General features: G+C 33.4%; 5 protein-coding genes and 1 long non-coding RNA gene across 6 annotated transcripts; 2 read left to right on the top strand and 4 right to left on the bottom strand.

Annotated features, from left to right (window-relative positions):
* Positions 1-3,749: 3,749 nt before the first annotated feature.
* Positions 3,750-4,523, bottom strand: LOC135148423 (uncharacterized protein At2g29880-like). The gene is made up of 2 exons (XM_064083630.1): positions 4,071-4,523; positions 3,750-3,989 (listed from the first exon to the last, which is right to left on the bottom strand). The coding sequence occupies exons 1-2, from the start codon at positions 4,422-4,424 to the stop codon at positions 3,750-3,752; spliced, it is 594 nt and encodes a 197-aa protein (XP_063939700.1). The 5' UTR covers positions 4,425-4,523.
* A 7,315-nt stretch (positions 4,524-11,838) lies between these two features.
* Positions 11,839-15,411, top strand: LOC108197963 (ATP-dependent 6-phosphofructokinase 3). Its single transcript, XM_017365698.2, has 9 exons — positions 11,839-12,735; positions 12,945-13,103; positions 13,203-13,256; positions 13,380-13,448; positions 13,570-13,699; positions 14,067-14,332; positions 14,627-14,690; positions 14,781-14,935; positions 15,043-15,411. The coding sequence occupies exons 1-9, from the start codon at positions 12,478-12,480 to the stop codon at positions 15,160-15,162; spliced, it is 1,275 nt and encodes a 424-aa protein (XP_017221187.1). The 5' UTR covers positions 11,839-12,477; the 3' UTR covers positions 15,163-15,411.
* Positions 15,412-15,909: 498 nt separating this feature from the next.
* On the bottom strand, positions 15,910-19,096 carry LOC108197188 (fluoride export protein 1). Its single transcript, XM_017364729.2, has 6 exons — positions 18,358-19,096; positions 18,066-18,143; positions 17,615-17,713; positions 16,876-17,068; positions 16,345-16,769; positions 15,910-16,179 (listed from the first exon to the last, which is right to left on the bottom strand). Exons 1-6 carry the CDS (start codon positions 18,637-18,639, stop codon positions 15,961-15,963), a joined length of 1,296 nt encoding a protein of 431 aa, XP_017220218.1. The 5' UTR covers positions 18,640-19,096; the 3' UTR covers positions 15,910-15,960.
* Positions 19,097-31,918: 12,822 nt separating this feature from the next.
* LOC108199202 (uncharacterized) lies at positions 31,919-33,087 on the bottom strand. Its single transcript, XR_001802328.2, has 4 exons — positions 32,774-33,087; positions 32,482-32,557; positions 32,281-32,374; positions 31,919-32,180 (listed from the first exon to the last, which is right to left on the bottom strand). It is a non-coding gene; the product is annotated as an uncharacterized LOC108199202 (long non-coding RNA).
* Positions 33,088-50,685: 17,598 nt separating this feature from the next.
* LOC108197607 (AP-4 complex subunit sigma) lies at positions 50,686-54,604 on the top strand. The gene is made up of 4 exons (XM_017365269.2): positions 50,686-50,951; positions 52,988-53,074; positions 54,029-54,097; positions 54,272-54,604. The coding sequence occupies exons 1-4, from the start codon at positions 50,811-50,813 to the stop codon at positions 54,404-54,406; spliced, it is 432 nt and encodes a 143-aa protein (XP_017220758.1). The 5' UTR covers positions 50,686-50,810; the 3' UTR covers positions 54,407-54,604.
* Positions 54,605-54,745: 141 nt separating this feature from the next.
* Positions 54,746-58,017, bottom strand: LOC108200013 (glutathione hydrolase 3). The gene is made up of 7 exons (XM_017368067.2): positions 57,804-58,017; positions 57,093-57,433; positions 56,342-56,860; positions 55,918-56,153; positions 55,565-55,829; positions 55,336-55,473; positions 54,746-55,230 (listed from the first exon to the last, which is right to left on the bottom strand). The coding sequence occupies exons 1-7, from the start codon at positions 57,910-57,912 to the stop codon at positions 54,955-54,957; spliced, it is 1,884 nt and encodes a 627-aa protein (XP_017223556.1). The 5' UTR covers positions 57,913-58,017; the 3' UTR covers positions 54,746-54,954.
* Between the last annotated feature and the right edge of the window lie 11,900 nt (positions 58,018-69,917).

A 69,917-nucleotide genomic window follows, 5' to 3' on the forward strand; every position in this document is an offset into this window, starting at 1 on the left:
AGACCCATGCATCCAAAAATTTAAAAAGTCGAATATCTAAAAACTTCCTTATCAAGAGCTAAAATGATGGAGTGAAAAAATATTCTATTAATTTGAAATTACGACAAAAAGTCTTGATTTGAAAATTGAATACAAAGAACATGGAAACCGGAAAAATAAAATTGAAAAGCATTTTAGTAATTAATGTCAAAATCAGTGGCAATTAAATAAAATTTGACTTCCTTATTTGCATATGATCTATAATAGTCTAGATCCATGTATCCGAATATTTAAAAATATAATATATATAAAAACTTCCTTATTAAGAGCTAAAATTGTGGAGTAAAAAAGACTCCATTAATTTGAAATTATAACAAAAAGTCTAGATTTGAAAATTGACATAGACCAATGCTAAGCGACAATCCCCTATGTGTAGGTCGTATACTTAAATAAAAGCCTCTCCAGCTTTCCAAACTTTCACGAAGTGGCTGCCTTAATCCAATATCAGGTGAATCAAATGAGCGTCCCACATGAGATACCTATTAAATAAAAGACACAAACTTATTACAAATTGTTGTATATCGCACAAATGATTCTTCATGAAGACGTTAACAACAATACAATCACGTCCAAGGCTTTCTAGAAAGCAAGACCAAGAGTGCTGTATCTTGAAAATAAATGTGTATGGAAACTTTACTCTAGTGTGGAAATCAATTATGAAATTATTTTGTGATGCTTGAACCGATTTCACTCTAAGATCTTCATTCATTTCTTTTAACATTAATCTGAAACACAAATAGAGTTTGAAGAGATTAACATGTTAGGAATAAAAAATATATTAAATGAATCAAACAACACAAAGAATTGAAGTTTAGTTTAGGCATTCTAACAAACATTTTATGACCTATGAATTATACTAACCATAAATTATAAATCACACATGACAAACTATAATAAAATCAAAAGAAATTGAATCCAAAAAAATTAAAAGACAATACACTAAGATTATTTTTTGCACGACATAAATCCCAACATGAAGAGTTAAAAATGATGTTAAAAAAATAGTTCCAAGTTCTATATCACAACACAAATCTTTCATTTGCTCGAAAGTGTTCGAACCTTTTCTCAAATTCCTGGAACTTGAAATCAATAGAAATCGTGAGGACAGATATCTCAACTTTTCTTTGTAGCAAATTATCAAGCACGCTAAATATAAAATAATGTACTGATTATGATACCTGCAGCGTTCAAACAACAAACTTCAGACCCGTTTGAGATTGGAACCAGGAAAAGTAACACTGTTTCAGAATCTGTCCGAGATCAGAGACGCGGTTGAAAAGCCATAAGACGCGGTTGGAGCCAGTAGAAACCATAATAGGTGTTAGCGTAGATCTCTACAATATATTATGCGGCAGGCGTCTTAAGCTAGAGTTAACAGATGTAACATTTGGACGATCGCATTCTTTGTGATTATCATATGGAAGATTTGGACATCTGTTATCTCCATTGTTAGAGTCATTAACACGAACACTATCAGGAAGGACTTTTTATCTGCATTCACAATATAACAGCCGGAAAATACAAAGCATATTTATCAACATGTTTTGGCTAAAAGCTTAAAATATACCAAACCGTGGATGTTGTCGAACAAACCATCAAATACCTGGTGCATGTGCTTTTTTTTATTCTTGAAAATTGTCTCAACACTTGGACCACGTCCCTTCCTTTTGGCACCTGTAAAAACAACATTTTACGATTATAATCGAGGATTTCGATGCTGCAACATAACCTACCATTGAAAGGACTGCAAAAGCTGTTGACGACGTTGAATCCGTCTCCATGCTAAAAAAACACGCCCACCGTTATCACTGCAATATAAAACAAATGTTACTACCAAACACTATGAAAATCGAGAGAGAAAAAATGATCAAGGGGGGTGTATTGGATTAGGATTTTAATAGATTTTTTTGGATTCTTGATAGCACATGGATTCTATGGGATTTTTAAAATCCATGGATTCTTTTTCATTTTATATGAATTTCATGTGGATTCTTTTTCATTCTACGTGGATTCTGTTGGATTTTAATATGTGGATTCTATGAGATTCTATGAGATTTTCCGCCTTTTATTGAATTCTTTTTTTTTAAATCCCAATTGAATACTTATTTATTTCAAGAATTCAAAATAATTTAATTGAATACACATGACATTCATATATGTACAGAATAATAATAATATAAAATATAATATTTTATTATAAAAAGACATACTTGTCTTTTAAAAAAAACCATTTATATTAGAAAATGCTATTAAAAATAATATTTAATAAGAGAATAAATATCTAAGTTACTCATAAGTGCATGTGTTCTTCATCATTCTCCTCCTCGTTATCCCCTTCCTCCTTGTTATTCCCTTCCTCCTCGTTTGTAGTGGTGTTTCTTGGTCTATTATTCCACATCGCATTTGCAATGGTAGCTCTCCAGTTATTAGCTTCTTCCCGTTGTTGTTGTTGACTTAAAAGATTTGGTTCATAAACATGATCATCCATGTCCGAAAATTGGTCATCTGTACTTTCAACCGGAAATTCATCAGAGCGGCATTCTTTTCGAAGAAAGTTATGTAATCCGGCACAAGCTAATACCAACTCTGCTTGTGTTTGAAATGAAAATGGAGCTGCAACTTTAAATATCGTGAATCTTGACTTGAATACACCAAAAATTCTCTATCCACATTTCTTAGAGATGAATGACGAAGATTAAAAAGCTCATTTGCATTTCTTGGATGACGGCCTTCACCATCAAAATCTTTTAGATGATATCGGAAACCACGCAGAGGAGCTAAAAACTGACGACGATTAGCAAATCCACAATCCACAAGAAAATATTTTCTTGGAAATAAAGTTTATAATAAATAAGCCTGAGATATATAATAAATTAAACATTATCTATATTAGACCAACGAATAATGATGTATATATATACCTTGGGGAAGTTCAAGCCCATTTCTTCTTGATAATGCATCATTTAACAATTTTGAATCATGTGCGGAACCTTCCCACCCACTAAGAACGTATATAAATTCCTAATCAAATTTGCAAGCAGCTAAAACATTTTGAGAATTAAAACCATGCCGATTACGGTAGCTACTTATTTCCCGACCTCGTACCATAGCTGGGATATGAGTTCCATCAACAGCACCAACACAGTCCTAAAAAAATATTTTTCAAAGAAAAAATTAGAGTTTCGAAATCAAATCAAATCATGGTTAGACTAATAGATTACAATTAAAATAATACCTTAAAATAAGGATAAAATCTTGTACTCTCTGAAATTTTAGGAGAAACACCTCCAGGCTTTACCATCAATTGTGGTGCTATAGTGTTCAAAGCCTTCAGAACTTTATTAAAATTTGTACTGGTTGCAAAGTGTGAGCGATTAAACCTTTGCCTAACATTACAATAGCGATCATTGTGTCCCACAATTAGTAGAAAGGTAGCTACCATTTCTTCAACAGATACAAATCTTGTATCTTCCAAAGAAGCTCCTTCTCTTATGATATTACACAGCTTGAGAAAGACATTAGGATACATTCGATGTAATTCACGAAAATTATGTGGATCTTCCTTCATCAAATTATTTACAAAATGATACCCGAGTCTCGTTACTGGCCGTCGTGTAAGAGAACGGTGGATAGGTTCATGTATCATGCTTAAATAATTTCTCAAGACATTCAAAATTGCATCAATAATCATCAGTAAATACTTAACCATCTCATAAAACTTCAGGAGAACCCGTCAGTGGCGAATTGTTTTGTTCAAACTCCTCAAGATCATAAGTCAAGTCATCAATGCACGTGTCTTGCACTTCACTAGCTTGTAATGTCCTTGCATCCGTAGCATTACCCAATCCGATCGAATTTTTACCAATTGCGACACCGCCTCCAACAGCAATTTGTAAGTCCTCGTAATCATCAGATACCCCATCGCGCAAGCTTTTATCTTTTGGATGAGCCTGTCCAAAATAACAATGTTACTCAAAATTGTTGGCCTACTATCATGCTTATATAAATATAGATATGAGATGTGGATTCACCTTTAGGTAGTCATCCCATACTTCATTGGGAGCGGTAAACTTCTTTGAAATTGAGTCATAACCAAAACCAGAATTAAACTTCAAAAGAGTTGAATAAGCGATCCATCGGCCTTTAAACCATTTTAGTCGACTATAATAATGGTTATAAGTTTTATTACAGCCAAGTTTTGCGTTAAGCGCAGGAAGAATTCTATCTTCCACAATTTGTTTAGTAAAGACACCGCTATTGTCACGCCATCCTCGATTGGCGGCATCAACCATAATTTCTAGTAGCGCTTTGCTCTCTTCCTGAGTCCATTGACCATAACCTTTTCGTTTTTTAACAATTTGTACATCATCTTGTACATCATCCATAACACTAGTGCATTATCAACAATACCAAACAAATAGACAAACATGTATATGAGGGTTATTTATAACAAATATATACGAAAAGCATACAAAAATACACGATCATATGATATGATAGTAGGGTATTTACATGTACCTGTAGAGAAGAAAGCCGGTGAAGAGATAGTGAAAGCCGTTGAAAAGCCCGTAGTGAAAGTGATGAGAAGCATATGATATATATATAGTGATTCTTTACTTTGATTTTATTTTTTCTTTTGATTAGAAATCCTTTTAATTTGTCAATGCAACGAAATCTCACCTCCTGATGCCTGATTTGATGATGCAAATTATACATATAAAATCTTCTCCAAATGCTTCAAAATCAGCAATGCAATAAAATACATGAATATTTGGATACCTCGAGATTTTGATTGATTTTTAAGAATCCCAATCGAATACCTGCAGATTTTAAAGCATTTTTTCAAATCCCAATCGAATACCTGTGGATTTTAAAGCATTTTTTCAAATCCCAATCGAATACCTGTAGATTTTAAAGCATTTTTTCAAATCCCAATCGAATACTCTCAGATTTCAGGAATCCAAAAAAAATCTCATGAAATCCTAATCCAATACACCCCCCAAATGATTACAGATGCAAACGGATTATAAGAATTTTAAATTAAAAAATAGCATAGAGCGTAATGGAAGTGGAAGAGATTGATTGAGATAATTAAGCAAGGATTTGTTATGATTAACTATCATGATTGATTGAGATAATTAAGCGTAATGGAGTGGCATGATTGACGGAAATATATTCAATGTTATTTTCAAATTCGGATATGGTTGGAAGATGCTGTAGCTCCAATCTAATCTGGTTCGGGTCACATGAAGATCCGAAATTTGATATCATAGTGTTAATTTGAATAATGAAGATACTGGGTCGAACCGGAAGCTTAATGGGTTGTTCCAAGAGCATGTGAAATTACCATATCAACCTTAAAAAATACTCATGCTTTAAGAAGTATATAGATTCGGTAATCAATTAAATTTAGTTTTAATAATTGATTTAAGAGATAAGGGGTGTGAATTGAGTTTCTCAAAGTATGGGTACAATATCATTTTTGAACGATAGTTAGGGGGTGCGATATGCAATTACCTCTTGATTTAATCATAACTTTTGAACCGTAAGTCCAAACGAGACGAGACGAGTTGCGTTGGAAACAGAAAAATGAGACGGATCTTTTAAAAATATTTCCGAACTCGAGTTTCTTTTCGAGTCAAGGGATGAATATTCTACAAGCTTGTTCGGTGAGTCACAACTGTACCAGAATTGCGAGTTTGGATCCGATTTCGAAGACGAACATACCAAAACGAATCGTTTAACGAACTGAACAGTCTTAAGTGTGTCTTATATGCTTATATGCTTATGTGCTTATTTGCATTACATGTTTACACACATACATGTAGAATAATAATTGTAAGTAAATCATATCTAATTGCATAAGGGGTTAATGTATGGGTAGATGATCAATGTTTAGACGTGTAACTACGTCAACTGATTTCTAGTTATTTTATTAAATTAGTCTCTCTTATTCTATAGAGTTGAGTAGACTTGGAGATGGTCTGAGCAGATCCTAGTGAATGTCAAGTTCAGAACAGATAGTCTATTGTTAAGATTCAGGTAGACCGCAGTCGATCCAAGAGGGATTATTCAAATAATGATTAAGGATCAGAGAGGCGATCAATTGAGGCAAGTGTTTCTCCCTATTCTATGTTCGGAATAGTTAAATGTCCCTATTCTATGTTCGAAATAGTTAAATGTTCTATATTTCGCTATAATAAACCTTGATTATGCCAGTATTCTTTGCTCATGTTCTCTTTCTTTATTCATGTTCTTTCCTTATAAATTATTGATCTTAAGTAGACACCTATTGTTTCAGGTTGTTTGCGAACCCTGAAATTTAATTTACGAATCAAAATTTTGGTAAGTTTGAATCGAACCGCATCATTACATCATGTTTTACTTAAAACCCTGCTTTCATAGTAGGAGTGGATTATGATATTGGTTCAGTGTTTGAACATACCAATGGTTTTGTAGTCTGTGAACTAGACGATTGGCCAGAGAGGGCTGGTCAAATGTATAAGATGGGTCAGAATAGACTGATCCCGTTTTATGATATTAAGGCCAATGTGTGCCATGGGTATCCCATGTGATGGTGAGTCTATGCAGAGGGGCATAGGTCTGTATTATATCCCGATTGATCAGTGGGTGCAGTTAATTTGATATTTCTAGTGTCCAGTCTAATTTATTGTTGATCGCCATTAACGGCCTTCAATGTTTTGAAACTTCAAAGTACAAGACAAAGCAGGTAATCAATTATGAAATGATTTAGAAAGTTCGGATTAGTCAATGAAGGCTAATGTATTTCCAGTGATTTCTTTTGACATAATTACTTTGATTTTGTTGATTCCTGGAAACTAAAATATAATACTTGCTGAGCATTTTTGGCTCACTCTTACTTTGTCATTTTCTTATCCTTTCAGGGTTACCTGAGGATAGCTATAGATAGAGCTGTAAACGAACCGAGCTGGTCGTTAAGAAACTTGGCTCGACTCGGTAAGAAGCTCGACTCGGTTCGGCTCAGCTCGTTAACGAGCTCGAGTTTGAACAACCAAAGTTGTTCGATAAGCTTAACGAGTCGATCCGAGCTTTTTAGATGTCTGACTCGACTTGACTCGATTTTGACTCGAACTCGAGTTCGACCCGTCACTACGCCATATATGGCCTATAGAAACACCCAAAAAAGCGTTAAAACTGTGTAAAAAAGTAACTATAAGGTTTAAGGCAACATTTTTGTCAAAATAGTGGGTGTTGGATATCGCCTTGTAGCCATAGAGCGTAGCCAACATATTTTAACAAGCTATGGCAACACCCAAAAAATGCGGTGTTAGGTCCCTATGACTACATTTTGTTTCTAATAGCAACACCAAAGAGGGTGTTGCCATAGAATCTATGGCAACACAATTCATTTTTTAGCAACACAAGGTTGTTGTTGCCATTAATCTAATAGCAACATATTACTCACTCTCAGCAACATGATTTGATTTAACAGTAAAATGTCTTTGCCAACACTTATCATGCTATGATAACACTTGTTTGCTAAAACTAATCAGGTTTCAAGAACATTTTCTTATTAAATATGGCAACACCTATATTGATAAAATTTTGACATGTTTATATCTAAAATGTAACATCCCAAAACAAATCAAGCCAACCAATTAGAAATTCTAATTCAACCATAAACCATTCATCCAAGTTTTTCAACAATCATAATTCAACCATCCAACACAAATAGCAGTTCAAATTCATAAAATTCTTACGTCATGATTACATTACAAGTTAAAATTTGCAAAATACGATAAGAGTATCTAAGTACATCACACATCACATCAAGCAGTCTCCGTGTTGGCTGTGTTCGCTGCACTTGCAGAGGCATCATACGTCGGCTCGACACTGAGGTCTTCAATATCAATCTTGAGGTCTGGATTCTTTTCTGCCAACTTGGACACCATCGCCTGACATTCTCCCGAATCTTCTGATCCATTTTTTCTTCCATCTTTTGAGTAAGTTGATCTCGGATCTTTTCAGTCAAACTTGCCAAGTACTGATCCGAGATAGTAGTCTTAGTGTGTGACACGGATTTCTCTTTTGCTTCTCTAATCTGAATAAGTCTACCTACTAGGTACGAGCGGCTGTGTTTCTTGTCACCATATACAAGTTTATTAGCATCGTCAACGGTTCCCTTGTCAAGAAGTTTTTCAACATCTTCCTACAATAAGAGATGTTAAACAATATTACAATCTTACTAAAGAACATCAGTATGGATATAAAAATAGACACTATATAAAAGGAATGGCACATGTTACATTTTACATATATATACTAATACAAAACTCACAATCTTTTTTTCAACCGCAACAGTAGGTAGCTTATACTTTTGTTTAGAGTCTCTTTTTTGTGTTTTCACATAAATCTCAGCATTTGATATTGGTGGTGGTGGTTCATCCAGTTCAGCCGCCTGGTCCCTAGCAATTGCCTTGCATATAAAACAACAATACCACAATCAGTAAAAAAGAAGGCAAAAACATTACAACACCACAATGAGTACTTAAAACTGGCACTTCTCAGTCACCAACAAAACTTAGGCATATTAGCTACCAATAAATTGCCTAAATCTATATCACTATTGATTTTACAAAACAATTAGCCAAATTATACCAAATTTCATTTTTTAGACAGATTAATTTCTAAAACTTTTGGTCAAAACTTCTATGACCAAGAGCGAGGCTAATTGCCGACATGCCAATTTGTGGTAGACTTGGGCAAAACTCCTAGACCCGGCGGTATGTGTTTCACTTACAAAGTTTTGAGCCCTTATATTTTTTATCGCCTTGTCCTACGGAGAGGAAAAAAGAACAAATCAAAACAGATAATTAACATAAGTGATGCATTGGCAAATAATAAGAATTTTTATCTTTACTTTTTCATGAGCCCAATAAATTAAGAGCATTTTAAAATCTTTCAAAGGGACTTCCCTCGGCCTGTTCCTGAGCCTCTCCACATCAGTACCATACTATAATATGCACCCCAATAAGGCAATTAAATAAACATAAATAGAAAGATTTAAAAAGTATAGAAAAAAGCAAGCAGCCAATGCATGAAGCTTGAGGCCACAATCCTCATGGCAACTTTAATTTATTACACCCAGCATATCAGATAACGCACCCGTGAGCTGTGACACAAGCGATCTATCCCAGGCATGGCCCTATCCTTTTCATCGAAAACAATTTATTATTACCATATTTGAAATAATACACTGATGAAAATTGAGATAATTTTTAATGTTTTTGAGAAACTTCTTTATGCAGAAAGCCAGAAATGGATAAGCCTAAAAAATTTAATAAAAAGTAACAATATCATTTTAAAATTAAAAAGAAATTATAATCCGACAATTTTGTTTAGAGGCGAGGTTCAATTTTTGGCACATATATTTTCATGTGTTGACCATATATAGCAAAAGTTTTTGAAAAAAAAAATATTAATCCAATAATGAAAAGTCATATCACATATACAAAAACAATCGAGTCAAACAAACATAAAACATATTATATCACTGATTAATCTAGTCTTTGTAAAGACAAAATCAAGCGATTTGTTGAAATTGATATATGTACATGTATCGCCAAAAATCAGTTTGAACTATCGATCGTAAGTGTAATCCTATATAAACCCTTATCATTGAATCAATCCCTTCAAAATCCGGCAGATATAAGACAGATATAACGTCTTAGATATTGAATCACACCAAAACACATCAAGAAACACACCAAGTTCTCACAAGAAGAGAATAAACAAAATCCAAATAAATTGAGAACAAAACTCACCCAAAAAAATTTTATCAAACAAAAATAAAATCTTGAAAGATAAAAATCTTTACGGGAAAAGTATTATTGAAAAATAAGAACAAAACAAAGAATATAACTGATTTGGACTTTCTACCAATGAAACCGATGGAAGCCCCTCACGATGGTTAGGGAAAAGGAAGAAACTTGTGAGGACTTTTTTAAAAATTTTGAGGTGAGGCTTATCTGCGGATACTATACAGTAAAAGTGATTAATTTTTAAATTTTGTTTTATAAATTGAAATTATAACTATATGTCTTATTCAAAAACGAAAATATATATAACATCCATATTTATTATATGATTCGAAAATGCTGAAAATAAGTGACTTGTAGAACAAATGAAGAGGGTGATAAATTCTTTTGTAGAAGAAATTATAATTTTATATATTTTGATCTGTGTCAAGAATTTGAATTTGATCTCGACTAAAATTTATTAAAATATATGCAGACAGTCTTACTCTCATATAAATCTTTATAAAATACAGACTAAAAATTTAAGAATTTTCTTCTAAATCACATCGAAATGTGGTAATGTACATGAGAAGTGAAGAAAAATGCATTGTAGATTTGTAGTCGCGTCCCAAAAAATTCCGACTGTTTTAACGAGTTAAATTAAAAATGAAAGACATTAGAGCACGGTTGGATAGCTCAGTGGTAAAGAGCTTATCCTCTGTCGTCCCAGGTCATGGGTTCGACCCTGGCTCACCCCGAGAGTTTCATAGAACAGATAGGCTATAAGCCATATTTGTCAAAAAAAAAAAATGAAAGACATTAAGTGAGAACAGGTGTAGGTGAGTATATTTTACTTATACGATGAAATTTAGAATCATTAAATTAAATTCATACAAGTTCCTAGATTAGATTAAATTTGTAATCAGATTTATTTCGTATTTGAGATTGTTTATATATATTTATTTATAAAAGATGTAAATAATTATTAGGGATAAAATGAATGCCATATAGACGCATGCTATATATGGGAACTGTTGTATTGTTGTTGCTATATATAGAAACAGTCGTTGTTTGCTAAAAAATATATAAAAAATTGTTTGATAAATTTAAAAATAATTTTTCAGAATAATTTTTTTTAGCTCAACATCAATTTTTAGGACCCGGCATTCTCATATTTTTGAAAAAGAACTCTTTCCAAAGTTTTACAAAATATCGTCACGAATTTCATTATTAATAGTCATAAAAAATATTATAATTTTATTCTAATTTTAAAATGTATAAAAAAGGAAATATCAAATATTTGATTTTACAACAATACTAACAATTTCTAGGTACACTCGCTGAGACTTTTGGCAGAGTCCAATTTTGGACATTAAATTATTCCTCCCACTCCATTATTCATCCCACCAAAATGTCTGCTGATTCATCCCCTCAAATCATCAATTATAGAAAATTAATTAAATATCCAAAACGAAAAACATCACTTACTATCGCCAAAAAAACATATAAAAAAGTATTCCAGTCCCCATCCATCCCGTCACTCAACAATTTACCCCGTAATATATTAAAATATCAATTAGAAAACACATTAATATTTTTAATATACCGTAAATGTTTGTTGGTGTGATAAGTCAAAAACTAACTCAAATAAGTGGTAAACTAACTTAAAACCGGAGGTAAGTCTTATGTACTTTTTTAGTGAATTAATTTACTTGAATTTTTTTTTATAAAAATTACTCATAAAACATAAATTATTTATACATCATATTTTTTTTTTTATTATTATTATATTTTTTTGAGCTCATAAGTTAGTTACTAATAAGTCAAAATTACTCAAATTAATTTTTTAAACTGTCATAAATCATCATAGTAAATCATAAATTATAAGCTCAATAAATCATGTTAAGTTATAAATCACATTAAACTCATAAATTATAAATTGTGCATACTGAGAATATCCAAAGTATCAGAATACTAATTCTATATCCAAAATCATCATCTTCCATTACCTATTCCCAATTTCTCCTCACATATCCATATCACAGAACATGACTTTGATGGCTCAGATGGCTCCCAATTTCTAGACCCACCATCACAAACTCACAACCATCAACTCCCAAACAAAAAATCAGCACAACATTGTTTTCCCAAACACCCCTTTACTTCATTTTCCACTCTCCTTCCTCTTTCAATCTCTTCCATCACTTTGGTCTCAACACATGTACCACTGTACTTGTATTACCACTTTCGTCAAAAACATGTTAGCTAGGAGAATTCAAACATGATCAACCTAACACGTGCTGATTCCCCACTCCATCAACCTTAACACAACTTTTGCAGTTGTGCCACCCTACAAGTTTTTGATCCATTGGTCAACTTTTATCAGAGTCGTAAACGAACCGAGCTGTTTACGAGAAAAAATATTGTATTCTGAGAAACTGATCAGGGTTTGACTATGTTTTGGTTTTAGTTAATTACGAGGGTTGTAAATGAACAGAGTCGTTTACGAGAAAAAAATAAATTTACTAGAAAATTGATGAGTGTGTGATTATTTTTTGATTTTAGTTTAGTTAGAAGGGTTGTAAACGAACAGAACTGTTTGTGAAATTTACGAGAAATTTATAAGTGTTTTGTTTAGAGCTGGTGTGATCATTTTTACATGGAGTTGTTGAATAGTTGCGAGGTTTCTCGTGGTAGTTCCAACATGAAGGCGTCAACTTCAAATTTGAGCAATGGTTTTTTAAGTCTATGTTCTCCGGCGACGATCGGGGAATCATCGCCGAAGATTGTGGCCGGTGATGATGGCTACGTGTTTGAAGATGTTCCACATTTTTTGGATTACATTCCTAAGGCTACTGTAGAAGTCTGGTGTATTGGCGTGATAAATCTGGGTAAAATGACATATGCTAAACTATTTGTAATCTTTAATAGCACAAAAATTAAGAGTTAATATCACAAGCCACCAGGGTAAGAATCGAAAAGATGGCGCTGATGAAATCATTTTAGTTTTTTCTTATACTCAAATCAGTGCTAACTCTGTTTTGGGTACTGTTTTCTTTACTAGTCATTATAAACAAATAATTGATCTGGTGGCACTATTAACTAACGGATTTGGTGGCTCTGTAGGGAGGATACAGAGGTTTCTACTCCAGAAACACAATTCCTTTAACCCCAAAGGTTGTCAACAACATACATAAACGGGGTGGAACCATAATTGGGACATCCCGTGGTGGCCATGATACCAAAAAAATAGTCGATTGCATTCAGGATCGAAAAATTAATCAGGTTTGCAGAAAATATTACCTGAGTCTGGGTATAGATTTTTTGTAGTTGGTTGTTGACTATTTTATATTATCTCTCATTCAATGAACATATGTGCATCAGGTTTATATTATTGGAGGAGATGGAACACAAAAAGGGGCAGCAGTGATTTTTGAGGTAACTTGATTAAGTGAAATTTCATCTACAAATGAATATTGTTCACTGTTTGAGGTACGCAGAGACTACTGTCCAAAAAAATTATTGAATATTAGCAAAAAATTTGCACCATTTAACTTGCAGGAGATTAGAAGGCGTGGTCTCAAAGTTGCAGTTGCTGGAATTCCAAAAACCATTGATAATGACATTCCAGTATGTACTTGAGACGTGGATCCACATTTTAGCTTGCCATGATTCTAGTAGTTTTCATATAACTGAGTTTTATTGTTCCTGTACAAATTCTAAGTAGGTGATACTAATTTTTTCTTAACAGGTTATTGATAAATCCTTTGGCTTTGATAGTGCTGTTGAGGAAGCTCAACGTGCTATAAATGCAGCACATGTTGAAGCTGAAAGTACTGAGAATGGTATCGGGCTAGTCAAGTTGATGGGTCGCTACAGCGGTATAATTGACTCAACATTTACTCTAGTTTCTTGTTTCTGTTGTTATGTCAGTATTAACAATATTAAGATGCAGCTGCTCTGAATTTATGTTCACTGTCAATAAACAAAGAAAACAACAAATAAAGTCCTTCTGAATAGCATTGGAATCCTGATATGAGATAGCTTTAAAGTGTTTTTCTTCATTGTCCTCGGACCTGAGATCATATGCTCTTATTACAAAAATAGTATTCTATCATTGTTTTACTTTATTATATTTCATAATATGACAGAACATATTATCCTGGTTTATTTATCTCTTGTATTATTTTTGATCAATTGTACCTAACAGGGTAACGTTGACAATAAGATTACTCGAACTGTGTGCAGGGTTTATTGCAATGTATGCTACTCTTGCTAGCCGTGATGTTGACTGTTGTTTGATCCCAGAGTCACCGTTTTATCTTGAAGGAAAGGGTGGGCTCTTTGAATATATAGAAAAACGGCTCAAAGAAAATGGGCATATGGTTATTGTCATAGCTGAAGGTGCAGGACAAGAACTCCTTTCTGGAAGTTTAAAAACGACTGACCAGCGGGATGCTTCTGGAAACAACCTTCTACAAGATGTTGGAATTTGGATATCTCAAAAGATTAAGGTCTGCATTTCAACACCAGCTTGATTTTATACACATTTTATAGTGTTTTTCCTATCAGTGAATTTGTCTGATGAGCACATATGTCATTGGTAATCATAGATTAAGATAAAGCGGATCTAACAAAATATAAGACACTTGACCCTGGCCTGAATCCATATACATTACATCGAGTATTATAAATTTCAGGATCACTTCTCAAAACAAAAGATTAAGATAAAGCGGATCTAACAAAATATAAGACACTTGACCCTGGCCTGAATCCATATACATTACATCGAGTATTATAAATTTCAGGATCACTTCTCCAAACAAAAGAAGATTGGACAGCAAAAGACGACCATCAACCTCAAATACATAGGTCGGTGCTGAAGTCTAAAGTCCTTTCCTAAACATTGCGGTGTACTCTAAATAATCGATCTTCCTCTTGATGAACTTTGTTGTGTGACAGATCCTACTTACATGATCCGGGCTATTCCTAGCAATGCATCCGACAACGTGTATTGCACGCTTCTAGCCCAAAGTGCTGTTCACGGAGCAATGGCTGGTCACACAGGCTTTACAGTTGCATCTGTCAATGGCAGACATGCTTACATACCCTTCCATGTAAGTCGTGGCTTAAATTTCTTGAAATTAATCTGAATAAATTTCTCAGAGGCTTTAGAAATCCAGTAGTTAATAACAAAGGCTAATTGTTGAACTGCATTTTGCAGTGTATTACTGAGAAACAAAACAAGGTTGTGATAACAGATAGGATGTGGGCTAGGCTCCTTTCCTCAACACATCAACCAAGCTTTTTATCACCAAAGATCCTTGCAAAACAGCAAGGGTGAATGATCATTGTTAGGTGAAAGCAATGTAGATAAGCTGGTCAATAAGGATGAATGATCATTATTTGGTTGCTTTGTATGGCTCTCAGCTCTGCAGGCAACTTCATCAATTTCTTCACATTCCTGTAGTTTTCCTTTATTACTTTTATGCTGGAAGGCCGCTTGCATGGCAAATCTTTGTATACCGAGGTGTTGTATATTGTGACGGAATCACTCAAAATTCAATAAGAAAAATGTGAAGTTAAGCAAAAATTGATAATGCAGAAGTTGCTAATGTCTGTCTTTTTCAAATTTACTGTAATTTATATTCTTGTATTTATTTACCCAAGCTCAAGCAAAAAAACGAATAAAAAGATGCAATGAAAGCAGAGTAACAACTTTAGGTGCCGTTTAGTTGGGCTTAAAAGTCCATTTGTGGACTTGCAAGTTAGAAACAGGTTGTGTTTGGTTGGGTTTATAAACTTGTACCTTTTATGTAACAAACTTATAAGTCAATTTCCGATTTATGAATCACAATTTGAAAAGTTGAAAATCCTAACTCGTTTGTGTAAAGAATCTATAAGTCAACTTCTGGCTTGTAAACCCCAGAAAAGTTGAAAAATGCTAACTTTTTTCAGTGACTTATTTTTATTATTGAATTTTATTTTACAAATATGTAAAAGACCGCTTTAAAAGATAATTTATAATATTTTTTTATTATATCAACAATTTTATACCCAATAAGTTATAAATAAAAAAATATCAAATATATAAACTAAAAACTACTTTTCATTTATAAATAACATCTCAATGATAAGCCACTTAGTCATATCCCTTAATCCAAACAGGCACAGAGTATATTAGGGTACCCATGGAGAAGGATATACAAATTGTAGTTACTGCATAAGCATATGCCCTCCAGGGCTGATCGCTCTGTCTCATAGCATGGAGCTCGGCAATAAAAGTTGAAACTGTGCTCAGGCATCCCATCAGTCCAAACTGTAATCCTGATGCTACTGTATCAAAGTTCTGGGTTTTCACCTGTGAGGCAATCAAAAACAATCGACATCAACTATGATACTCCCCTGCATAATATTATCACAAGTCGAAATATAAACAGTAGGAACAGAGAAAAAAGAATTCCACGTCAAAACAATGCAACGAATAGAGTAAACTACATATACAATGCAGCAAATGAAATCTCACCACTTTTTTAAGTACTGCCAGAACTGCCATGATACAAGCTGCAGACACATTTGCAATCAACGTACCAAAAGGAACCCACTTCAAGGAGCCATTTTTCCCTAGACCCCTCCCATTAAGCCTTGCTAAGAACCATCTGATCCACACACCGAAAGGTCCAACCATACAGGCCAACCACAGTTGAGCTGCACTGTTGCCACTACTAAACTCTCTCTTCTCAAAAACCCCACTCAGGCACCATAAGAGGGCCAGTATAAGTATAAGAATTACCAATGCTGCCACATGAATTTTGTAGTTATCCACAATCGAGTTTGATTTAGAACTTAAGTTTCCCCCTTTGGAACGTGAAGCTAATCTTTTGAGCATCCATTTGAATCCTTTAGCAGTCTCTATCCCAAAAATAATTGAGTACGCAACAAGAAACAGTCCTGCCAACTAATACAAGTCAAGAAGTACTTCTTGAAAAATGAATGTTCATAGTAATGCATTATGTTTCCTAGGCCATACTTGCGAAAGAATACTGCAATAATATACCTATAAAATAGCCGAGCACAACAAAAACCCATTGGCCTTCAACACTGAGGTCAAGCATTTTCTGATTCCAACCACTGAATGTTGTCAGGCTTCCCAAGTAACCAGTTGTCAATCCAATAGCTAACTGATCTGAGACTTTGGATATGTTGGCTTTAAAAACAACGCCCAACCAGCCCATCAAGAATGAACCAACCTGCAGTATGCATAGATCAAATCATCTCAAGAAAGTATACATTAATATATAATTAAAGCAAAACTTAACAATCGATAGGCTGGAATTTAACCTGTACCGAGTATCAATTTACACAAAATGGAGACCAAAGACAAGTTGTGAATGCATGTGCGAGGGCTGAATAAACCAACCTCTTCTTTAAATGCAGACTAAATAATTTCCAGAAATTGTATTACCTGATTTTGTGAAACTTACTTATTGATAAAAATTATAGGGCAAACTCGGGCAGTAGATCTAATCTCGCATAGTTACATTCTTAAGTTGTATATTGTTCCTGTGGACTATGTTATGTTACCGAAGTCTAACTTTTGATTAGAAATCAGTCTCTGGATCACTTTCTATAAACTACTTGAGAATTCTTTAGATGCTTGCTGGTTTCAAATTTGGAATACAATTTAATATACAAGCATAGTTCTTATGTGAACCTGTGGGTGTATTTATAATAATTTGTGTGTGTGCACGAGTGGATTTCGGCGTGTGTGGAGAGAGAGGGAGGGAAGGAGAGACCATATTAGATGGAAGGTCAAGGTACATATAGCTCTGGTCACTTGTGGCGCCAACAATACCAGGGCCAAAGAGTTTCTGCAATAGATACCTTGTTAAAACCTACAAATATTACATAAGAAGGTTAGTTTCTCACAAACTGCTTTCAAGATGCCAGAAAAGTAAGAGAATATATATCAGCACACTAAAAAAAACAGTATGCAGCTACTCTTTACAATAATTTGATGTCCACTCTTCATGAAGAAACAAAAATCTTGAATGGATTTATAATCAAGTCAAAGCTAATTATAAAAACATAACACACGGAGCTGTAAATGCCCCAAGAATTAAGTATGGATGACTGCACAGGCACGATCATAGCATTACAATCCAGATGGAAACTAAAGGTACAAAAATAATCATAAGATACACACATCTTGCAACTTTAAAGAGATTTATAGTTTGGTGACATTACCCCAAAGATTCCCCAAACAGCAAGGTGAACAAGGCAAGAAATATACTGCAATAACCATGGCATCTCCGGTTTAGTTTCCTGCAGACAGATACAAGTCAGGACTCGGGTGGATACATTTGATAGGGGTATATATAAATGATTCAATGTTATGATGTAGAACTATGATTGAATAAAGTTCAATCCATCTCCATCACACCAATCTTTGTCGGTGCTAGAGATCTAGCAATCCTAAGATAATCATAGCGGAATACACAGAACAATGAAAAAGACGGAAGTTCAACCGAAAACTCACTTGCTCTTTGCTGCCAAGGTGCACCACCGCCTCCTGTTGGACTGGAAGAACAAAATTATTATTTGAGACATTGTCCTCCAAAAAGTGTATTCTACCACTTCCGCTGTAACGCTTGCTCGAAAGTGCTCGATCTCCTATATCACCTGCCTCTGAAACAGACTCGCTATCTGTATCATCGCCAAGTTGAGGGAGAGAACGTCTCCTCAGCGAAGAATCCACTCTGTTTGATTGACCAAAACACGCACTCTGTGTAAGTTGAGAGTCAATAATCGTACAATCCATAAATTGTTCAGAGGATGGCCAAGGCTATGATTCCAATAAAATAACTACAATGATGTAATTGCTCTGAAGCTGCTCCACTCTAAATAATAAATACACCAAATGAATGCTGCCATCAAATATGCCAGGCAAGAATCAGCAAAATAGTTTCAAAATACTGTAGTATTACTACAATATTATACATCAATCTTACAAAAGATTTGTCATAAAGTTATCAGATAAAAAAAAATAACATTATAATCAAACACAATAACCAAGCTTCCAGCATTAAATAGATTATATGTGCAAGACTATACAATAACAACAACTTCCCTCCCAGGACAAGAGCGGAGGAACAAAGATCTGCGAGGAACAAAGGTCTGCGTACATTTCAGTCTCCTCATACCCTATTTACGATGAGATATAATGGTTCAATTAATTTGGTTCACATGTGCAAGCCTATGTTCATTCACGGATTCACATGATAGAAACATATGAGTCAACACCTAAACATGTAGCACATAGAAACAAAAACTTAATGTTAATTTAAACCACATACAGTACTTAAAAAGTCTTAAACATAGCTTCTCAAGTTCTTTGCACAAGTTAACAAGTCAAAAATGATAAGTAAATCAGACACATGGCCAAATTCAGTGGACCCCAGAAATGTCATCACTAATGACTTTTCTTAAAACAACAGTATTACTCTAATCCTGTTATAATAAAACCAATGAAACAGTTAAAAAGTACATTAGCTTTTTATATTCTAAAACAGAACTCAAACTTCATGCAAATTGAACAACAAAAAACAAGAACAATAAAATTGACATCCACATGCAGTTCCATGGAGGCCCATGTAGCCATAATCATGCAAGATGATCCATAGTTTACATATCAGAACAATCACTTACAAAGAGATACAAGGAATATTGTAAGAAACCCATGATTTCATATTCGAGATGGTTGTAAGAATCAATAAGGGAAGTGATAATAAATATCCTTTAAAATTACCTTGATGGGGATTGGGATGGTATGATTGTGGTTCCATCTAGCTCCATAGCCCAGTAGATTTATTTATGTTCCTGTATCGCCTACTATAGGAGGTTGGAATCTAGTACAGGAGGGGCCTTTTTTGTTTTCTTCAAACTCTTCCTCTCTTGCACGAAAAATTGCGAACTCACGAGCTTTCGCTTTATTTGTCATATATATTACAGTATATTATCATAGATACAATAGTCGAATCAGCGATTTTTTTAGTCCAACAAAATTTATTATCTAACCGAAAGATACACAAATACAATAGTCGCATAAGGGATTCTTTTCATCCAACAAAATTTATCATCTAACCCAAAGATACGCAAAATATCTCTAGACGTTTAGATACTAAGATTTTAAAATCTGAATAAAAAAACCCACAAAGTCTCTATCTATGATCCTGAAAATCAAAGCAAACAAAGACAAACATAAGAATAATAATTTAAGTAGAAAGTATGTATAATATGGGAAAAAATATATCCAATTATAACATATAATTCCAGACAAAAAAAATATAATATCTTATTCAACAATAAGAATAATAGAACTTATAAAATATGAGGCAATTATGAAAAAATATAATGTCTAACCGACACACAAATAATAAAAAAATCATTATTCATACTAATATTTTCTTGTGAAAACAAATAACATTAACAAAAGATTTCATATTTTTGTTAGGAAAATAAACAAAATAATTAATCACACTCTTTAAGAAAATCATATAATAAAAAAATATATTATTAGTATTTAATCTCTAAATTTCAAAATACTGACATTAAAATATAGATATATTAAAATAAATATTCCATAAGAAATAATATAAACTCACTAGAGATATATATATATATATATATATATATGAAAATATTTGATATATATATATATATATATATATATATATAATAAGTTAGAGCCAACAAGCGTTAAATATAATTTAATACAATAAATTATATATACTCTAATAATTTATTTATTTTTTGAGGAAATATACTCTAATAATTATCAATAAAATAATATGCTAATATTTACTAGTCATCAACTACAACATCAAAATACTTCTTAAAGGGACAATTATGCCATCAATTATGGCCTCCCAAAAATGACACTCAAAATATTAAAAGTCATTGAACAAGCCCTAAGACTTGACCCAAGAAATGGTACTCAATTTCTATCAGTCTCCACTAAAACAAAACACTTAAATTCACGAATTATATATATATTAAAAATCATTTATGAACAATAAAAGAAAATTACATGATATTTATAACATATTTGAACAAATAAATCTGTTATAATTAACAACATTCATTTAAAAAATCAAAATTTGAATCTTGGAATGTTAATAAAAGTAATCAATTTTCCAAGTTAAGCAAGTAATTGATTGTAACATATATCACGCAATATTTATTTAAAAAATTCAAAATTTGAATCTTTGAAACTTAATAAAAGTAATCAGTTTTCAAAATTAAGCAAGTAATTGATTGTAACATATATCACACAATATTTATTTAAAAATTCAAAATTTGAATCTTAAAAAACTTAATAGAAGTAACCAGTTTTTAAAATTAAGCAAGTAATTGATTATAACATATAACACACAACATCTATTTAATAAATTCAAAATTTGAATCTCAGAAACTTAATAAAAGAAATCAATTTTTAAAATTAAGCAAGTAATTGATTGTACAATATATCACATCAACCCATGTGATTTCTGTCCTTTTCCTGTCTTGTAGCTTTCAACTGCTAACCATCAATTGCTAAAATAATTAGCAATTGATAGTTCCTCTGAGTTAGCGATTAATAGCCTTCCAGGTTTAGCCATTGATGGAATTGATGTAGCAATTGATAGTATATTTATTTAGCCATTGATGCTTCTTGACTAGCGATCGATCTTCACTTCACTTGGATAGATTACATGACTTCAAATATTTACAATTGTGTCACCCTATCTACTCATCTATTGATAGATCAACTGCTAATCTAAAAGCAAATATTATTAACCTATTAATTTCTAAAGTGCTTCAGTTTTGTTACAGTACCACATCAGTCGTTGATGGGTGAATCTGATCAATTGCTACTATATAAACATGCTAGCCATTAATCAGCAACATTTAATTTTATTCTAAGCAAGAATAAAATAACTTTTCATCAAGCATCTCATATTCCTAACAAAAATATTTGTATGCGGTATAAAGGGTCATTGGTCGCATACTTGTCGTACACCTAAACACTTGGTTAATCTATACAAAAAATCCCAGAGGGAAGTGATCTGTTGAAGCAAATTTAGCTTTTCAAAATGAAAGACTCGTGTATAACCCCTCTGATATGACAAATCTAGAAGTGCCTGATTTTTATGAAATCTATGAAAGAAGCGGCAATATTAATGATATAGACATGATATGATATCTTTGAAGATTAAAAGATTTATTATTATTATTATTATTATTATTATTATTATTATTATTATTATTATTATTATTATTATTATTATTATTATTATTATTATTATTATTATTATTATTAATGTATGTGAGACATTTTTCAATAACTAATTATGTGCACTTTTATTTATTTGAAGCAATATGGATATTTCTCATTCTCGCATTGGTCATATACTAAAGGAAGATATTTGTCTCGTAGATGGCGCTACTACTCATACCATCCTTAAAAATAAAATATACTTCACTTATTTGCAAAAACGTAGTGGTAATGTTAATACGATTTCTGGAAGTACAAATATAATCGAAGGCTCTGGAAGAGCTTATCTTTTGTTACCTAGAGGAACAAAATTTGTTATAGATGATGCATTATTCTCTCCAAATTCACAAAGAAATTTATTAAGCTTTAAAGAAATCCGCAGAAATGGATATCATGTCGAAACAATAAATAGAGAGAATAAGAATTCCTTTATATCATATGCATCATCTCGGGTAAGAAAAGTGTTAAATAACAACTACCCGCCTTTACTTCTGGATTATATTATACAAGTATTCGTACTATTGAAGTGAATGCTATCATAAACTAGAAGTTTATTGATACAAATAATTTTATAATCTGGCATGACCGGTTGGGACATCCGAGATCAATTATGATGCGGAGAATTATTGAAAACTCAAATGGGCATCCATTGAAAAACCAGAAGATTTTTCAAACTAATGAATTCTCATGTGCTGCTTGTTCTCAAGGCAAATTGATTATAAAGCCATCTCTATCTAAAATTGGTTTTGAATCCTCAAAAATTCTGGAACGTATTCAGGGTGATATATGTGGTCCCATTCACCCTTCATGTGGACCATTTAAATATTTTATGGTATTAATTGATGCATCAACTCGATGGTCACATGTGTGCTTATTGTCATCTCGCAACCTGGCGTTTGTGAGATTACTTGCGCAAATAATTTGACTAAGAGCACAATTTACAGATTATAATATCGGTACAATCCATTTAGATAATGTTGGAGAATTTACATCACGGGCTTTCAATGAGTATTGTATGTGTCAGTTGGAATTAATGTTGAACATCTTGTTGCTCATGTTCATACGTAGAATGGTCTCGCAGAATCATTCATTAAATGACTCCAACTGATTGCCAGACCACTGATTATAAGAACGGATCTCCCAACTTCAGTTTGGGGGCATGCTATTTTACATGCAGCAGCACTTGTACGCATCAAACCTACAAGTTATCATAAATTTTCTCCCTTACAATTGGCCTCCGAAAGAGAGTCTAATATTTCCCATCTTAGGACTTTCAGGTGTGCGGTATATGTCCCAATTGCTCCGCCACAACGTACAAAGATGGGTCCTCAGAAAAGATTGGGAATATACATCTGTTATGAATCTCCCACTATAATAAAATATCATGAACCCTTGACGAGCGATATGTTTATAGCAAGATTTGATGACTGTCATTTTGATGAAACGGTTTTCCCTAAGTTATGGGGAGAAAACAAGATTATCCTAAAATCAGAGGGAAAAGCAAACAGCTGGAAAAATAAATTACTTGGAATGCATAAACACTATCTATGATCCTCGTACAAATCAATGTGAACTGGAAGTTCAGAAAATAATTCATCTACAAGGCATTGCAAATCAGCTGCCTGATGCATTCATTGATATAAATAGGGTGACTAAGTCACACATACCAGCTGAAAATGCTCCTTCAAAAATAGAAGTCACGGAAGGACAAATTATTAAAGCAAATGAGTCAGGACCTCGCATGAAGCGAGGGAGACCACTCGGTTCCAAAGATAAAAATTCTCGAAAAAGAAAAGGAGCAAAGGGTGAAGATGCCCAAATAGAGAAATTAAAATCTCTTGAAAAGACTCTTGAAGAGACCTGTGACACAATAGTTGAAACCCCGGAAGTGGAACAGGTACCTGAAAATATTTAAAATGATGAAATCTCAATTAATTATGTTGTCACGGGAAAGAGATGGAATCGAAATGATGCTATTATCGATGAAAATTTTGCATATAACATAGCACTTGATGTGATGATAGAAAACGAGGATCTTGAACCAAAATCCATCGATTAGTGTCGACATAGAGATGATTGGCCAAAATGGAAAGACGCGATTGAAAATGAATTGAGCTCACTTAATAAACATAAAGTTTTTGGATCTGTAGTCTGGACCCCTGAAGGGAAAAAACCTATTTGTTATAAATGGGTATTTGTGCGAAAAAGAAATGATAAATATGAAGTCGTGAGATACAAAGCACACCTAGTTACTCAAGGATTTCCGCAAAAACTAGGCGTTGATTATGAGGAAACATATTCTCCTCTAATGGATGCTACAACTTTTCGTTCTCTTATTAGCTTGACTACAATTGAAAAACTAGAAATGTGTCTCATGGATGTTGTGACGGCATATTTGTATGGTTCGCTTGAGAAAGACATTTATATGAGGATCCCTGAAGGATTCCAAATGCTTGTAGCATCTAGAACTCATTCTCGTGATCTTTATTCAATTAAGTTGCAGAGGTCCATATATGGTTTGAAACAATTGGGCCGAATGTGGTATAAAAGATTAAGTGAGTATTTATTAAAGTAACAATACAAAAATGATCATATTTGTCCATGTGTTTTTATAAAAAAGACTAAATCTTCATTTGTTGTCTATGTTGATGATTTGAATATTATTGGAACTCCCGAAGAGCTCCATAAAATAGTTGATTATCTTAAGACAGAATTTGAAATGAAAGATCTTGGGAAAACAAAACTTTTCCTTGGACTACAAGTTGAGCACTTAAAAATTGGAATTTTTGTGCACCAATTAACATATACCGAGGAGGTACTTAAATGTTTTTACGTGGACAAATCACATCCATTTAGTTCCCCAATGGTTGTTAGGTCACTTAATAAGAAGAAGGATGTGTTCCAACCACGAGAGGAAAATGAAGAAATACTTGGTCCTAAAGTACCATATCTTACTGCTATCGGTGCACTTATGTATCTTACTAATAATACACGACCCAATATAGCATTTTCAGTAAATTTGTTAGCGAGACATAGTTCTACTCCAACACGGAGACATTGGTATGGAGTAAAACATATTCTTCGATATCTTTGAGATGCAGGATGTTTATCTGACCCAGACAAAGCTAGGTCACAAACAGGTTATTTGTTCACTTATGGAGAGACAATCATTTCATGGCACTCAATGAAACAATCATGCGCTGCTACTTCTTCTAATCATGCAGAAATTCTAGCAATTCATGAAGCAAGCCGGGAATGTTTCTGGTTGTGATCAATATGTCAGCATATTCGGGAGTCATGTGGCATGCATCATGAAAGGCCGATCCCGACAACGATGTTTGAAGACAATACCGCATGCATTGAGCAATTAAAGAAGGGGCTATATATATTAAAGGCCACAATACTAAACACCCAAGTTTTTCTTTACACATGATCTTCAAGAAAATGGAGAAATTGAAGTTCAATAAATTCGTTCAAGTGACAACCTTGCAGATCTATTCACGAATCGCTTCCCCTTCAGTTTTTGAGAAGTTGGTTCATAAAATTGGCATGCGCAGACTTAAGAACTTGAAGTAAAATATTTCAAAATTGATGTACTCTTTTTCCTTTACTAGGAATTTTTTCCCAATGGGTTTTTCCTAGAAAGGTTTTAACGAGGCACGACTTTTTTGAAAAATATACATCCAAGGGGGAGTGTTAGAAATATTTGTGGATGTCTCTAGATTTTTCTAGTGCATTTTCTTTGGCTTTTTAAGTCCTTGTAACTTAAAGGACCTTTGGCTTTTTAGATGCTTGTAACCTCTATATTTTGTACCTATAAATAGGCATCAAGTTGGAGTTTGTAGACACAACAAATTATAATACAAATCACTCTTTTCTCTCATCTCTCATCTCTAGTATCTTTCTCCTCTCATCTATAATATTTCTTAGTTATCATATATATGTTATTAACAAACAACACATTTAAAGAGCATTAAAGATACATTTAAAACATATTAATGAAAAACAATTGCGTGCCTAAAATATAATTATTAGCATAACTTAAAAAATGCTAATTTTTAGTTTTTATTTTAAAAAACACAAAAGATGTGAAAGTTGGGAAAAGATTTTCAAGATCCTTAATAACCTATTAGAAAAAGTACGGAGAACAAAATTCGTATAAAGATACAAATCAAGAAATCATGAAAACACATCCAAACTAATACAAATGATGAATATATCTATTGAACTCAAACAATAACAATATTAAGACTAGTCACGAAAGAATAGGAAAATTAATATAAATTTTTCATACAAAGATTATAGAGGCATCACGAGCAAATAGTCCAAAATTTTAATTTCAATAAAATCATAACAATGCACCTCCATGCAAACTAAATCAAGAAGATATACATCCAAAACGGAGAATGATCCAAAACTAATTTAGCAACAACAAAGATTCACAAGAATTTTGAAAAGGCGATTCATAAGAAAAATGATAAATACTAAATTATGAACAAAAATAAGAAAAATATACAAGTTTGACGATAAATCAAGAACAAATTTATGACTAGAAGAGGTTTTAAAATACAAGGATATATTTCACGAAGACTAACCTGACAAAGATCCTTTGATTTTGATGTGATTTTATAACTTTAAAAATGTAAGAATTTACTTGATATATAATTCAACCGAAGACGTCGTCATGATCTCAATTCCGTTGGCTTTTAGATGGTGTTTTTAAAACACTCATAAGCCTGAATCAGAGAACATTCGTGACTTCGAGAACAACACCAGCAAGGTAGGTAATATTATTAATTATTGATTGAGGTTCTTAGATTAATCAAACTACGATAACGACTTTTTGAGTGTCTCGCCGCATAATAGTCGCATACTACATCAATTCGGAAGCCATCACATAAATCATCATGTGTCCCGGTAGAAACTAGGTATACTCTATAGAATATAGGCACAAAATAGACGGAACTCAAAATCAAAATTCATTTTTATATATATTGCAATATTGACTTTTCTTTAAATACGAAATGTCTTTTTTCTTGATTTTGTTTCGATACCAATTCAATCTGCCCAATCCACACCGTTAAAATTGAAATTTGTTGGATTTGGGTTTTATTTTCACTTTCAAAAAATGATCGAAATAATCAAACCGCAGTTAATACAAATAAATTATAAACAAAATTTCATAATTTAATTTAGATATATTGTAGTTGCTCTTTTGTTTGAGAATTGTTCTTCACATTATTTTCATCCTTATTATTCCTTCTGGTTAATAATTAATAACTTTTTCTTTTTAATAAATAATTTTTTTTTAATTAAATGAGTTATCTTTCTTTATAAAAATAAATAAAACAAGAGTAACACATAGAATAATTATATCGGAAAGTTATACCAATATCATCTATATATTTTTTTATGTTGTTTTGTTAAGAAACAAGTAAGGATATCATCTAAAATTATTTATTCTAGAAAAAAAATATAATTTTGAAAACAATTATTTAAACCAAAACCGAACAGAACCAATTGGATCGATTTTATAGCATTTAGTTTGGATTTGATTTCAAGATTTTCAAAATCGAATTTTTTTTAATTTTGACCACACCTCAACAATCGTTCAAATCCAACCATACTCGGCCTAGTTTGAATATACTTTTTCTTCAAATAAGAAATGACTCTTGATACTGGCTGATGGGTGTACAATAAAAATTATTTGTTATTTAACAATTGAAATAATGAGTTTAGATTGTGGAAAGGGTTTGAATACAATCTAATCAGTTTTAACAACTTTTCAAAATTAGACGGTATATAAACATAAAAAAAATCGTTAACTTAAACAGAAATTATGAACAAGAGATTTTTAAAATTTCAGGTGGATTGTTTTTTTCACCTTAGGATTTTTTTATCGGAGAACCTCGTAAGTAAAAATATTGAAGAACAACCTTTACAAATTGTCTTTCTAATCTATTCTCAGTAGCTCTTTAGTTCTTATGTAATTGATACATATAAAAAAAAAATGTGTATATATACTAAGGTAGACTAGCTATTTCTATTCTAGTCTTCAGTAGCATACTCTTACTCAATTCTTTACATCCACAATATGGAAAATACTTAGATCTTTGTGACTGAAAATATGGCAGCTGATTTTCCTATTGTATTCCTTGAAATGGTAGTTTTCAAGGTCTTCAATATTTGACTAAACCATTTTATAGCTTAGCTTCCAAATCTGTTACAGCTTCTTTTAGATCAACCAATGTGACTGTTGTCCTTTTCTTTGACTTGTTGTTGTCAACTGATAACTGTAGAACTAGCAATTGATAAGCTAATTCAGTAGTCGTTGATGGATTCTTGAATTGTCTGTTGATAGTTCATTTAGAACTTATCCGCTGATGAGGTGAATAGCAATTGATAGTGCATTTATTCTTCATCTGTTGATACTTTGATTAGTCGTTGATCTTCACTTCACTTGTGTAGATTTCATGACTTCGAATATTTACAATTAATCATCCTAACTACACATCCATTGATAGGACAACTACATTATTATTGATCAACCATACCTATCAACTATTAAAATTGTGATACTGCATATTTTGTTACAGTGCCACATCATCCGTTGATGGGCTGTCCAACAGACACTAAGTGTATGTCATCCGTTGATCAGCTACACTTGACAATAAAAGTACAACTGTAAAATACACTAAGTGTTGTGACATATCATCAAGCATACATATTCCTAACAGTCTCCCTCTATTCATATCTGATAGAAATTATGATATAAATTTGGGTCCTTAATGATAACAAAACTCACCAAATAAAAAATTACATAAAAAAATAGCATATTTCATTTGTAGTGATCTATGAGCAAGGTACCATGTGGGATAATTGGAAATGTAAGAAAATTACAAGAGTTGAGAAAGATGACTGTAGAAGGACTCCTGTAGACTGAGCAGTTCATTTACTTCTTCTTTTATGTCTGTTTCTTCACTTCTATGGATGATTCTTCTCTTCCCCTGTTTTTCCATCTTGATATTCAGCTCACTCTACAAACCTCTTATAAAGGCATCCTCTTCTACAACTTTTTGATTTAGCAATGTTTGCATATGCCTCAGAGTATCAATATCAGCCTTCTTCCCATGATCTTTCATCCTGAAGAATCTTCTAGTGCCTTGTTCATCATTAAATACCATCAGCCAGAATGGTTGAAGATGCACAACTTCTTCATTATCAGGGAGACTCAACCCAACTAGCAAACCTTTAGGTTGATTCCAGCTTCTTTAGATTTCTACAAAAAAAAAATACAAATTTTAGTTCTTGTCACAGTAGAAAATCCTCCTGTTTTTCCAATTTAGTGTAGACAGCTCTCAGAATACGGTAATCTTGATCAAGGACTCTTTGTAGAGGCCATATTCACTTGTAGCCTCCCCTATAGTTGAATTTCAGCCTTTTTGGCATTCTACCCTTACTTGCCATAGCTCTTAATTTCTCTAGTTCATCAAGATAAATCTCAATGTGAGGTTGATCACTGAGATGAATGGCATAGACATAATTTGATCTTGGTACTCTTGCTATCTCTGACACACCGGGAATTATAACATTCTTTGATGTTGCCTTCACCTGCACAGAACCAACTTCATCAAATCTTCTTAGGTTGCCTTGCTTCTTTCCAACCTGGCTAGGTATTATCTTCCTCACCCTTTTTAAGACGTCTTGGCTGCTCCAAACTCAGCTTCCTTTCTCAGCTTTTCTTTTGTCAAAAAGACCTTTAGAACGTTCATGTTTGAGAAATCAAGCTCTATGGGTTCTTCTTTTAGAACTTCTAGAATTATGTCCCCTAGAGTGATTTTAGGAAGAGTTGAAGGAGATGGTGGATTTTCTTCCCCAATATATGGCCTTTGAGCTGGTACATTTTTCCTTCTTCTTCTTCTAAAGCTTCTTGTTTGCTTTTTATAGAATGTACTGTTGCATAGCTAGATTGGCAATCTCATCTCCAAGTTCTTCCCTCAGTTCTGCATCAATCTCAAAATCTAGCTCAGCAGCCATCCTCAACAGTTTATCTTCATCTGTGTTGGTTCCTTTAACCCTGATTTCTTTTTCTTTGGCCTTTGAGAATAAAGGGTGACCAGGTGGTACACAAATGACTTCTCTATTTATTGAAAGGAAGGCAAACTCTTCTCTTCGCAGTTTGTCATTAGACATCTTCCCCATGACAAGCTTGGGCCTGATTGGCTCTTCTTTTTTAGTTTCCTCAGCCTCTATTTTCTTCCAAAGCTTCCTTCTCTTTCTCAACTTGTGCTTCTTCTTACCTGGACTTTTCGTCTTCTTGCCATTTTTTACCAAACGTTGCCATGTGAATAGCAAGTCCAAGCAATTTGTTCTTTTCAGGCTTTGGCATGGGAAAATCCATTTGCATCCTATTCTTCTCATTTTCTTTCTTGGGGGAGGCCTCTTCAACTTCATAAGGTAGGAATTCATTCACAATTGATGACTCCCCCTTCGATCAGAAGCTGGTTATGAAATTTGACTTTGATTTGGCTGTTTTCTAAGGATCCTTTTGAATTTAAATTACAGCTAGCTCCCCATTACTGGATGCTTCTCCCCGAGAAGAGTGCTCAGCTTCCTTGAGAAGTCATGCAATGTCTTGAAGTACTATTTCTGCATCCCCCTGGCTAAATCCGCCCACATTAGGATTACTCGTCGACCTTCCTTTTTTCTGCTTGCTTTCCAGACTCAGATCCTTCAATGCCAGGAATAAAAACTATAAACATTCATATCAGTACACAATTCATCCTCGTAACCCATCCAAACACAAATAAAAATGTATTACCTCAAGATCCCAAGGTGTTAGGTGAACTAAATTAGTTATGGATAACATTTTCATTAAATTTTTTTTTTAAGAAAAGACTGTTTGTAGCATATTTAACATGAATTGAGCAAAAAATGACAGGAGACCTGCTAGTGCTTGCTGCTTATTTTGCACTCACATAACAAAATTTTAATGTGCTAGTTTTAGATTTTAACACAATACCAATGCTAAAAGCCATTCTTATTTTTGTTGGCAACCAAAAGGAAAGAAAGGAAACACAAATAAGACAGATAATGCATACGTATGCTAAAATTGGCCACCCAAATGTGTCATTCTTCATGGGTAATTAGTTAAGACAAAACACAACATAGTTTCATAGATGTTACACGATCCAAAATACCTTATTAAATTAAAACCCAAATTCTCATTCAGATGGGTTACTTGTGTTCACATCATAATGTTCACATCAAAGTCAAAAAAAATTAAATAAGTGGTTCAAGTATGTGGTTATACAGATTTGGGTGATTAAAGTAATAATTTCTATCATAAAAGGTGAAAACGGTAATGAAAGGAGTCATATTTATCATTTCAACTCCATGGGTATTTTTCATTTGTACAGATAATAGAAACAATTTATCTAATTAAAATAAATGCTAACAAAGATGTTATGTTAATCATAATGAAGGATTGGGGGGATAGCAGGAAAAGGTGGAGAATAAAAATTAAATTTATAGGAATTGAATGGAGGGGTGACAAAAGATTATATTACTCACCCACAATATAGAGCAGTTTTATTTCATTGGCACCAAAGTCCATTCCTTCTGATGAAATAGAGTAATAAATTTCAAAATTATCATTCTAGCAGCTTGCTATTCAAAGAAAATTTCAGGTTTTAGTACACTGATCAAGACACGAGTAATGTAAAAGCATGACTTTATTCAATTATAACAGAATATCCATAACTTGTAATAATATAAATGTCGGGGGTGTTACCATAAACATACATCCTTTAAATTATTTAGTGTGTACTTACAAAAATGAAAGTGATGACCACAATTGCGACCTGTATCTTGGCTAAAACATTATTAAACAGTATGGATGAACAACAAATTAGACACATGGCTAAAGACGATGGTTAGTATTAAAATATTACATCTTTATTTTAATAGCAAACATATTTTCAAGGCAAGCAGTAATTGTTCCATCTTGCACCTTGGTCATTTGAATATATCCAAATGTTTTAAACCTGCAACAAACAAAATTCCAACCATTTAAGCACCATTAATCAACTTCTGACCGATAACTTCTAGCCAAATTCCAACATACAAAATTTAAGACTCATTTACCTTTTTCACTCATAATAGATTCTGATTTATTACTCTTCTCCTCAACCTCTACCAAACTCCTCTCATTAAATTTCTTCCTAATCATCACCACATGCTGTGATTTGAAAATGAGTATAGAAATTCAATGACACATTTCATCAAACACTTCGTGAATATAGAAAAAAAATCACCTATCAAGAATAGATTCCGAACAAACAATACCTTAAGTTCGACACTAACATGAGAGGATGTGAACCGAAAAACAAACCAAGCAAGTACAACATCAAAATTCAAATATCTGTAGTCAAGAAACAAACATGTGCCGGAGTCATTTACTGCCTCAAATAAGGGTCGAGTACATGGATCTTACCATATATACTAAAAAAGAGGGACAGGGAAGGGGGAGAGAGAGTAGGACAGGAACATGAAAAAACAGAAAGAGATAGATGTAGAGACTGCCAGAGAGGGGGCGAGAGAGAGCTTCAGGGAGGAAGGGAGAGTGAAGGGTACTTACACACGGAGCAGATAGCGGTCCAAAGTTAGAGAGCTTTGATATGAACAAAGATGAGATTTGAATTGGTTTGAATCCAAATTCAAATTCAAACATACAACATGATTAGAAATTGGGAGAGAAAGGACGATGAGCTAGTGTAGGGAATGTTTATTCAGTAACCACAGTTTCTAAATTAGTGAAGACATTTGAAAATGGATTGAGACACATGCTTCTGATAACCTCTCTATGGTATTTTACATTTAAGAAAGGAAATTCTGATACATGAAAATCGAGAAAGAGTCAGACATAAAAAGCTCTGTGTGCAGACAAAAGAGTCATTAAATGACTTCTGATACATACATACACAGACTTCAGAATATATATATATACATGAAGTTGTTTTTTACCGATCTTGGTAAATGTGCAAGATATATTATAGTTAGAACTTGCCATTTATATATGTAGAAATGGCAAGTTTTAGTAATTATATATGAACTCTTGGGGTAGTGGGTGTAAAAAGAGCATAAAAAAGGTTTCATGATTTATTATTTATAGGAATAAATTCTATATGAAGTGCCCATACATGAATTAAACAATTGAGGGATATGGATGGAGTATATTATAGCTAGAAGACTAATTATAAATGTCATTAAACTTGCTATAGGTGGCTGTCATCTGACACTAGTCAAAACTGATTACCAGTGAAAAAAAAACACAATTTTCATTTACATGCCACAACCTTTTTTTGTTTTTTAACCAGTGCCACATGTGTACGTTTGTGTATATATTATATAATATACATATACAATAATACTTGGCTCTAAGCTAGCATAATTCCTTCGTATACATATAGCTAGCTTGAATCACGTGTCACCATCTGCGCCCTTCATTTTACTCTTTTATCTCTGTCGTTCCGGATCAATGTTGCTATCACAGTGTTACTCAGAAAAACCCTGACTGGAGCTGCGGCTTGAAAGGTGCCTCTGATATGTCTGGTAACCATAGCTTATTCTTTATTCATTTTTGTTTCCAGCATCATCTATGCATAGTTCACCTTCTATCTGTGTTTTGTTCATGTGATTTTCTTCCTCCAGCTTGATATAAATTTTTAAATGAGTGTTTTAATAATGTTATTCTTCATTGATATGCGGGTGTGAGGAAATGATTTACACATACATATATGTGTGGCTATATGTGTGTGTGTGTTCATCGCTATTCGAAATGGGTCTTCATCGTGAATGTTGGTGTGTACCGTCAGTCAAAGTCCATGTTCAATTCTGTGTATGCTATTCATTCCTAAGTGAAAATGTGATGAGAGCATAATATTAAGAATTCTCTAAATATTTTTATTTTACAGTCTGTCATGAAGAAAAATATTGTAATTAATATAATCTCTTTTTAATAGACACTATGACAAAGATTGATAAAACCACGGTGAGAAACGCAAGTAATTTTGGTTAATTATATTTGTCATTTTCTATAAGTTTTTTTCTCGTTCCGTAACTGAGCCAATCATATTTATTTACCACATTGTTTGATCACAGTCATTGAACATAAATTGGTCAAAGGATCTTGATTATTTTTTGAGGGATCATGTAGTTGATGATCAAATGGAAATTGGATCTCAAATCTTATATTGTGATTTTTGGGATTTTATTAACTTTTTGCTATCAAAGTTATTTTAAAATGTATTGTAATTTTTGGAGACAATCTAACTATTTAATGTATATAGTTATTATCACACTATGTAAAAAGAAATTATGAGAGCTAGATTTTTAAATATTTATATAATGTAATATGACTAATTTATTATATAAAACTTATCGGTCTGTTGTTAAAAACGATGGTACAAGAAATCTGAAAGACACCAAGCGTGTAAATGTATAATCCAGTTGGCGACCTGGAGTGTCACTACATTTGAAAACCCGTCGAGTTTTACATATCTATTTTTGGAAACAAGATACACATATTAAGAAATAATTATTCTTATAAATTTTTTCTTTGAATATTTTTAATTAAAATCTTAAAAATAGTGGAATATTTACAATTAATGCCCTGAAAATAATAAATTCAACTAAGTTTGACATAATTCTAATCTTAAAAATAGAAATTGTATTGATAAATTTGAAAAATTATCAATAAATTTGTTTGAAAATATAAATGAACATGTAAATAGGAATAAAATTTGTTTTGAAGATGGACATGTAAAAGATATAAAAATGTTACTTTTTGATAAAGTGTGATGCATAGTTTAAGTACCCTTGACAGTAATTAACCCAACTCCAAGTTTAATTAGATCATGAATAAGATATAAGCAAGACTAAGCAGAGATGAATAACTCAACTGATTTAGAGTTTATTTATGTCGTCCCATGTTAAACACTTATAAAAATTATAAGCCATTTGTCAAGAAATGATATAAACGAGACCAAGTGAATTAGTGAGGAATATATATATATAGGCAATTGCTCAAATACAAACCACTAAAATAAAAACTAAAATACAAACCAAGAGAAACTATACCTAAATGACATCACCCACGTCTATATGTCATCACCCACCCCCTATGTGTCATCACCCATCTAGGGCCCAACCCGCCCCCACTCAATCCACCCCGGGCCCACTAGGGCCTCGATAAGGCTCCTCACAGACCCTGGACAGGCTCTAGACAACCTTAACAGCCAAAGCTTGACCCCGCCATCGTCCCACTAGGCCCGCCCCGACCCTACTAGGCCTCACTTAGACACCATCTAGGCCCATCTCGGGGTCCATCCCCGGTCCTAAAACCTTTACCACTCTACTTAATCAGATTGGTTTGTATTTAGTTTGTATTAGAGTAAGACCCTAATGGTTCAACGAGGAACTCCCTTCAGCGAGTAACTTGGTAACTTTTGATACGAGCCATACAACACATCTGCATGCGTGTAACAGTAAACCTAACAGCCAGACACCTAAGCACGTGTGTAAACACATATGCACATATACTTTTTTAATTTGATTTTATATTTCGTATTATTAATATATAAATTTCTTAATTATCATATTTTTTATGATTTATCTTTTTAATTTTTTGGGATGCTCGTAAACTATATTACTATACTAAAATACATCAAGACTATAGTATATTCTGAACATATCCTTGTTTATGTATATATTTAATTTTACTTTTTATATTAAGCAACACCTATTTCACATATACTATTATGCATTTTTTTTACAGAACATGTGTTCAGTAATCATGATAATATTAATTTAAATTTATCTATTTTTTATACTATTAATTTATATGTTCTATATTTTATAAGACTATTTAACATTGTATGTTTTATCCACATATATGCATGACATTAAAAAATTAAAAAACATATGAAAATTAAAATGGCAAAGTTTAGATTACCTAACAAAATAAAAACTATAGTAAAGTCAAAAAATAACATTTAAAAAATTATTTAAATCAATTATAGTACACAAAAAATAATACAGAACATAAAATTTGAAATACATAACATATCATAAGTTTCATTTTTTTTACAGTGTGTCATGAATTTTTTAAAATCATCTATTTCTTAATAGTTTTAACTTTTATGAATAAATTACAATACACAAAAAATAATACAGAACATAGGATTTAAGATACACAACATATCATAAGTTTCATTTTTTTACGATGTGTTATGTATTTTTCAAAATCATCTATTTCTTAATAGTTTTAACTTTTATAAAAAACATAATTTTATATTATATTAATAATTGATCCATAGACAGAAACAACTACATAACATAAATACCTACTGCGTAGGGGTTTGGGTGTATGCACGTGTCTCTCCCTATTTTTATTTTTATGCAGTGTCCTGTTTCTGTTTTTAATCTTAACCGCTCCTTTCATATATCATTGGCTCTCCTAAAGAGTTACTAAGTTACTATTTCTAGTAGATCCTCAAGGAGAAGACCCATATATATATATATATATATATATATAGACACACACACACACACTCTCTCAGGATACTGATATGATATTTTCTTTTTATCTGTATGTTGGGCTTTTACAGTAAGCCTGTGTGTCTCCATACCGGCTGTCATAGAGCATGGAATTCCAGATGACGGTATGTGGAAACCATCTGTTCAGGAGGCTTGTCATTATAAACATGAGCTATGTTCCGAAATGTATTAAACGCTCCATTCCACAATTATGCCTGAATGATGGAATAAATTAGGAACAAGTAATTACGACTTTGCCAAATATTTTGTTGAGTTGAAAAATTCTCTTAGTAAGGTTATACGGCCTACAGTGTGTGAAAGAGATCTTAGAGTGGCAGAATTTACTGAAACTGAAAAGGGTGATGTGGCGGATGAAGATTTTCTTAGGTTTGTTCCTATTGTTTACAAATATTTTCAAGTAATAGTGCTTTTTCATGCTGAACACAACTACTTGCTGGGCTTTTAGACAAAAGAAGTAGACTATGAGGATGGAACTTTCCGTAGATGTTGTTATCTCTTGTATGAGGACACACCGAAGAATGAATCAAAAATTACATCAATCAAAATTTGTTTGGATGCACATTATAAAAACTCGGAAAATAAAATTAAAGTTACAGGAATAGGAGTAGGTTACAAACAGTTGGAGGAGCGAGCTAATTGTAAGAGAGCGCAAATTGTGTCAGGAAAAGCTTCACTAATTAGTGCAGTTCAATTTTTATCTACAACAGACGAGGACTTTCTTATGAAAAATTTTGATGTCGTGGCAAAGCATTCTCTCGATTCTACTCAGTTGTTTTCTGAGTCGTTTAGGGAAAGAGATTTGGCCGTATTGTGTCTATCAGAATTTGAAAATTACTTTATTACTTCAAAAGAGCTATTGATTAGAGCACATGGATGGTCTATCGTCTCAAGATGCCAGTAATCAAAAATTGAAAATCATGATCATAGATTATATGTTGCAGATGTTCGTGATGGGCGACTAGGATATGATTATTTGCATCAAACATATGACGTTTTCTTGCTGTGTAAAGATGACGAAAAACCCATCACAGACGAGTTCAACACAGTTATGACAACAAATTACCCTGCATCATGGTTTAGAAAGTTAGTGAAGGTAAAATACCTATCTGTCATTGTATATTTCTTAGACATTATTGATTTTGTGACTTGTGTAATATTTTTATATGGGGATAAATATCAAGTTGGTGACTCGTTTCGTCCAAATATATCAATTGAGTGACTGATTCCTAAATTGACTCAAATGAGTCACTCATTAGAAAAATTTGTATCAAAAATATCACTCTATCGTTAGTCGAAATTTTGAAAGTACTATATATTGAGTTTCGCATATTTTTTATGAATGGTATTACATCTAAATGAAAGATTCTGAGTTCTAGTATTTTAGATAATATTTTTAGATTTTTAAAAATTTATCTCCTATTTATTTTTATTTAAATCAAATAAAACAATCAAAAAATTAAAAATAAATAGTTGATGAAATTTTATAAATCTAAAAATATTAGCAAAAATAGTAGGACTCGGAATCTTTCATTTGGATGTAATACCATTCATAAAAAATGTGTGAAACTCAATATATAATATTTTCAAAATTTCGATCAATGATATAGTAATATTTTTGAAAAAAAATTTTCTAATGAGTGTCTAATTTGAGTCAATTTGGAAATCAGTCACTTAATTGATACATTTGGACGAAACGAGTCACCAACTTGATATTTATCCCTTTTTATATGATACATATTATTAATATTATTAATCTTCCTTCAGTGCAGTGGCGGATCCAGCTCCGAAAGTAAGGGGGTCGTATATATTTCATAACGATGATTAATTAGAATAAACACATGGAAAAAAATAATATTCATATTATATAATTCTTTACCGTTTCATTTTAATTAGAATGGTGGATACCAAAATGATAACATGGAAAACAAAAAATTAATATTCAGATCATGTAATTTTTTACCGTTGCACAATATTATGTAATTATGTTAAATAAATGACAAAAGATTAAGGGGGTCAAATTGACCCGTCTTGCCTCTATCAAGGTCCGCCTCTATCATGAGCTGGTTGATCGAGTATGTCATGTGTATGCAGGGAGTTTAGCCTTTGCTATGATCACAAATATCCCTTTGTGTATATGAGTAATTTGGGCAAGTCAATGCCACACGAAGCTGAGGTGTGTGTGTATATATATGTACGTATATTTAATATTATTTGTTGCTTACTTACTGAATTAAATATATATATTTAATTGATGATGATATATGGACCACGTATTTATATTAAAGATCATGACTTATGGAGTGGTCATGCTTCTGAGAACATAGATGACATTCTGAATGCTTTGGTACAACAACCCATCGTTGGCAAAATATACGTCACACCGGAGTTTACTACATCTAATAGCTGTTACAAGGGACGTAAAGATAGTATAGAGCACATCAGCCAAACCATCCATGGTGAGGTTAAGATTACAGCCCACTAAGTTGTAATCATGGGCTATGACGGACCAACAGATAAATTTTCTAATACTCAACTCCTGGGGTGCCAATTGGGGTTTTTGTTGATATTTGTATCTATCCTCACATTTGTTATTTGAAGTAGCTAGACCAAAAGTTACATCTAACTAACAGAAAGTAGTCATCAGAATCTGGGCTTACCATGCAAAAGACAGATCTATCATTACCATGTAGTTGATGAGCATGTAATTTCAACAACTGAAAGTATTACTTCTGAGAATGCAAACGATATTGTTACAAAAAAGGTGAGGATTCCTACTGACAAGCTCCTGTTGTTTGATAATACTCTTTATTCACTTTGTGAAATTTTGCACTATAGTTTAACACTCTTCTCAATGTCCACAAATTGAGTAATGCAATAAAATTGTCTTTACTTGAAGACATGCTCATTAGTATCTAGTTCATGTATGTTTGTCTAATATAATGTTACTTTGAGTTGATAATATGAATGCATTTATGTGGAGTGTCATTTAGCTATTGAAAATACTATGCATAATTGTCATACTACATCTCTATCAAATATCATATATTGTAGTGTATTATGAGCTACATCTGAATATGTAGGAGAAACATACAAGGGAAACTTTTTTGAAAGCAAATGGACTGAGGATAAGTAAGACAGTTGCTATAGCGGAATTTCCAAAGGTTGGTTTTTGCAGTCATATGACTTTCGTTGGGTTCCAATTAAAGCCATCTTGCTGACCTATATATTTTCAAAAGGTGCAGCAGATATTATATTACGTGAATCATAAATCTAATATTATGTTTTCATAATTTAAGTTTTAGGTATCAATAATGTTGGAAAGTAATATTCAGTTTGAAACTGAAGATTAAGAATAACTAATGAGCTTTATAAAATATTATTTTATAAAAATATAAGATGAAAATTTCAAAAGAAAAATTTTAAATCAATAGTGTGTGTAACACGGGCAATAATGCTTGTATATAAGTCAATACTCGGATCATAAAAATAGACTAATCACCTATAAGAGAAAATGACCTAAATATCACATTTTCTGGGTAGAAGTGTCTAAAATACTGGATTTCATCATGTATGTCCAAAATACCTGAATGGACTCGCATGTTCAACATGCGTATACTAGAAAAGGTTAAATGTTATAGATATTGCAGAAACAGCAAACTGCAAATTTATTAATTTGCCTAGGCATGTGCTGTCATGGAGGCCCTCTCGAGATGGCAGGCGCCAACGAGCTAGGCTTTATCAAATGTCACCTTCTATAGAGGAATAATTTGTATAATGTCTTTATGATTCTTGAAAGTTGAATACATCAAATTAATGCAAAAGTAAAAGAGATTAGTGCATACCTCAAGTTCATTTCATATTAAACTTGAAGGATTAGAAGATGATCACAAATCTCTTAGCTTCCAAGCTTAAATATTGTTTTTTTTATAAGTCACGATTATATTATATATAACAAAGCTTCCCACACTTGAAAATAGGGCATACAGCAGGGACAAACTTACAGAAAGAATACAAACCAGAAGCAAAACAAAAGGAACCAAAGCTTGTCCTAGAAACTGAACACGCAACACCTTGCTAAGTGGACTCTAAACTCAGAAACTAAAGCAAAAGAGGAGAGCTACTAATATTAAACATAGAAATAGATAGATGCAGAAACATGATATGGTTCAAGACCCGGCTACTGACACGATTGTGTCTAGGAGTGCTGCTAAGAATAGCTTCATTGTCTGGGATCCTTACAAGTTCTCTACTTGTCTGCCCTCTAAATGCTTCAAACATAGTAATTTCTCTAGCTTTGTGCGGCAGCTCAATACATATGGTTTCAGGAAACTGGATCCGGACAGTTAGGAGTTTGCGAATGAGGGGTTTCTGGGAGGTCAGAAGCATCTCTTGAAGACTATCAGAAGGAGGAGAAATGCAAAAGCTTCTGGTAACAAGAAATAAATAAAATTAAACAATTATACAGGCTAATGATAATTTAAATTTATGAAGATTTAGTAAAATTAAATACACTTGTGTGCTTACCACTAATTTTGGAGCATTTTCTTCATTATTTAGTAAGTTTTCTTCAATATAATCATAATTACTGCAAAAGATTACCATGACTTCAAATTTGCTGGAAGAAAAAGTGATACATACATACATACATACATACATTTAAATTGAAAACTCAAAACTATATTAATTATACAAACTCAAATTTATCAATATAACCTGTTAATAACAATAAAATTTAAAAGAAACAAATTACAACAAATTTAATCTAAATCAACATCAATACACATGGAAATTATTAAACAAGGACTATCACCAATTTGAAACCATTATTTTAGATTACAACAATATACCCAAATTCTTATCAAGAAGATTATTATAAACAAATGGGTCCTGTGTCAAGAACACGTTATTTAACACACACTTCCAGGGGCGTCGGATCTATATTTCAAGGGTCCAGATTAAAACTTCTCCTATCCGCGGAAAATTATAGGGGATACTTAAATAAACAAATTTCAATCCAGACCCTTGAAATACAGATTTGATGGTAATGAAGTTGTGTGTTAGATAAAGCCTCTCTGACAATCAGTTGTCAGGGACCAAAACCCAAAACAAATATACCATATTTCAAGCCAAGAAATAAGTTATTAATTTTTAGTACCAAAACCCAAAACAAATATACCATATTTCAAGCCAAGAAATAAGTTATTAATTTTTAGTACCTTTACCTGTAAATGGATGTTCTCCTGGCACAATCTTTAACATTCTAAAAAACAATTACTCAAATTAGTTTGGTGTATCGCCCACTCATTTTGATTAGAAAAACTAATGAATTTTTTTATTGGTATGTGATGTACTGAAGTGATTGACATCATATAAATATGTACCTCATGATTCCACACTATTCTGGATACTTCCCTATTAAGAATAACCAAATATCGAGATTAAATCACTTTATAGGGAGAGTGTCCACCACACCCTTTTGGCTTAAAATAAAATCCTTCAATGTATAAAACAAGGGATGACGTTAAATTCTTGGGTTGACAGTACCTAGTGCTAAGACTGTAATGGAAAACTTTGATCTTTATTATGCTTGGCAGTTGACACTGACCTTATCCGTCATTTAAAAAAATTAAGTTACGGAAGAGTAAGATTAATTTAAGATGTGTTTGGGAATATGCACTTCATTTCAAATTTCGGACTTCAAATAATATATACGCAAATCCTATCTTCAGCCCCATGTTGATGATATTGATCTTCTAATTAAATATCCACCTCTAGATGACATAGCTCTAAATTCTCGAGCAAGAGAGATTGATGGCATGCCATTGAAGAAAATGGCAGGTCAGAAATCTTTATTGAGCTGTATCATGTTTTATTACATTCAGAATGTATCTGTTGTCAAAAGGTTCGTAACAAACTTCACCGAGCACATCTTCTAAAAACAATGTATGAGGTTCATATTTTAGATTATTTTTTTTGTACATGATAGATAACAATAATGAAAAAAGGTGAAAACAAATATTGTGTATTAGGTTTTCCCACTAGAACAAAAATTGAATCAGACAATAGTAATTAATACTAATTAGACAAGGTCGCATAGAGAAGTGTTGCCTGAAATCAAGACAACTTATTTTCATCCTCGAAAAATCATTGTTTAACATGGGTATTGGACAACGGTTAAAAACCTATTGTCTAGTAAATTCAATAAGACAAGGGCATTTTTAGAATGGTATCATGTAATAGATCTTTTATCCATTCGATATGTGAGAATCTGTAAACTGAGCGTTATCTCTTTTTTTGGGGTTGGCACTCACAGATAGTGATTTTTGTGTCACGGCCACCTTCAAATGGCATTTACAGTTCAGCCTCCTCCCCGATCGAGTTACCAGGGTATGGTCTTGACATATGAGACATCATTATTGTGAGCATGAATGGAGACTAAGACATTTCCTGCAGGTTCCTCGAAATGATCTGCTTGTAGAAAGGTCTGTGCAGGTGGAGTGTACTAATTATCCTGGAGGATACGTAACTTTCTCTGATCATTCTCTATATTTGATATCTTACAAGTCATGGTATTGATCCTCATCATAATGGAGTCTACAAGTGTTTGTTTTTCCTTCTTTTCCTCTCTTTCGACTCTCAACATTTCAAGCTCTCTTTATTTATAACATATGGTTCTTTCGGTTTTAACTATTCATAATTATTTCTTTGAGCATACATAGTGATGCAAATAATTTTATATATTATAAAGAGATATCTTTATAAGTCATCATGAATGCGCAAATTGGAATATTAGTATTTATAATATTTACAGAAATCGAATTATATAATTTATATTTTCAAATAACTTTTGATTATAAAATATAGATTCCAAAATCGTTTAAAGATAAGGTATATTTGATTCTAATAATTACAATATCTTATAGATGCACACCGGTTATGGGATCAGGTGTGTTATCGTTGGCATTGGCGGTAGCTCAGTTGGGCTGGATTGCTGGAACTGGTTCCCTAATCATCTTCTCACTCATAACTTTGTATACTTCTCATCTTCTTGCCGATTGCTATCGATGTCCTCAAACTGGAAAGAGAAACTACACTTACATGGACGCTGTCAAGTCTACCTTAGGTAATATGCATGTGTATTTTTTTTGTCCAGTTCATTGTTGTTTTGGAGTTTCATTGAGAAAAAAGTGAAATGTAATAGTCGAAAGTTGAAGTACAGAAAAAATAAATACAATGAAATTTAGAAAAAAAGAGTTAGATAATTCATATGAATAGTCACATGCTTACAGTACATATCATTTTGTAACTAAATACACCTAGAGTTCAGAAGCAACTGTTCTTATGCACTTACAACACATTTATATTATATGACTGAAGTGCTTATCTAAACCACATGTTTTGTTCATAAGATGGATGAAACATGCAAATTTGTTAAATTTGTCATTTGGGTAGATGCCCTTATTTAGGTTATTTTTGTCTGTTTCCTTATTACACATAGTAGGTTTGGTTGATAAATTTTTGTCCTTGTTCTTTCTGTAATTCTGAAGTTGGAATGATATGGTACAGTTGGTCGAAAGAATCCAAATGGTTAAATAATCATCTAACGATAGGCTTTGTGAACCTGTATTAATGCAGGAGGACTTCAAGTTTAGCTCTGTGGAATAGCTCAGTATAGCCTTCTTTTTGCAGTAACAATTGGATACACTTTCGTTACATCTACCAGCATTATGTGAGCATTAAATATCAATCTGGCTTGTTGAATTATTTAGAATACATCATAAAAATGCCAGTTTAAGGTGAAAACAATGTACGGCCATCCAAACAGGGGTGACTCTGACTATAGGCAGACAAGTCCTGTGCCAGCCTCCTAAAGAGTCCCAACATTTATAAATCATTAGACACGTATCCTGAGCCGAATATGACTAAGCCTCAAATATCTCAGTGCTGACCTCTCATCTAAAGTGGTTATAACATACATATGAATTTTAAGCCAAATACCAAACTTCCATGAGCTCTCTTTTCTCTCTATAATTTCTGCTGCCATGTCTTTTGCTTGCTCTTTTATCGGGATTGCCCTAAAATAAATCCCGATATTTATTTTCATCTTAGAGTCAAGAATAAGATTATGTGAATTTTATGGAAATATCGGGAGAAACTTTAAACAACTTTATAGACACATTTAATTAATACATCTAATATGGTTCCTTATTCTCCCTATAGATGAAGCTAATATTACGTAATATTAGAATTATTAATATTCATGAACTCTAAGAGATAATTATTTCTTCGTCAAGACACTACCTATCTTATAATATAGGTTTTATACGATCGAAAGTTGAATTACTAAAACGAGTCCCAATAATAATATGAAGATGTACATATTTATATAATTGAGATTCTTGACTCCCAAGACATCAGAAGTTACAGGAATAGGAGTAGGTTACAAACAGTTGGAGGAGCGAGCTAGTTGTAAGAGAGCGCAAATTGTGTCAGGAAAAGTTTCACTAATTAGTGCAGTTCAATTTTTATCCACAACAGACGAGGACTTTCTTATGAAAAATTTTGATGTCGTGGCAAAGCATTCTCTCGTTTCTACTCAGATGTTTTCTGAGTCGTTTAGGGAAAGAGATTTGGCCGTATTGTGTCTATCAGAATTTGAAAATTACTTTATTACTTCAAAAGAGCTATTGATTAGAGCACATGGATAGTCTATCATCTCAAGATGCCTGTAGTCAAAAATTGAAAATCATGATCATAGATTATATGTTGCAGATGTTCGTGATGGGCGACTAGGATATGATTATTAGCATGAAACATATGACGTTTTCTTGCTGTGTAAAGACGACGAAAAACCCATCACAGACGAGTTCAACACAGTTATGACAACAAATTACCGTGGATCATGGTTTAGAAAGTTAGTGAACGTAAAATACCTATCTGTCATTGTATATTTCTTAGACATGATTGATTTTGTGACTTGTGTAATATTTTTATATGATACATATTATTAATATTATTAATCTTCCTTCAGTGCAGTGGCGGATCCAACTCCGAAAGTAAGGGGGTCGTATATATTTTATAACGATGATTAATTAGAATAAACACATGGAAAAAAAATAATATTCATATTATATAATTCTTTACCGTTTCACTTTAATTAGAATGGTGGATACCAAAATGATAACATAGAAACAAAAAATTAATATTCAGATCATGTAATTTTTTACCGTTGCACAATATTATGTAATTATGTTAAATAAATGACAAAAGATTAAGGGGGTCAAATTGACCCGTCTTGCCTCTATCAAGGTCCACCTCTGTCAGGAGCTGGTTGATCGAGTATGTCATGTGCATGCAGGGAGTTTGGCCTTTGCTATGATCACAAATATCCCTTTGTGTATATGAGTAATTTGGGCAAGTCAATGCCACACGAAGCTGAGGGGTGTGTGTGTATATATATGTACGTATATTTAATATTAGTTGTTGCTTACTTACTGAATTAAATATATATATTTAATTGATGATGATATATGGACCACGTATTTATATTAAAGATCATGACTTATGGACTGGTCATGCTTCTGAGAACATAGATGACATTCGGAATGCTTTGGTACAACAACCCATCGTTGGCAAAATATACGCCACACCAGAGTTTACTACATCTAAGAGCTGTTACAAGGGACGTAAAGATAGTATAGAGCACATCATCCAAACCATCCATGGTAAGGTTAAGATTACAGCCCACTAAGTTGTAATCATGTGCTATGACAGACAAACAGATAAATTTTCTAATACTCAACTCCTGGGGTGCCAATTGGGGTTTTTGTGGATATTTGTATCTATCCTCACATTTGTTATTTGAAGTAGCTAGACCAAAAGTTACATCTAACTAACAGAAAGTAGTCATCAGAATCTGGGCTTACCATGCAGAAGACAGATCTATCATGACCATGTAGTTGATGAGCATGTAATTTCAACAACTGAAAGTATTACTTCTGAGAATGCAAACGATATTGTTACAAAAAAGGTGAGGATTCCTACTGACAAGCTCTTGTTGTTTGATAATACTCTTTATTCACTTTGTGAAATTTTGCACTATAGTTTAACACTCTTCTCAATGTCCACAAATTGAGTAATGCAATAAAATTGTCTTTACTTGAAGACATGCTCATTAGTATCTAGTTCATGTATGTTTGTCTAATATAATGTTACTTTGAGTTGATAATATGAATGCATTTATGTGGAGTGTCATTTAGCTATTGAAAATACTATGCATAATTGTCACACTACATCTCTATCAAATATCATATATTGTAGTGTATTATGAGCTACATCTGAATATGTAGGAGAAACATACAAGGGAAACTTTTTTGAAAGCAAATGGACTGAGGATAAGTAAGACAGTTGCTATAGCGGAATTTCCAAAGGTTGGTTTTTGCAGTCATATGACTTTCGTTGGGTTCCAATTAAAGCCATCTTGCTGACCTATATATTTTCAAAAGGTGCAGCATATATTATATTACGTGAATCATAAATCTAATATTATGTTTTCATAATTTAAGTTTTAGGTATCAATAATGTTGGAAAATAATATTCAGTTTGAAACTGAAGATTAAGAATAACTAATGAGCTTTATAAAATATTATTTTATAAAAATATAAGATGAAAATTTCAAAAGAAAACTTTTAAATATTAAACAAGTGTTTTATATTCATTATTTGACAAAAATTAAGGGTCTAATAAAAAGAATAGAATTTTATGCACTTTTCTCCAAAAATAAGTCTTTATTTCTAAAAAATAAGGTTAGATACAAATATAGACTTGAGCCCCAATAAGTCGTGAGTTTTTAATATTTTTTCATTTCATGGTTTTTTTTTTGATAAATGGTGTTTGATATCCGTTCACGTGATTTCGAAGTAATGAAGAAGACTGTTGCTAAATAAGGTTTCAGCTCACCTTTAGATCAGGAACACAATTGTATGTATAACAGTCGTTATTGGTGCACTTATTTAACATAAGAGCTCATTAAGATAACTCTCCCTCTCCTTCTACCTCCGCCTCTGTCTTTTTGTCTTGCTATACTATGTATAATTGTGTTCACATTAAATGTGTGTTTCAATATTTTTTTGTTAGATGATGTATTCTGGAATTTAAGAATGGATTAATAAGGATAAAGAGTAGAATGAATGTTTTTCTAGGAGCTAAATTATGATTATTAGTAGAAAAAAAGTGTAAAGTCTCCTTTGAAAATCCGTGAAAATTTTATTTTACATTGTAACATTTAGTTAAAAATCAAGTTTCTCATCTTGTAAACAAGAGTAAACAGAGACGGATCCTGATAGAGGCTCAATCGACTCTTTTTAATTTTTTGTGCTTAATTTTACATAATTACATAATGGTGTGAAACGGTAAAAAATTACATAATCTAAATATTAAATATTTGTTTTCTATGTTATTATTTTGTTATTCACCATTCTAATCAAGAAGTACATGACTTAACTATGTTATGAACGACAAAAAATTACATAAAGTGCCTAAACGTCAATGACTATCATATTAAAAACTACCACTTCAGTAATTATGCAAAAAAATGCTAAATGTAAAGTGCCTAAACGTCAATGACTATCATATCACTTAATATGATTTGATTTAACAATGCCGTCGAATCTTATTGACCTTTAATGGAAACAAGGCACATAATTTCACGCGTCCTTTAAATATTGTTGATTAGATAAACTAGCAAGACACATATAGTAACTAATGACTTGAACACAAAAGTAAAGCTGTATCATGTATGCATCAAGTTTCACCGGTAAAATCTACACTAGATTGCTATTATAAAAACCTAAAGCTACAAATCAGTGAACGGATGCAGTAAAGAGGATAAAGTTTAACAACTAGGATAAATATAACAAATTTATACTTATATATAATAAGCGTAAGGGAGATAATTTGGTCGTATGGTTGTATGGTCCAAAAGCCTATTATCCGTTGGATCTTATATAAAACAAATAAGCACTGTTAGATTAGAACAAAATTAAGTTATGTTCTATAAGGCAACTGATATACACTTGCATGTTTATAATTCCTTTTCTGAATCCAAAATAAATTCTGTTTTTCACGTGTTTTTGATATTATTTTTAATCCAAAATAAATATTTGCTACCAGTTTTATTTGTAGAGTCATATAAATCGCACTGTCACAAAATTATTTTTATCTTTTAAAATTAATAAGCCGAATTTATGTGAGGAACGAATACAAAATCTTTTTCTTAATCCAAAACAAATTCAATCTTCTTATTGCATGTTTATGATTCCTTTTCTTAATTCAAAACAAATTATTTTTATCAATTTTAATATAGAACCATATAAATTTTTAGAAAAATATTTGAATCACATTATAATAATTCTAATAAAAAAATACATTTATAAATATAATCTAATACTCCCATTGTTTTAAAATATTAGTCGTTTGACTTTTTGGCACATATTTCTAAGTCCTTTGACTATATAGTTATATCATTGTTTTTGAATTTTTCTTTTTTGAATAAAAATATATGATCAATATTATAATTCAGAAAAAGAAAATTTTAAAAATAACAATTTTAACTAAGCTTTTAAACGACTTAGAAGTGTGTGTCAAAAAATCAAGCGACCTATATTTCAAAACGGAGGGAGTAGAAGTTAGCGTCACATATTCTAATCAAAATATATCAAAATTTGATAGAAAGAATTTAGTACTTTGGCATGACACATATGAGAAAAGAAATGGCTTGATTACAATAATTTATTTGAAGTCGTTAATGGCTGTGATGGTGTATTTCATACTGCATTGCCACTATCGGATGATCCAACATGTGTGACAAGTCTTTTTTATTTTTTTTACAGAAAGAAACAAGTGTGAAAAGCAGAATCCATATTTTTAACACATTTTCCTAATCTAAGACAAATTATGCCTATTTATATTCAAATATATATAGGCTTAATGACCTTTTAGCCCTCGAAGTATGGGTGGAAGTTCCGATGCGGCCTCGAAGTTTAAAAACGTACATTTCGACCCTCAAAGTATCTTTGTCGTACCTTTTAGCCCTTTTTAAAAATACTGGTATAAATCAGGGAATAAACTTGACAATTCATATTGGGCGTAAAGTTTGGGCGTTCATTTTAACCCTTAAAGTATACATCTCGTTCGTTTTAACCCCTAAAGAATACATCAAAATACATTAGATGTTTCTTTTAACCCTTAATGTTTAATGGCTCTTTTAACCCTCACGTGTGAAATGTCAACTTTGTCCACCCCGTTATATACCGGTATTATTAAAAATGGCTAAAAGGTACGACAAAGATACTTTGAGGGTCGAAAGGTATGTTTTTAAACTTCGAGGCCGCATCGGAACTTCCACCCAAACTTCAAGGGCTAAAAGGTCATTAACCATATATATATTAAAAAAGAAAGATGAAAAATTATATGCAAATATGCATTACATCATGCTATTAAATATTTTTATTATTAAAGACAAATATGTTAGATTAAATTATTTACAACTGTTAAATCATGAAAAACTAATATTTTGGATTAAATTCAACTAAAACTTAAGATAAATTTTAAACAATGCCAACATTATATAAAAATTATATATATTTACAACAGTTCTGACTTATAAACAAATCATGATTTCAAATTTTATTTAATCAAAAATTTTAATTTATTATTTGTAAAGTAAAATTTTTCACATAATAAATATATTTAAAAAGTTTATAAATAATAAAAAAACTCCCGTGCCTTGCACGGGCTATAAGCTAGTTTCATACAAAAAGCTAAAAAATCATAAACAAAATATTTGTTTTATTAATTTTTAATTCAGAGAGTGTTATTTCATATTATTCTTTCTGTACCTGTGCTTTACATACGAGTACAACTCGCGAGGAGATTTTAGACATTTGACATCATTAATGTTGTAAACTACAGGAAGCCTTCTGGTACTTAAGCTTCTGCTCCATGAAGAACATTGTATGATTTGTAATAAGTAATCAAACGAAGGTAGAGCTTGTAAGATGGGGATCAGATTCATACTAATGGTGAACAAACAAGGCCAAACTAGACTTGCCCAGTACTATGAATACCTCACTATTGAACAACGCCGAGCTCTTGAAGGTGAAATTGTTCGCAAATGTCTTGCCCGTAATGAACAACAGGTCTCTCTCTCTCTCTCTCTCTCTCTCTCTCTATCTCCCTCCCTCTCTCTCTATCTCTCTCCCTCAATCTCTCTCTCCCTCTCCCCCTCCCTCCCTCCCTCCCTCCCTCTCTCTCTCTCTCTCTCTCTCTCCTGTTTGGTTGATCTAATATGTGTATTTGGGGTATTAGTTATGATGGGGTTTGTGATTTAAAGCTCAATTCGTTGTTTGTGTGTTGATTAGTTTGGTTTTATTTATCTTTAGTGTATGTGATCTGTACAAGATTAAGACTTTGATTTGTAAAGGGGAAAAGGGTAGACGATTTGTTGTTTATGGAAATGGATGGCGGTTTAATTGGGTGGAAAATTTGTTCTTGGTAGTTGAATTGAAATAGCAGTGAAGTTAAATTATAGGGATGATCATTCTTGTAAATTGTTTATTCGATTTCAGTAATGTATTGTATTTGTTTGGCGCATGTTTTATTTCTTGTGTTGTGATAATGTGTTGTCATCGAGCAGTGATTAAGATCTATTTACTTGCTTTGTCCAGTATTTAATTTAAAGAGCTAGTCAGTTTATGTTATTAGGGCGTAGTTAACGTAGAGGTCTGAATTTTGAGCCCTGCCTGAGTTATCCCCAATGGTTTCAAGTTTCAACTAATTGAGAATTCGATGCTATAGTTGGATATTACCTCAATCCTAGGCTCATAGGGATCCACTCCTAAAACTCAGAAAACGTGCTTCCGCATGGGAGGTTATTATGCCAAAATCGTGCAACAAAGACCTCAATACCCTTTCATTGTGTTTACCGGTAGGAAGGGGAGTGTCAGAGCTAAAAGATCTATTTGGATTTTTCTATTATAGTGGCTCAAGCGCCTTAATGTTTTAAATTTAAAGAGTTGGTCACCTGACAATTACATTGCTCGCTTGAACATATATTTTATACCTTACAGGCAAATTGTTCATTCGATTTCAATATTGCAATATTATGTAGCTGGGTCATGTGTATTATTTGTGTTGCAATAATGCCTTACCATCATGCAGTTATTCTTAATCTTGGTTAATTTATCCAGTGGTGATACTACGGCAAAAGCTATAAGATTTATATACTAGCTTGTTTAATACTTGAGTGAAGATTTGGTCACCTAATGATTTTAGATTTCTGTAATGCTCAGAATCCTAGAGTTCGGCCTTTACCTAAGCTGCCCCTAATGGTTTCATCAAATTAAAAATTGGAGGTGATAGTTGGATCAAGGATATGACAATCTTAAAACCATCTTTTGGGTGGGAGGAGTGGACACATACCAGGGTACAATTCGGATCCCATAAGGTTTTAGTTGGTCATCGACAAGTGCATTGCCCATTGATCATAATGTTTATAGAATGGATTTTTAGATCCCACTCATCAATGCCTATACCCAAGAACACTTCTTGAATTCCTGATATACGTGTTGTGTATATTTATAACCTTGGAAGTATGTACAGTATCTTCAGTTTTTACTTTTTAAGTTATATTTTTGGGATTTAGGCTATACTGCCTCTACCTGAGATGACAACTAAATCAAAATCAAGGAAGCAGAAAGGAATGAAATTATTCATTTTTTATGTTGGAGGCTTGGAGCGTAATTAGTTTTGCTTACCGAAATCTTAACATTGTACATACTTGAATTTTCCATGTTTTTGTAATTGTTCTACTTTGGCGAGTGATTACGTAGTAGTGCATTTGAGTATCAGTATGGAGGAAACATATATAGTAATTACAATTTACAACTAGGATCTTAACCATACTGAATGATTGGGATCAAGTGCTTCAGACCCTTTTTTTCAACCATGTATCCATATGACCATACCTCACTTCTGACGTAATATAATACTTGTTGGGAGAAACTAGAAAGGAAAGTTCAAATTTGCTCCATCGTGATCCCTTTTACATTTTACCAAAACTTCGAGTAAATATTTTCTTTTAATATGTGAAAAAACCTTTTCCATCAATATTTTTGATGTACTGTTTACTTTGATGTGACCTTCGATGCTGATAACTTTACGTCTTTGATAACAGTGTTCATTTGTCGAGCATAGGAACTACAAGATTGTCTACAGACGATATGCATCTTTGTTTTTCCTGGTTGGGGTTGACAATGAAGAAGTAAGTTTTATATTGTCTTTAAGTAATGAGGTGGTGCTTGTGAAAAGAAATATTCTAAGATGCTCTTACAATGCTCAAAAGAGTGATAATTCGTGCTTGGTCCATGTGCTTTGACATGTCCTTATGTACATTAAAGATATTAAGGAAAGCTTCGTGGAAGCTTTAAATTTCATGTATTGTCATAGTAGGATTCAGACATCATCATCATCATGTTTTCCTTGAATGGGAATATAATGCAATGATACTTTCAGATTTTTTTTTATTATTATGAAATGCATGGGTTTTATATGTGCACCGAGTGACCAAGCCTATTTCCATTAGATAATTCAGTTGCAAGGACAAAAATTACTGAAATGAGGTCCCACTGACCACCGACCTTTAGTGTAAATCTAGAAAGTAGAGATTCTTCACACACCCGCCGCACCATGCACTTGATTCTTGGGGATTCTTGGGTGCGCGGGGATTCTTCAATTCTGTAATTAGTTGATTACTTAGTCACTTAGCTACTATATAATGCAACAACTGTGTTATTAAATAGATATTATGTAAATTGTTAAATATAATGAGCTTTTTTATTTAAAGTTGCCATTTTTATAAATTTTCCATTCCCGTATCCCCCATACCGCGCACTCCCGTATCCGTACCCGCACTCATGTTTCCTAGATGTAAATCAAGATCTTTCCTGAATATAATCATTGATAATGTTCTAGAAGCACTTATAATTCTGTTACGGTTGCTTATATTGACAGTAAACCAACTGAGGAGGTATTTATGAAATGGTTTTTTGCAGCAATATTGTTGTAAATAATAACAGTATATATCTGTACTTGTAGGAAACTCTGCATTATATAGTATGGCCGCAAGTTTTATAGTTACCAAAGGGCAGAGGTGCATTTGTCTGTGTTCTAATCATAAATTTTCTTATTAAGTTTATTGGTTTCTTGTGTATGGCAGAACGAGCTTGCAATTTTGGAATTCATACATCTGCTAGTTGAAACCATGGACCGCCATTTCGGCAATGTGGTGAGTCTTCCACTTCTGAGTTCACTTGAGAATTTCTTTTACCTTTACCAATTCTTTCGAACCCCCTCTTCACCACTGCAAACTGCAAAGTATTTAATTTGTTTCCTCTACATCTTGTATTTTCTTTAATGGGGAAGCTACATCCTTTAATGTGTTCAAAATTTTGTTTTCTAGTGTGAGCTGGATATCATGTTCCATCTAGAGAAAGCTCACTTTATGCTGGAGGAAATGGTGATGAATGGGTGTATTGTGGAGACAAGTAAGTCGAACATTCTGGGACCAATACAACTCATGGACAAGGCATCATAAATTTTAAATCTGGTTGGATAAGTTGGCTTGGAATACTGCTCTTTCTCAAGTCAAAAGATAATACATTGCTACTGTATCTATAAGTTTTTGTTTTGTAAGAACACAAATATATTACCAGCAACGGCTTCAACTAATTGCTGATTAATATAGAGACCTGTACAATATTTCCGACTAAATGATATCTGGTTTCTGGTATTATCTTTTTTGTGTTGCGACAGGTGATGATGTGTTGGGGGCAGAAATTCATAACATGACCCAAAAACAACTTTTTGTGGTAAATTTATTAATTTGTGAGTTCATAGTTGCTTGGTTTGCAGTATGGGTTCTCAAGGCCTTAAGAACACACAATAAGAATTATTATGATATCTGGATTTAGATGTGATTACAACAATACATGTACAGTTTTGTCTTCAGATGAATGCTACCTCAAGGGCATACAGATGTTTCATGTTATAGACTTATAGACTTGCCTCTGTATGTACAAAATAGTTTACACATTTGAACCAAGCTGCTAGAATCATGAAACATTCACTCACTGGTATGTGTGTTTATCGCATAGCTGCAGGCTTCCCATCTTTCCGAGGGTCACTAACACCTGTAAGAATTCCACATAGGACTTGATCGCTTGTACCTTTCCCATTTTCCCGATCCATGGGAATTGCATTACGAAGGTCTTGAACAATAAGCTGGGAAATGGCTCCCCCTGATTTGGCTTCTAGTTCATGACCTCTTTCTTCTAAGAATCTCCTAACTTCAGGCACAACCTCTATATGTTCACCATCAAGACAAGTCCAGTCTTCATATAAGACCACATTTGGAATTAGCTGCAAAAACCCATAGCGTTCAGTCAGTTAATAGTTTTGCCATAAGTCTGAGGGAGCTTTATGTGAGCAAGCGAGCACACATTCATGTAAGTCGAGGAACCGGACCTTATGGTACACTCTTGGACCCTGAACAGCCGATAAAGGTTCCATTCCTAATGCAAAGTGGTTAAGAAAAACTTGTAGAATTGCTGGAATTATGTACAAGCCCCCACTTCCTCCGATAACCCCAACCAATTGATTATCCTGTTTACCAGCACATTGAATTTGAATTTAGAATCTTTTCAAGATAAAAGCAAAAAGATCGTAAACTTATGTCATCCAATGTTTGCCTGACCCTGAGAACGACGACTGGGGTCATGGAAGATAACGGCCTCTTTTTTGGTTCGATAAAATTAGCTGGAGCTGGGGGAAGTTGATCAGGGGATACTTCTGCAGGCGTAGAGAAGTCGTCCATTTCATTGTTCAACACAATGCCAGTGGAGGGAGAGAGCACCTTGGCTCCAAAAGGATAGTTTACTGTAGTTGTCAATGATACAGCATTTCGATCTGCATCAACAATGCAGAAATGACTGGTTCCATGGTCTCTAAGCTGACTCCACCTTGAATTGAGACATATATGTTTCCAGTCAGGAGCACCATCGAGTAAATTTCAGAGCTAGCTGCACAAATTAAGGCCATAAGACGTACCTGTGCAAATAGTACTCGGAGGGGAAAGTGGTGTTGTCAAATATTCTTTGCTGAATTCTCTTGGCAAAAGCCGGAGAAAGCATATCTGCTACTGTTTTTGTGATGTTTACAAAGTTGGGGTCTCCCAAATCCATTCGAACAGCAAACATATGCTTCAGTGCTTCAATCAGCCGATGCAAACCTAAAGAACCCATTGCAGCATATGTACTTCCGTAGCTCTCCAAGATATTTAGGACCTGGTTTTACCAAATAGATGTCACTAAATAAGTTTATGAATGGCATGTCAATACTAGTCTATAATAACTAAGTTAGCAACACAAGCGTAAAGCATCTGATTCTGAAGATTATTAGGGGTGGAAAGGTGCTCAGATTCAATAAATTGTGTTGAACTGAAAGTTTAATCAAGTAGCAGAAGGGTACACACCAGAGAAATACCAAGTGTTCCACTGGAAGGAGATGGCATCCCTAAGATAGTGTAACCCATGGCATTCACGGAAACAGCCTCAGTAACATCCACTCTGTAGCTCCTCAGATCTTCCATCGTTAAAATTCCACCTGCCTTTCTCACATCCTGAACAAACCTTTCGCCAATGCTACCATCATAGAACGCTTTTGGCCCTAGTTCTCCTATTGCTTCTAAGCTGTGACCAAGTTCCACATTGTAGCACTTCTCACCAGCTTTAAGCAGCTTTCCGCCTGGTGCATAAACTTGTCTCAAACCAGGGTCCCTCATGATTGAGTCAGAGTAGTCAGCAATATAGTTGCCTAGATAAGGAGCAATCACAAAACCATCTCTTGCAAGTTTGATGGCTGGCTGGAACAGAGTCTTCCAAGGCAATCGTCCATGTCTTGACCACGCTTCATAAAGCCCAGCTAGCTCTCCAGGTACGCCCATTGACAACGCTCCTTTGTACTTTGTTTCAGGATTATTGTCATACATAGTCTGTTTAATGAAACTTTACAACATCATATTCAAGGAATGGCAGTAGAGACTACAAAGTATAATTAAATAAAAGCCAAATTGGAAGTTCAGTCTGCAATTTTCTTCTTATGTAGATGCTTTAGTAATTCTGTTTTGCCTTTTCTCAAGTCTTATCTACAATGCAAAATTGAGCTACATAGCATGCTAATTTCTCTAGGCATTTCATATATCTGGAAGAGAGAATATATAAAACCTGGGAAGAAGCTAAGGGAGCAGTTTCCCTCATATTAATTGCCTCTGTTCGTGAAGTTGCTGAAGACCGAACAACCATAAAACCTCCACCACCGATCCCACTAGCCATCGCATTAACAACTCCCAGGCACAAAGCAGTTGCCACTGCAGCATCGACAGCATGTCCACCCTGTCCAAGAACCGACACTCCAGTTTCTGAACACCTTGCATCATCAGCAGCAACAACTGCTTTATCTGATTTAACAACTTCCTCATTCCCAAATGACAGACCCTCATTGCCATAGTTTCCGCCTCCTCTAACTATCCCAAATTCTAAGTAGCCACTTAATGTAAGGCCAGCAACTAAAATTTCATAAAACGAATCATTAGTCCTTTAACTAAACCAACATTCGAAAGAATAATCAGTCCTAACTAAATCAAGATTCCATCTTTTCAATTCAAGAAATCATTCTAGTATCATCTTCTTATGTTTTTCTTAGTATGATTCATGATCCACTCCTTAAACATTTGAACAGACCAATGAACTAAACAAGTCCAACCACCACAAAACCATGATCTAACAAAACCCCATGTCAAAAAATCAATAATTTTGATAAATAAACATCTTTCCAGCTAAAGAAATCATAAATACCCCATCATATCATGCAAAATTCAAGAACCAAACATATACCAAACATAGAAAAATGACTAGATTGTGATGAGTTGACTATACATGTGATAGCTGTGAGTGCAAGAAAAAAGCACAGAGCTCTGAGCCATCTTGTAGTACTAGAATTCCCTGAAGTCACCAGAAGTGGATCTTCCAGTCTGAGCTGCTTCATTTCCACCAAACTTGGAGAAGTGAGTTATGAGGACATAAAGAGTAGGGAATGATTTTTGTTTATTAGGTGGCAGAGATCTCACCTGTATATTGCTAAAGGAATCTTTAGGTAGAGTACAGTTAAGTTGTGAACACAATATACCAACCAAATATAATAAAATAATAATAATATCAATGATAATAAGTTTATAACAGTGGACTGTCAGGCTTAAGTTAAAAGATGTGTTTATTACCAGTACTTGATAAGCTATTCCTAGCAGATAAGTAACTTTAATTTGTGTGTGTTGATAATTTTATGGTATCTACAACTTATCGCACATTAAAATTATTAATATAAATAATAAAATATAATAATTTCTTTTAAAGGGGTGGTCCTTTACGTGTTTGTAAAGTCAAAATCTAAATGGTAAAAATAAGTTATTAAAAAGTTAAGATTTTCCGCTTTCTAACTTATAATTCCAAGTTAACTTATAAATTTTTTATACAAATTTTTTACGCATGATGCAAATAAACTTATAATTCCTCAAGCTAAAACACCACCAATAACACAATACCACAAGTGAACTAGAGCGGTATTATTACACTCCCTCTGATTTTTAATAATTGATGCTTTGATTTTGTGCACGTATTTTTAAGTGATTTGATCAAGTAATTAAAATTATTATTTTTAAAATTTTTCTTTTCTAAATAAAAATATATAATCAAAATTTTAATTAATAAAAAATATCGATCAAAAATAATAATTTTTACTGCGTGATCTACCCCCTAGTGATATGTGCCAAATGAAAACGTCAAATATGATGCGCTGACTTTTATCGGAAAAAGTTGTGTTAGAGTGCAAGTTAAAGCTTTGTCATGATTGGTTTGTTTCTCTAAAAGCCTGTGTTCTCCACTTAAATTATGATAAGATAACCCTGCGTAGTGTCTGAAAAGAATTTTTTATTTTTTTAAGAGTATATTACTAGTGTGTAAAAAGTTAATACAAAATTAATATAAAATATGAGTTTCTATATGAATAAACAATTTTATTATATAAAAAAGTTATGGTTCAAATATTGTTACTTTAAACCCTAATGTCATGATAAGGACCATGAGCATCTTTAATTTTATACACAAAAACTATAGAGATTATATAAGAAAAATTCAAACTCAATAATACATTTCTCAGTCAACTTCTTGATTTGATTATATTTGTTGAACCTCCGCATGTTTGAAATGATATATTTTATTTATAACAATCCAAAATATTAATAACATACTAGCTTTAAAATATAATCAGATGATAGAAGCACAATTTCTTATGAGTTCAACAATATATACAATGTTGGAGAGATTTAATTTATCCAATCAATTCTAACGGTCATATATGTTTTGATGATAAAAGTATATTATACTCCTTTCTTCCCACAATACATGTCTCTTTTGGGGAAAAAATTTGTCTCATAATACTCGTCCATTTTTAATTTTCAATGCAAATATATTAACATTATTCCAAATTTACCCTTCCCGAAAGTTGTAGAACAATTAATAAGGGTTGAATAAGATTTTACATTCATGCATTTATTAGGGGTACAAGTGAAAAAATATTATCTAATTAATATTTTCCTAATATGGGTAATTTTCCAAAAGAGACGTGTATTGTGGGACGAAGGGAGTATTCAATTTTGTTCGAGTTGTCTTAAATTTTGTGTCCCGTATTAAAAAAAGTTACTCCCTCCGTCCCCTTTTACTTGTCCCTTTTGAAAAAATAACGCATCTTAAGAAAATGTTAGGTGGATATCTTGTTTTCATACTTATCCTTAATAAATGTAATGAATTAGATAGAGTTGTGTATATATATATATGCTAGTCAAACATTGGAAGTTGTTACATTTTGAAAAAACATACAAAAAATTGCTTTGAAAAGAGAAGTGGACAAGTAATTTGGGACAAATTTTTTTTTCAAAAGGGACATGTAAAAAGGGACGGAGGGAGTATTGTTTTACAATTATATTAGAGTGTAAAAAGTCAATAACAAAATTAATATGAAATATTAGTTTGTTTCTATATCACCCAACAATCTAATTTGTTTTTCTGTCAAAAAAAATCTAATTTGTTTTAGGAAAAATATTGTTACTTTTACACCCAGTGTCATGATAAGGACTAAGGACAAAAGTTTACCGGGTCCTATTTGGTTCGAGTTGTCTGGGATAAATTTTACTCCCTCCGTTCGATTTCATGTGAGCTGGTCTGACTTTAACCACGAATAAAAAAAAGTAATAAATATTGTTAAAAAGTGGGTAAAGTGGTGGGACCTATCAATATTTAATACTCCCTCCGTCCTTTTTTAGTTGTCACATTTCTATTTTATTGGTCAAATTGACTAACTTTTGACCAAAGATTATAAGTCATTTTTTCATCATTTTAAAAAATTGAAAATTACATCTTAAAATAGATTAAAAGTTATTTCCGATGACATATTTTTTTTTATATTTTCGATTGATAAAATATTAATGAATTTCAGTCAAACTTTGGTCAATTTGACCGGCACAAAACCAAATGTGACAACTAAAAAGGGACGAGAGTAATAAATTTGAGATGTGGAGGAAAGGAGTGGGTGTGATAGTGTTTATTTAATAAAAAAAATATAAAATAGAGAGGTAGTGAGTGTAATAGTGAAAAGTAGTGTTCAAAGATAGTAATTATAATAAGTTCATTTTCTTTGGGACGTCCAAAAAAGAATAAAAATCATATAAAATGGGACGGAGGGAGTATGTTTAGCTTGTTTAAGTCAAATATAAACATTATTTTTATTTGATTAAAAGACTTGACCCACTTCAATTTGCTCTTTCCGTTCGGTTTATGTTGCTGCTTGTTTCAATTTCGTTTGTTTTCAAAATAATATTCAAATCTATTAAGGGAAAATATTTTTTTTTTTGTCACCTAACTTATCATATTTTTAGAAACTTACAACTTAACTAATTTTTTTCTTCTTTTATCGACTAATGTTAGGTTTGGATTTGTTATTAGTCACTAACTTAGGTTTGGATATGATTATTAATATTATGATAATTTTTTGTAGCATCATTAGTACATGATGATAATATGTAATATTTTGATAACGTGACGTATATTTATATTTTATATATACCAATAATAACATAAAATGAGCCGATAAAGTATTAAAATCAAGAAAAAAATTGTAATTAGAATTCTAGAAATTCGTTAAATCATCAATATGAAATCAATGATTTCAAGCAATTCATCATCTCTGATAAGATAAAATCTAATTGAGTGATACGATACATCATCTTTCACTATTAAAGTTTCAATCGATCAGTTTAGCCTACAATCTCTCTTAAATTTATCTTCATAAATTTTTATTAATTAACTTTATCATATTACAATTTGTTGGTCCCTGGATGTATTGCAGAAGGGGGTTGTATGCAATACTGATAATTTTAAATCTTTATTCAAACACTAATTCAAGATTTAAGTTTATCAGTAGAAGTTTGATGGAAGCGATAAAATACACAGTAGTTTAACTTCACAAAATAAATGATTTTATTTAATTCGTTGTTATGCTACAACCTCAAGAAAGAGTTTCTCCAGCTTCAGTTTTTCTCAAGAAATACCGATGAGTATCCTTGCGCTTGCTAACTTACTTGCTCTACAGATGGTGATGTTTTCTATATATCTAGCACAGTATTGCACATCACAGCCAACACGGGTTCTGAAAGTCTAAAAGTGGCTTTTACTTTTGCGGCTACTTTGTAGATCGCAGCCCATGCGACTTTCCTAAAATGCTAATCAAACAGATATTACATTGTATGAAAAGTAACTTAGGAACATTCTATTTTGTGCTTTGCAAATCTTTGTGGATACTGACATGACCTCTTGCAGGCGGCTATCCACGACTTTTATGTCTCTTTGAGCTTCAGTTGTAGACTTTACGGGTGTGCTACAAAAACAACTTTCTGCAACATCCCTTATATTTGAACATCTTTATCTGCCACAGGGTTGACTTGATGAAGGATCAAATCTAATCACATATTCTCCGATGACAGTGACAAAGCGACACCAGAACTTGCTGTCAAACAATGATTGAGATGACAGTGGCTTCCTGAGTACGCTTCTGTGTGGAGCGCCAAGTCCTGCTGTCATGCGAGCGGAAACTTGCTGTCTGCGGAGCTTCAGCCAATGTTGCTATCAGATACAGACTTGGTGTCGTGACCTTGCAACTGTTTGTCTTGTGTAGTATTGCTGTCAACCATCTGATAGTATCAGTCCCTCGTTCTTGTTGTCATTCCTTTACGTCTTGGGGCATGAACAATATAATTGAACTTCTTCCAAGCATACTTGTATTACAATTGACAATAATGAAAGAAACACTACAAAGACATACTTTAGCTATGACAGTATGTTCTACTTAGATAAATCTAAGTACATGAAAATGTTAAGTTGACTGCAGTATATCACCCATAAATTCCAACACATATTCAAGATAAAGATAAATAAATAGAGAGGAAAACTTAATATTCGATTATTGACCTCTATAATGCATCATTTCATGTTATTATTAATCCTCATGTCCCTCTCATTTATTTAAATTTTTTCCTATTAAGAGCAAGTCCAACATGCTATCTAAATGAGCTCATAAACTCATATTTAGGTAATGTATCAAAAAAGAGGTACTCCAACACTATCCTCGTGATTACCTAAATCACTAAGACTCACTAGGATTCATTACTTTATATTAGTAATAGGTAATGAGATAGGTAACCTATTGGACTTACTCTTAACATGTACTTTAAGACTCTTATAAAACATAATTTCATACCTTATTTTTCATATTTTTATTTTATGTATAAAAATTCAAACACTAATTTTTTATTCGGAAGAAAAAAATAATATAAATTATGAAACTACATATTTTAGAAGCCGTAAAATGTGTGTCAAACTCTTATCACCCAAGATAAATGATCTTCAATACATAAAAAGTACTATAAATAAAAATATAGACATATATCAAATCATCAAAATATTACAGATTACCACTATATTTTAATAATTCTACATATAATTAATATAATGCTAAAAATCAAAGCCGAACCTGACCTTAGTGGCAAAAAAAATATGGACCTAATACCAGTAAGTAAAATAAATAAATAATATAGTTGGGTGGTAAATTTCTAAATACATAATAAGTTGAGTGACAAAAAAAATCTATTTTTCCATTTATTAATTATGACAATCAGCAACTTACTCTAATAGTTTATAAACATAAAAATGTCTGCGATTAAATAAATAGCTCTACGAACGAATGGATCGGATCGACTTGTATAACTTACTTATTATTTACAATCTAACTTTCTAAAATAACGACTAACTTTTTCTAAAATTTGTTCCGATAATTAGCATTTAAAATTATCTGTTTGAGTTAATAAAATGACTCTGTTAGTTTCAGAAAAAACATTTAAAATTATCAATCAATTTAAATAAATATGATTATAAATTCACAGGAAATTACATGTGTTTCAATATGAATGCATGTTTTTCCTTTTTGGGAGATTGTTGAAATTACATGTCAAGAAAGGCCGACCAAAAAAAATACTAAAATTTTATATTGGGGCCAAGGTCCATACATGATGCATCTAGCCCATCTATACCTGCATAGCAAGAGTCCAACATCACCAAATTTTCTACTTGAATAAAAGCGTGTTGGGCCTTAAAATATATCTAGGCAATTTAAAATTTAATAACTATGGGCTGGTCTACCGTCTAGAAATTGGTTGGATTTATAATGCTTTGAGCAAAACAAGAGCATCTGGGCTCATTTCTCAAAATTAGGAGTCATTCGACAAATGTGAATTATAAATAATTGATTACTTATATTATCTGAATAATTAAAGTTGATAATTTATCTCAATTCAAAATTAATAATATCATGATAAATAATTTTTGAAATATCTGAATGAAATTAATTGAAAATTTTACTCTTTTAAATAAATAAATGTGTCTAACATAAATATTTTTATAATCTAATAATTTTGTATTCAAAGAGAACATTGAATTTAATTAGTTTTAAATCAAAAATATTAACCTAAATTAAAATATATATTTTTATCAGAATTAAAATATTTAACTATATTAACATGTGATATCATAATACTTACTAATAATATGAAACTTTTGAATTTTATACAAAATCTCTATATTTTACAAAAGGATTATGTGCAGTCAGTTAGTTTTAAATATGATAATGTTCTTTCGTAAATATTCATTACTTTTTTTTTTTGAAGAGCATAACGCGAGATATATTAGGATAACGGAGAAATATTACAGTGTCCCGAAGCTGCTTACTAACCACAAAAGAAAACCTACCAGCCCTACCAACTCACAGTACTGGTTATAAGCTAACAGCCAAAAGAGAATAAGAGACCTAGGGACACCTACCTAGAAACCTGACTAAAACATGATAGAAAAACAGACTGCATGCTCTATATATCCCTACTGCATGCAATATAGGGCCATAATTAAACTGGATTCTTGGACGAGGAGGCTTTGTCAGTACTGAAACCCATCAGTTCCAGCACTCGATCAACAGACATCAGATGATCAACATCATCCTGTGGGAAGCCTGGGTTGGAGACATAGAGTTTGGGAATCAAGGCTTTCAGATTACCAAGCAAGGCATGGTGCAGAATGTCCCGAGCGTAAATCTCCTTACCAACAGCGGCATTCAAGTTGACAACTTGGTTGTCAAAAGCAGGAGAATAACGACTGAGCTTCCCATCTTCCATGATACGGATTGCCTTCTTCGCGAACAGACCATTCTCGTAGAAAGAGAAGTGTTCCATGACCTTGGATTTTCCCTTATCCTTGTAGGCTTGCCTTGGTATTTCATCTCTGAAGAACTCATCCAGCTTGCGTTTTTTGGGAGGTGGTGGTCCATCGATTACTTCTCCCTCCCCTAGATTTGTTTGAATCTCAACAGATGGGACTGGTAATGCCATTCCCATGTCTCTTGCAAGAAAGTAATCCATGTCACCCACTGTGCCAGATATTTCCCCAAACGCAACCTTCCTTGTGAGCCCATAGTTTGCCATGTATGCCGCTGTGCTATTTATGCGCGGAGGGACACTAGTGATGACCCTCTTCATCTTGTTACCATTGTAGTGATTAGCATAGACAGTGTTAAAACTGCTATAGATCTCCAGCTGCTCTTCATTGAGGAAAACATGCTCCTGGTGGCGAATCGTGTCATACACTTGCAGGTTTGTGGTTTCGATATAAATCAGCTCCCAACCCTTCTTCTGTGCGTGTATTAACGCCGTTTGAATACCAGACATGATCGCTTGTTCTTCAGTAAGATTTGGAAGTAGCCCAAGCGCACCCCACAGTTGCACCCCTCCCGAGTCTCTTGCTAGCGTCCCAACACTCACATGGGTTTCATTAAGAAGAGGGTCTTGCATGATCTCACAATGGACGTTGATCTTCTTGTAGCCTGGGTCTGGTGTTTCCCAAGTGAAATCCATCAGGAGGGGAGTAAGAGACTGTATAGCCAAGAGAGAGATGGGAGAAGTAAAGATGTATTACAATGATGGGAGGTAGTCTTGATGATCCAGTGTATATATAGACTATATGAAGATGTGGTCTAAAAAATGGCTGAAAATTCAAAATGTACACACAAAACAAGGATCAGAACGGTCTGCATTAGAGAACTGTAGGGTAAAGACCATACATCCGAAGATAAGTCTGAAAAACCGGATTTTAGCCGCCTGACAGCCATCGTGCAGTGCAATGCAGAGATTTGCTACAGCCATATACATCTTGGAAAACTAAATATAGACTCCTACAAGAAAACCCTTGGGAAAGTAAAGACCTCCAGTTTCGCAGACTGTTGTAAAACAGATTTGGGTTTGCCGCCTTTAGCTACTTCAGATACTTAAAGGATTTGAGCCCATATAATCTTCATATCAGGCCTTCTGGCCCCTTTCTTTGCAAGCTCATCAGCATTGACATTTAGCAACCTCGGTACATAGTGTACAAAAACAGTCTCATTTATCTTATGCTGGAACTCGAAATCCAAATGCAAAATTGGATAATCGTATTGCAGCCCCCTGTTGATTGCATTCACTGCCGTAAGCGAGTCAGAGCAAACTACAGCTCTTTTGTGCTTAATATTTCTTGAAAATAAACAATTAATGACATAGAGTATGGCCTGTAGTTCAACCATAACCGCCGATGTTGTGGAGATTGGTCCTGAAAAAGTGAGAATAGTGCTACCACCTTTGCTCTTAATTGTTCCACCAATACCGCCCCCATGTGGATTATCAGTAGAGTTCCCCCAGGACCCATCCACTGCACAGACAATGTCAAAACAATGATGTTTATAGGTCCATAAATAAGAGGTTAGTTTATGCGTGTGTACAGCCACAGCCCCTTGTGGGTTAATTCTCCATATTGGCGTGTCTCCGTAGGCCAGCAGGTTTGCTGCTCGTCCCCATTTAGATACCCTGATGTATATGAGTTCATGAAGAACTTCCCGTTTGATCCTGACTTTGTTGAAAATCAGCTCATTCCTTGCTAACCAAACTGACCACAATGCTGCAGCTATTACCAAGTGCCAAATTTGTCTAGCAGCTGATATCACCCTGGTATTAAGAAGGCCAATCAAAGAAAAGAGCGAGCCATCCGTCCTTAGCCTTCGAATACTCCACCATTTACTGATAAAATCCCACGTCCATCTTGCTAGCTCACATTCCCAGAAAAGGTGCGGAATAGATTCTGTGTATGTGCCACACCAAGCACACTCTTTTGTGATAATTGTTAGACGAGAATTTAGGAATGACTTTGTAGGCAGAATTTCCCATTGCAGCCTCCATAAAAAAGAAAGAATTTTGGTGGTCCTTTAATTGACCAGATGATATTCCATTCCTTGTGCAGGCAGATTGCATGCCCATTCATTTTCTGTATTTCGGCAGAGCAAGCTTTCGAAGTGAAGGTCCCATTGTCAAACATCCATACTAGCTGATCATCCCCATCCACTAAAGAAACTGTTGAGAGCATAGCAACAAAACAATCATAGCTCTCTTGTGTAGAAATAGGAAGTGTTCCTGGCCACGTATGGTTTGGATCATTCGTTCTATGTTCCCATGAGGAGAGGAACTCTCTTACCGTCACATGACAGTTAGAGAAGAGTTCGCATATGCTAGGGAATTTCAGGCACAGTGGCATGTCTTCTATCCACCAATCTTCCCAGAATAGTATCAAGTCTCCCCGTCGCAAAATCCACTTGAAACTCTTTGGCCCTATCAATGGAGTCAGCTGTGTTGATTCATGTGTACGAACTATACTTTTGACTATGGGTGAACATTCTTTTGTGTTAACCAAACTGAGGTTATAATTCCATTGCCGGCCGTACCTTGACACCATTACCTCATTCCAGAAGCTTCCTCTCTCTTTATAAGCCCTCCATGCCCATCTAGCTAATAGAATATTGTTCCTCAACTTTATTGACTTCAATCCCAAACCACCGCATCTCTTTGGAGCACATAGTTTATTCCAGCTAAGAGCGTGCATAGTCCTTTTTGCCCCATTTCCAATCTTTCCTCCCCACAAAAACCGACGACGCATCTTTTCTAGTTTGTTTACAATTGCTGCTGGGATTTGAAACAGGCTAAACCAGTAGGTTGGTATGCTGTCTATCGCGGATTTGAGCAAAACTGTTCTTCCCGCAATCGACAAAGTGGTAGCATCATATCTCTGTATTCTTGTTTGTACTTTACTCAGGAGTGGTTGCCAATACTGTATGCGGGCTGGGGAGGCACCTAAAAGAGCACCTAAATATTTAATGGGACCCTTACCAACTTCGCATCCTAGTAAAGTAGCCCAACTCTCTGCGACCTGTACAGAGTCATTGAAGCCATATAGTGAGCTTTTGGAGAAGTTTATTTTAAGGCCCGATATAATTTGGAAACACTGGAGTACCCTCTTAACTCACATTATTGAGTTTACATCATGACTTAAGAAGAGAACCACATCGTCTGCAAACTGAAGGTGCGTGAGGGGTTTTTCGCAGTTTGGCAGTAAAACTCCGTTTATGATTTGGAGATCGGAGGCCCTGTTTAGGAGCATGGCTAGCACTTCCCCTACAAGATTAAAGAGTAGAGGGGATAGCGGGTCACCTTGTCGCAAACCCCTAGAAGGCGAGAATTCTGCTGTCGGAGATCCATTTACTAGGATCGATATTGTCGAGCTATTAAAAATTGAGCTAATCCAATCTATCCATCTGCTCGCGAAGTTCATTTTCTGCAGGACTTCAAAGACAAAATTCCATCTGATTTTATCGAAAGCTTTTTCAAAATCAATTTTGAACACCAACCCTTTCGCTTTCTTCGACTACAAAGCAGATATTACCTCATTAGCGAGTAGAATGCTGTCTGTGATTTGCCTACCTTGTATGAAGGCAGATTGTGTTGGACTCACCAGTGAATTCATGACTGTTTTTAACCTTCTCGCCAGAACTTTAGATAATAGCTTCATCACTGAGTTCATGAGACTAATAGGTCTGAACTGTGAAGGAGATTTGGGATTTGGCACTTTTGGAATAAGTGCTATAAAAGAAGCATTGTATCCCTTTGGTACACAACCCGATCTGTGGAAGTCTGCAAAGAAATTTAGGATGTCCTCTTTGATTTCCGGCCATATAGATCGAAGTACAGCCGCGTTTATTCCGTCCGGGCCTGGCGCTTTAGTGCCATCTGTATCTTGCAATGCCGCATAAATTTTTTCCAAAGCAAAATCCTTGATCAGGTCCTGACTCTCCATTGGTGCCAACTTTGGGAGCATTTCGTTTTCAATATTGAAAATCTTTACAGAGGAGGTCTCAGATAGAAGCGAATGAAAGTGCTTGTAAAAGATTTGTTTGATTTCTTTTGGATTGTGCACAGCCTTTCCATCCACTTCTAATGAGAAGATTTTGTTTGTATGCTGCTGTTTTGCCAAGGCTCGATGAAAAAATCTCGTATTCCTTTCTCCCTTTAGCTCCCAGTTGAGCCTTGACTTTTGACACAGTGAGCTAACTTTGATGTGCAGTAACTTATCCATAGCTTTCTTGATATCAAGCCCATCTAAATCCTCAGTTTGACCCTCATCCAACCTTTTTTGCTGCTGCACTAAAGCTTTCAGCCTATCGTCAATGTTCCCAAATTGACTTGAGGTCCAAGATTTTGCCACCTTTCGTAGAGTTCTAAATTTGTAGGTGAAGCTACGCGAACTACATTTCTTCCATGTCTGGTTTAGAAGCTTCACAAACCTTGGTTCCTCCAGCAAATAATTAAAGAATTTGTATGGCTTGGGCCCCCAATCATCTGCAGCAATTGAGAGACACAAAGGCCGATGATCAGAAGTGAATCGGTCATGCGCAACGGTTTCCCAATTTCCCAGCGCCAGCCAATCATTAGAGACCAGTATTCTATCCAGTTGGCTACATTTTTGTGAAGGCCCAAACCAAGTGTAAGAGGAGTTCCTTATGTACACCTCTATTAGCCCTACCATGTCGATGAACTGATTAAAGAGGTTGCTGTCATAGGTCTTGAACTGGGAATTCAATCTTTCCCTTGGTCCACGCACCGAGTTGAAATCTCCCAGGACCAAAACATAGTATTCTTTAATTCCTGCTAATTCACTGCCTATATCCCTCCATAATTCTCTTTTTTTTTTGTGAATTCTGCGGTGCGTAGACATTTACAATGGCAATGGCCCTGTTGTCTAATTTACATGTGCCTTTGACTATGATCCAGTTTTCCTCATGCTTCTGTGAAGGGAAAGAAAAGACACTATTATCCCAAATGGTGAGTAGACCCCCCGAAGATCCACTAGATGGGTGTTAGGTCCAAAGTATCGTAGAAGGGGGGGTTGAATACGATACTCACTACAATTTAATATTCTTTCGAATCTTGCGGATAAATAAATTGCAGTCCTGTAATGGGTTTCGTGTTCTGGATATTTATTGGGTTGATT

Source organism: Daucus carota, chromosome 8 (genome assembly GCF_001625215.2).
Source record: "Daucus carota subsp. sativus chromosome 8, DH1 v3.0, whole genome shotgun sequence".
Taxonomy (NCBI): domain Eukaryota; kingdom Viridiplantae; phylum Streptophyta; class Magnoliopsida; order Apiales; family Apiaceae; genus Daucus; species Daucus carota.

Excerpts from the sequence above, each read along its gene's own strand:
- LOC108197963 (XM_017365698.2), top strand. The coding sequence starts at position 12,478 with ATGGAGTTGTTGAATAGTTGCGAGGTTTCTCGTGGTAGTTCCAACATG. Across the intron at positions 13,700-14,066 it reads GTTGATGGGTCGCTACAGCG|GGTTTATTGCAATGTATGCT; the intron begins GTATAATTGACT and ends AACTGTGTGCAG. Across the intron at positions 14,333-14,626 it reads GGATATCTCAAAAGATTAAG|GATCACTTCTCCAAACAAAA; the intron begins GTCTGCATTTCA and ends TATAAATTTCAG.
- LOC108197188 (XM_017364729.2), bottom strand. The coding sequence starts at position 18,639 with ATGGATTGTACGATTATTGACTCTCAACTTACACAGAGTGCGTGTTTT. Across the intron at positions 17,714-18,065 it reads CTGTTTGGGGAATCTTTGGG|GTTTTAACAAGGTATCTATT; the intron begins GTAATGTCACCA and ends TAATATTTGTAG. Across the intron at positions 17,069-17,614 it reads TTGACCTTCCATCTAATATG|GTTGGTTCATTCTTGATGGG; the intron begins GTCTCTCCTTCC and ends TGCATACTGCAG.
- LOC108197607 (XM_017365269.2), top strand. The coding sequence starts at position 50,811 with ATGGGGATCAGATTCATACTAATGGTGAACAAACAAGGCCAAACTAGA. Across the intron at positions 50,952-52,987 it reads TTGCCCGTAATGAACAACAG|TGTTCATTTGTCGAGCATAG; the intron begins GTCTCTCTCTCT and ends CTTTGATAACAG. Across the intron at positions 54,098-54,271 it reads ACCGCCATTTCGGCAATGTG|TGTGAGCTGGATATCATGTT; the intron begins GTGAGTCTTCCA and ends TTTGTTTTCTAG.
- LOC108200013 (XM_017368067.2), bottom strand. The coding sequence starts at position 57,912 with ATGAAGCAGCTCAGACTGGAAGATCCACTTCTGGTGACTTCAGGGAAT. Across the intron at positions 57,434-57,803 it reads TGCACTCACAGCTATCACAT|TTGCTGGCCTTACATTAAGT; the intron begins GTATAGTCAACT and ends ATGAAATTTTAG. Across the intron at positions 55,830-55,917 it reads TCCGAGTACTATTTGCACAG|GTGGAGTCAGCTTAGAGACC; the intron begins GTACGTCTTATG and ends TCTCAATTCAAG.
- LOC135148423 (XM_064083630.1), bottom strand. The coding sequence starts at position 4,424 with ATGGATGATGTACAAGATGATGTACAAATTGTTAAAAAACGAAAAGGT. Across the intron at positions 3,990-4,070 it reads TATGGGATGACTACCTAAAG|GCTCATCCAAAAGATAAAAG; the intron begins GTGAATCCACAT and ends TATTTTGGACAG.